At 43.8% G+C, this 71,611-nt stretch overlaps 2 protein-coding genes across 8 annotated transcripts; one reads left to right on the top strand and one right to left on the bottom strand.

The window, feature by feature from the left end:
• Positions 1-12,275: 12,275 nt before the first annotated feature.
• LOC109577202 (glutathione S-transferase A2) lies at positions 12,276-26,138 on the top strand. The gene is made up of 7 exons (XM_019986029.2): positions 12,276-12,434; positions 18,273-18,380; positions 20,498-20,549; positions 21,538-21,670; positions 23,956-24,097; positions 25,080-25,211; positions 25,767-26,138. Exons 2-7 carry the CDS (start codon positions 18,294-18,296, stop codon positions 25,890-25,892), a joined length of 672 nt encoding a protein of 223 aa, XP_019841588.1. The 5' UTR covers positions 12,276-12,434; positions 18,273-18,293; the 3' UTR covers positions 25,893-26,138.
• Positions 26,139-34,576: 8,438 nt separating this feature from the next.
• TMEM14A (transmembrane protein 14A) lies at positions 34,577-45,015 on the bottom strand. 7 transcript variants are annotated; one of them, XM_019986012.2, is made up of 7 exons: positions 44,895-45,015; positions 42,038-42,122; positions 41,282-41,381; positions 40,626-40,710; positions 38,320-38,421; positions 36,967-37,054; positions 35,191-35,382 (listed from the first exon to the last, which is right to left on the bottom strand). In XM_019986012.2, the coding sequence occupies exons 4-7, from the start codon at positions 40,693-40,695 to the stop codon at positions 35,322-35,324; spliced, it is 321 nt and encodes a 106-aa protein (XP_019841571.2). In that variant the 5' UTR covers positions 40,696-40,710; positions 41,282-41,381; positions 42,038-42,122; positions 44,895-45,015; the 3' UTR covers positions 35,191-35,321. The 7 variants fall into 7 exon arrangements, with proteins under 7 accessions (XP_019841580.1, XP_019841571.2, XP_019841573.2 ...); XM_019986014.2 differs by lacking the exon at positions 44,895-45,015 and adding an exon at positions 44,473-44,761; XM_019986021.2 differs by lacking the exons at positions 35,191-35,382; positions 41,282-41,381 and adding an exon at positions 34,577-35,184.
• Positions 45,016-71,611: the final 26,596 nt, after the last annotated feature.

The following is a 71,611-nucleotide window of genomic DNA, read 5'->3' as shown; positions in this document are numbered from 1 at the left end:
AGGAAGCCCCCTGGCAGGGTGGAAGAGGGGGCCTGATCACCCCCCTGGGAGGGACTAGAAGGGGCACGGACCCACAGAGGCCTGGAATAGACAGGTGGCAGCAACTGCTTGGTACACAGGTTAACAAGCGTGTTAGGGTTTAGGAAGGAAATTTGTGAAGGTCATTTAGCGGGTGGTGTCCATGCCATCTTGGGAAAAATTATTATCAAGCAATCGCCAAGGGATTTTTAGGAGAAGAAACTTGGTCCTTGTGTGCTCGTATTCTTCCCTCCCCCAGGAGGTGTCCCATCTGCTGTGACATTCTTGACCCCCTCGAATTGTCAGGCTAGAAGGAGGGGAATATATAAGTGAGTACGAATTGACTTTGCCAGAGATGGCCTAGGACGTGGGATATTTAACCCATCTGTGTTTTCATCCGCACCTGATCAAGTCCACCAAGGCAGAACGGACTTTAAAAGTTAAGGGAGAAACAGTCTTGGACCACGTGGTGTTCTGGTTCTGCCGTGCTGACCGGCAGGTGAAGACATGCTGATCCCCCTTCTCCCTCTGGCATCTGGCAGGTAAGGCTCTTCTCACCCCAATTAGGAAGGAGGCAGAATGGCAATTTAAGTGTCATTGAGTGGAAATATCAGAAGTGCATATGGTACCGAGAACTTCGTAGACAGAACAAAAAGGAAGAGTAGAAGAAGGTCCGAGATGGTAAGCAAGATAGGGGGAAGTGAATCTAAGGCAACTGTATTGGAGTGCATGATTAAAAATTTAAAGAAGGGATTTGGAGAAGACTATGGGGTGAAAATGATGCCTAACTGCCTCCACATACTCTGTGAGGTCGAATGGCCCCCTATGGGAGTAGGATGGCCACCAGAGAACACCATGAACTTAAAAATAGTGGAAGCAGTCTATACAGTAGTCACAGGAGAGCCAGGACACCTGGATCAATATCCATATATTGACTCATGGCTAGGGTTAGCTCAAGACCCTCCTACTTGGACAAAGTTCTGTATCCAGAAGGGAAAGGGAAAAATATTAATGGCACAAAAATTGACTGATGATAAAAAGGAAATTCTACAGGATTTGGACAGGGATGACCTGACCCCTCCCCCATGCTGGACAATGATGCACCTGCCTCCCAGTGCTCCACCAGGACCGGAGCCTGCCTTAATGCCCAATCCAGGGCCAGGTGAAGTCCTGCAGCAGCCTCTGCTCTTCTGCCAGCTCTCCCAGAGATTGTAGAGCCTCCATGTCGGCAGGCTCTGATCCCAGCGATGGAGACCTCTGGTCAACGCCCCCAGAATTCCATCTCAGCCGGACCTCCTAGATCGTATCCACCTCTCTCAGTGAGTACTGATGGGAAGGGGGAAGAAAACACAGGAATTAGACAGAGGCTGCACTCTGCCAAGGAACAGGGGGAAAGAACCCCACTACAGACGCCCCTCAGAGAGCTACAACAGCCTCCAGTTCAGGATGCATGTGGGCACTACCATCAGCCCCCTGTAGCCTATTATTATTTTCCTCTGCTGCTGCTGCTAAGTCGCTTTAGTCGTGTCCGACTCTGTGCTACCCCATAGACTGCAGCCCACCAGGCTCCCCCGTCCCTGGGATTCTCCAGGCAAGAACGCTGGAGTGGGTTGCCATTTCCTTCTCCAAAGCATGAAAGTGAAAAGTGAAAGTTAAGTCGCTCAGTCGTGTCCAACTCCCAGCGACCCCGTGGACTGCAGCCTACCAGGCTCCTCTGTCCGTGGGATTTTCCAGGCAAGAGTACTGGAGTGGGGTGCCATTGCCTTCTCCTCCACAGATATATTAAACTGGCAGAGACACAGGATCCTGACTGAGGTCAGAAAATGGTTAAGAGAAATGGCACCTGAGGGTACAGCAAACCTGCAGCAGTGGGCAGATGAGTCACCCCGATGAGAGGCCCAGTTGGGACTGTAACACAGAGGAAGGAAGGGGCCCCCTGGAGAGATATTGGGCAGCTATTTTACAAGGCCTCAAGAGGGGGCCCCGAAAACCTATGAGTATGGCAAAACTCTCCAAAGTGATTCAAAGGGAAAGTGAATCACCCTCTGAGTTCTACAAAAGACTGTGTGAGGCTTGTAGACTTTATAAGCCAATAGATCCAGAGGCTGCTGGGTCTCAGATGGTGATAAATGCAGGCTTTGTGTCTCAAGCCTATCCCGAAAATGTCAGATGGGGGGACACCAAGTGACTCATGAATTTTTATACATCCCTGAATGCCCAGTACCTTTGTTGGGAACAGACTTGGTAAATTGGAGGCACAAGTGACCTCTCCCCCTCCATGAAAGACCCAGTCTTCGAGTAGGATCAACCACCTTACTCTTCCTCTCGGTAACCCCTCAAGATGAATGGAGGTTTCACAGTCTCCCAGAAGGGAAACCGGACAGGCTAAACAGTCGAGAGACAGAGAGAGAGCGAGTGAGTTAACTCAACCTCCCTGAGGTCTGGGAGGAAGACAACCCGCCCCCCACCCCCAGGCTTGCAAAACAAGTCCCATTGGTAATAGAACTCAAACCCAGTACAATTACATCAGCACCCACCTTGGGCTTGCCAGACCTATATAAACTGTTTACTCTTTACCTGACTGAAAAGGACAAGGTGGCTATGGGAGTGTTGTCCCAGACCATGGGGACATGGGACAGACCCATGGCTTATCTCCTGAAAATGACTGGACAATGTTGCCACTGGATGGGTGGGATGCTTACGGGCAGTTGCTGCAGTTGCCTGATTGGTCCTGGAGGTAACCAAGCTGACTTTGGGCCAAGATTTGATCATAAAAGTCCCACATGAGGTCAACACTCTCCTGCGAGGGGACCCCCATAAATGGCTGTCAACATCCCAGATTACTCAATACCAGGGACTGTTATGTGAAAACCCCCATGTTACTACTGAGCCTTGTCAGGCCCTGAATCTGGCCACTCTCCTTCCTGTGGGAGAAGGTGGGCCCTCACATGATTGCAAGGAAATATGCCAGCAGACGTTACTTGAGAGACCAGCCAATCCCCGACCCAGATTTGGTCCTGTACATCAATGGCACCAGCCTGGTGAAATAAGGACAATGACTGTCGGGATATGCAGTAGTCATGGAAGAAACCGTCGTTGAGTCTAGCTCTCTGCCAACACACTGGTCAGCTCAATGGGCAGAACTGTATGCTCTAATCCAGGCCCTCCAGCTGTCAAAAGGTAAGAAGACAAACATTTACACAGACTCCAGGTATGCTTTTGCCACAATACATGTACACAGGGCTCTGTATAAAGAGAGAGGCCTTTTGACAGCTAGTGAAAAAAATATTAAATAAGGAAGAAATTAAGACCCTATTAGATGCTGCCTGGGAACCAGAAAGTGTTGCAGTCATACACTGCTGCTGCTGCTACTGCTGCTAAGTCGCTTCAGTTGTGTCCGACTCTGTGCAACCCCATAGACGGCAGCCCATACACTGCTGAGGACATCAAAAAGAGGATACCCCTTGCACTCGGGGAAACAAACTGGCAGATAAGACCGCTAAACAAGCGGCTGAGGGCTTGGGGGTGACAAGTGAAGCCTCTTTTAAAGCTTTCATATTGGTGGAGCTGCCAGAGCTAACGCGGGACTCTCCAAAATACAATGAAACCCAAAGCCAACTAGTCGAAGCAGAAAGGGCCATGAGGACTGAAAAGGGATGGTGGGAATTGCCAAGTGGCAAATCATTGGTACGGGAGGAGCTGGCACCCATTCTGATAAGCCAAACACACCAAGCAACCCATGTAGGCCTTGATAAACTGAAACAGCTAATTTGAAAATATTTCTTGGTTCCCTGCCTCTCTTCCCTATGCGGGACAGAATCTCAGAACTGCATTGCCTGCTCACAGGTTCTGAAACAGAAATCTCTGGGGATTCAACTAAAAGGCACACTGCCCTTTGAACACCTGGAAGTGGACTTCACTGAAATGAAACCTCACCAACACTACCATTACTAGTAGTGTTGCTGGTCATGGTATGTACGTTCTTGGGATGGGTAAAGCTTTTCCTACCTGGACTGAAAGAGCATCAAAAGTAGCCCAGTGCCTGCTTAGGAAAATAGTTCCCAGATTTGGATTTCCTACCAGCATTGGATCAGACAATGGCCTGACTTTCGTAGCTGATTTAGTACAACAAGTAAGCAAAACTTTAAACATAAAATGGAAACTGCACACTGCATATAAGCCCAGTGCCGGGAGCCAGCACGGGAGTCCCCACCCATAACAAGGTCATGTGGGAGAGTTCTGGTGGGCAAGGCGAGCCAGAACTCGAAGGGTGCCCCTCTGGGCCTGCCTGAGCGTCTACCCCAAAACCAGAGTCTGCCTACTTTACTGCTTTGTGTTCTCACCTACACCTCTGACTTTACGGGGGGCTGTCCCCCACCACCATCTCCCTCTCTGAAAAAGAGTTAACTTACAGCTCCAGTTAATAAAGTTCATGGGTGTGACAAGAGTGTTTTAGTTCACAAACCCCTCAGATGGCTCTCTAACTTGCCTGACAGGTTTACCCGGACTCCTACAGCTATGCATACGATTGTTTACAGTCTCCCAACCTCAAGAGGCACGGGGAGCTTAAGATATTCAAATAGTATAGAGCCTCTCAGAGAGTTAGAAATTGTCAGAATAGAACTAGTAGAAGATTTCATTGTTGAGCCAATGCTTGCTGCCACGTTTCCACATCTCCTGTATTGTATCCTTGGAAGTGTATTAATTAATATAGTTGGTATGTAGAAAAAATAAGTAGTGGCCTTGGTGTTAACAACTTTTCCTTCGTTGTAAACCCACTGCACTTCTGCCCTATAGGAATGCAACTTTATCTAACACCTTCGGAGGATGGCGCCAAACTTTAAAATAATTATTCTTAGAGAAAATAAGTCTTATGGTTGACAAACCTTTGTCAGAGTCATAAAATGTTAACAGGCCTCTGGCCAGAAGATGATGTAAATCACCTAAACCATTTGTATACGATAAGTTTGCAGAAAAGAAACCCTGGTTTTGATAAGGATCGAAGACTGCTGACTTTGCATGATTTCACACCCTCTATTATCCTCTATATGCAGCTTAGGGTATAAAAGCCCCTGTTGAAAATAAAGCTATGGGCCTCGCTCACCGAAGTTTGGTCTCCCCATGTCGTTCTTTCTTGTTTCCTTTTCCTCCTTTTCTCTTCTGTTCTTCCTTCATGCCAAAATAATTGGAGCGTGGGGGTCCTCTGGGACCACTTATTTGCCTGGGTTTCTAAGACCCACTCGAGAAGGTGCCTAAGGTGGGGCACCTTCCACTATTCGAGAGGGCGCCTGCGGCCTCCGTGGTCAGAGCAAGTTTGGTGTCATGAACTTTATTGATTTCCCACGTAAACCAGTTATTACTGAGCATCTAATAAATCTCTGCTTTGCTATTCTAATTGCCAACACTGTCCTCCTGAGGGAATCCCTGGATCCAACCAGGGCTGGACCCCGATAGCCCAGAGTTCTGGGATGGTGGAATGAACCAACCGGACACTTAAAGAGACTTTCCAAGTGGATCGTAGAGACTGACTGCTCCTGGGTGGACTTGTTTCTGACAGATCTGCTCAGACTCAGGATGATACCACAGTCCCAAGGCTATTCTCCATACGAAACTGTGTGTGGGAGGCCCCCTCCCATAATAAAACAGGTATCAACAAATTTGCCTCAGGTAAGGGGGGATGGGATTTCACAGCAGATGGAACTGGGTAAGGTAATAAATTGGGTAACTAAGTTTTTACAAGAAAGGGTGCTGTTCCCCCTTGGGGAACAGATTCATAAGTTTATGCTTGGTGACTAAGTATGGGTCAAAGACTGAAAACTTGATTTGCTAGCCCCTTGGTGGAAGGGCCCTTATATTATTCTAACTACCCCTACAGCAGTTAAAATTGCAGGTATTGCCCCTTGGATCCATCATACCAGGGTGAAGAGAGCATACCACGCAGACCCAGAAAACACTGAGTGGACTGCACAGAGGGACCCCGCTGACCCTCGAGAGACTAAGACCATCCTTAAGAAGAAGGAAAAGAAGATCCCGGACAAGCCCCTTCAGGATGAAGCCACATGATCAACTCCTGCTGCTTGACCTCATCGACATGCCAACTTCCAAAATACCTCCAACTGTTGTGTATGTAGGGCTATGCCTCTGTCTGTGACGGGTAGACTTCCCTGGTGGCTGTCACCGCTCTGCCAAGGAGACTTTAAACCACTCTGCTCTTTTCTGGGACACAGAAAATCTCTCTCTGCCCTCTTGATGTAAGCTAGACCTACAGTCAATAGACTTGGGTCATAGGATTACATAATATGTAAACACCAGTTTCATAAAAGTAACAGAAGCAGTAATTCAAATTAAAACGGCTTTGGACATGCTCACAGCTGCTCAAGGAGGGACCTGTGCTATAATTAAGGTTGAATGTTATGTATATATTCCTGATTTATCTGACAATATATCAGCTGCTTTAGATGTCATGAAAAAACCAGGTAAAAGCAATATCAAATGAAAACATTCCTTTCTGGACTTCGGTACTCTCTTGGGTGAAGGGTAATTGGCGGAAAATTAATTTACCATTGTATAGTTGCCTTGATAGTTCTGTTCTGTGGACCTTGCATTTTACAATGTATTATGAACTTTGTAATCCAAAGGTTGATGTCGTTCTCCCCGATTGGCGGTTGGAGAGCCAGGGTGCAATATATCCCTATGAGTGATGCTCATACTATGAGTTAAGAGCATCAAGAGGGGGGAATGAAAGAGGAAACAGACAGAACAGGCTCCATCTTGAAAGCAGGACTCCATCTTGGGCCGGACTGTGGACTTTGAGCTATATGCCCAGTATTTTTGGAAACGACAAACCAACTGGAAAACCAGACCCCCTGCCCTTCCCCGATGGAAGAACCCCAGGGCTCGTATCTAGACTCTCCATTGCCTAAAAGAATACACTAATTATCTGTGTAACCAAATAGAACCATAAATACTATTATGCTCATTGGGGTATGACCACAGGCCTATTGATAATTGTCCACTGATGTTCAAGCTGGTTTTAGAAAAGGCAGAGGAACCAGAGATCAAATTGCCAACATCTGCTGGGTCATCGAAAAAGCAAGACAGTTCCAGAAAAACATCTGCTTTATTGACTATGCCAAAGCTTTTAACTGTGTGGATCACAATAAACTGTGGAAAATTCTGAAAGAGATGGGAATACCAGACCACCTGACCTGCCTCTTGAGAAACCTGTATGCAGGTCAGGAAGCAAGAGTTAGAACTGGACATGGAACAACAGACTGGTTCCAAATAGGAAAAGGAGTACATCAAGGCTGTATATTCTCACCCTGCTTATTTAACTTATATTCAGAATACATTATGAGAAACGCTGGACTGGAAGAAGCACAAGCTGGAATCAAGATTGCCGGGAGAAATACCAATAACCTCAGATATGCAGATGACACCACCTTTACGGCAGAAAGTGAAGAGGAACTAAAAAGCCTCTTGATAAAAGTGAAAGAGGAGAGTGAAAAAGTTGGCTTAAAGCTCAATATTCAGAAAATGAAGATCATGGCATCTGGTTCCATCACTTCATGGGAAATAGATGGGGAAACAGTGTCAGACTTCATTTTTGTGGGCTCCAAAATCACTGCAGATGGTGACTGCAGCCATGAAATTAAAAGATGCTTACTCCTTGGAAGGAAAGTTATGACCAACCTAGATAGCATATTCAAAAGCAGAGACATTACTTTGCCAACAAAGGTCCATCTAGTCAAGGCTATGGTTTTTCCAGTAGTCATGTATGGGTGTGAGAGTTGGACTGTGAAGAAAGCTGAGTGCCAAAGAATTGATGCTTTTGAACTGTGGTGTTGGAGAAGACTCTTGATTGTCCCTTGGACTGCAAGGAGATCCAACCAGTCCATTCTAAAGGATATCAGTTCTGGATGTTCTTTGGAAGGAATGATGCTAAAGCTGAAACTCCAGTACTTTGGCCACCTCATGCAAAGAGTTGACTCATTGGAAAAGACTCTGATGCTGGGAGGGATTGGGGGCAGGGATTGGGGGCAGGAGGAGAAGGGGACGACAGAGGATGAGATGGTTGGATGGTATCACCGACTCGATGGACGTGAGTTTGAGTGAACTCTGGGAGTTGGTGATGGACAGGGAGGCCTGGTGTGCTGCAATTCATGGGGTCGCAAAGAGTCGGACACGACTGAGCGACTGAAGTGAACTGAACTGAACTGAACTACCTAGGCATACGAATCACGGGTTTAAGGCATATGAATCAAGGGTTAACTTTGATTGTATCTTTCTTTTCTTTTGTTCAGGCTAGTTTCAGAGAATTTGGGGAGATGGGTTTGAACATGTACACTTAGGGTATATAAGGTTTTCACAAAAACTGGTCGGGTCCTTGGCTAAGGGGAGACTCTGCCTTAGGCCCGTGGGTGTAATAAACTGCACTCCACTATCTGCATCGTCCTTCTGAGTGAGTTTTTTTCCCGGACCACGTGGCTACAACAGTTTGGAATTAAAAGATAAATAAGAACAGGAAACATTATATATATATATATATATATATATATATATATATATATATATATATAATATTATATTATATTATATATTCCCTTAGTATTTTCCAAGGATCATCCTATAACATCTGTAACATCCCAACAAAGAGAAAAGTGTAACAGTTTATATCTGACAGTCTTAGGTTTTCACAGGAAAGAGCTACCTTTCTGGGGTCATGGCAGAAAGACATTTTCTGTATTTCTTTGAGAGACATTTTTCATCTAAAATAAAAATGTCTTTTCTTACCCATTTTTGAACAACTGTTTTGTCTACTGTGGGCTCTCCACTGTTCTGGGAGGTGGAGTAATAATAAGAACCCAAGGGACCCAAGCTCTGTGCTCGGGGACCCTGCTGTGGCTGTCTGGTCATCACAGCTCTGCTGCACGAGGCTCTTTGGGGCCCTGCATAGGGACCCCACCCCCATTTGATGGGGTCCCCCAGATCTGATCTCTATGACACAGATGACATGTGTGAATTTGATATGAATGAATATATATGACTTTGAAGGAGGAAACAGACAGGACAGGCTCTGTCTTGAAAGCAGGACTCCATGTTGGGCCAGACTGTGGAACTTTGAGCTATATGGCCAGTATCTATGGAAACGACATACCAACTGGAAAACCAGGACCCCACCCCAACCATGGAAGAGCCCCAGGGTTTGTATCTAGACTCTTCGTGGCCTAAAAGAATACACTAGTTATCTGTGTAACCAAATAGAATCATACATTCTATTATGCTTATAAGGTTCCCTGAAACTAGTCTGAATGAAGAAAAAAGTAAGATAAAATCAAAATTAACCAGTGATCATATGCCTTAAGCCTAGGTGGTTAACAGTGGACAATTATCAGTAGGCCTGTGGTCATAACCCCAGTAAGCATAATAGAATGCATGATTCTATTTGGTTACACAGATAATTAGGGTATTCTTTTAGGCCACAGAGAGCCCTGGGGCTCTTCCTTCCGGGGGCCTGGTTTTCCAGTTGGTATGTTGTTTCCATAGATACTGAAACTAGCATATAGCTCAATGTCCACAGTCTGGCCCAAGATGGAGTCCTGCTTTCAAGATAGAGCCTGTTCTGTTTCCTCCTTCATGGGCTGTGGGAATTCCTCACAGTCCCCACCCACTCTCATCTGCCTGACAGCTCTATTCATTCATCCAAGTCTTCAAGACATATGTATTCATATCACTGTAATGACAGCATTGCTTGGGCCCTATTGCAAAGAAACCAAGTACCAAGAAATCTTTATGAGACAATGGGGAAAATTAGAATGTTGAACATTCAATGAAATTAAGGAGCTATAATTGTAAATTATATAAATTATAAAATTGTAGTGTGATAGAACAGTGTAATTATATTGAGAAAAAGAATTCTTCCTTTACTAATTGTGGGATGGATGCAGTCATGAGCTGTGTAGGATTTGCTGCACAGTAATCCTATACTGTAAGGGAGTAAGCAGGACTGTGTTGGTTCCTTGCGGTTGCTGTGTCAGCTTACTACAACTGGGGGCTTTAAACAACAGGATGAATTCCAAAGTCAACAGGAGGAAGTCCAAAGTCAAGGCACAGACTGGGCCACATTTTCTCTGGAGGCTCTAGGGGGAGTCCTAATTTAATATTAAAACATATAGTGTCAATGTAATGTAAGAAAAGACCTTATAGGGGAAGTAGAGTAGGAGCTCAAGGTAGTTCTAAGGTATTTTTCTGAACAGAACAAATAGCATGAGCAAAGGTCCAGAGAGTAAGTAGGGAGGCTGATTTGAGTGAGGCAGGGAGGAAAAAGTATAAAATTTGCTTTGCCAGATTTGTTGTAGCCATGCGTTCTGGGAAACAAACTCACTCAGGACAATGCAGATAGTGGAGTGCAGATTTTTACACTGGTGGGCCCAAGGCAGAGTCTCCTCTTAGCCAAAGACCCTGACCAGTTTTTGTGAAAACGTTTTGTTCCCTAAGGGTACGTGCCCAAACCCACCTCCCCAAATTCCCTGAAACTAGTCTGAACAAAGGAAAAGAAAGATACAGTCAAAGTTAACCTGGGATTCATATGCCTTAAGCCTAGGTAATTAACAGTGGACAATTATCAATAGGCCTGTGGTCATACCCCAATAAGCATAATAGAATTTATGATTTTATTCAGTTACACAGCTAATTAGGGTATTCTTTTAGGTGATGGAGAGTCTAGGTATGAATCCTGGGGCTCTTCCACCCTGGGACCTGGTTTTCCAGTTGGTATGTCGTTTCCATAGATACTGGGCATATAGCTCAAAGTCCACAGTCTGGCCCAAGATGGAGTCCTGCTTTCAATATGGAGCCTGTTAAGTCTGTTTCCTCCTTCAGATTTAGTAGCGAAAATAAAATACAGGATACCTGTTAAATGTGAATTTCTGACATACAGTAAGTAATTTTTTCATATATTTCATACAGTGTTTAGAGAATACTTTTTTGAAAAATTATTTATTGTGTGCCTAAATTTGAGTGTCCTGTAGTTTACCCACAACCTAATGCAATAAAGTATTCCAGAGGTGCACATGCCCTTTAATGATACCAGCTCCCTGGTGTCCCCACAGTAGAGGTTTATCATCTGCCCTAGTCCTTATATCCAATTCACAAAAACCTTACATTAAGTTTTTTCAAAGAAACATAATTTAACAAACAGATGGGCAGAAGGCACATGAAAAGATGCTCAATATCACTAGCTATTAGAGAAATTCAAATAAAAACTCCAGTGAGGCATCCTCTCACTCCAGTCAGAATGACCATCATTAAAAAGTCTGTAAAAAATAAATACTGGAGAGGATGTGGAGAATAAGTAAGTCTCTTACACTGTTGGTGGGAATGTCAATTGGTGCAGCCATTATAGAGAACAGTAGGGAGGTTCCTTAAAAAACTAAAAATAGACTTACCATATGATCTTGCAACCCCACTCCTGGGCATATAGCCAGAGAAAACTCTAATTCAAAAAGATATGTGCCGTGTTCATTGCAGCACTATTTACAGTAGCCAAGACAAGGAAGAAATCTAAATATCCATCTTCAGATGAATGGATGAAGAAGATGTTGCATATATATAATAGAATAATATTCAGCCATAAAAAAAGAAAGAAATGATGCCATTTGCAGCAACATGGATGTACCTAGATATTATCATATTAAGTGAAGTAAGTCAAAGACAAATACCATATCATATGATATCTCTTATATGTGAATTGTAAAAAAAAAAAAAAATGAACTTATTTACAAAACAGAAATAGATCCACAGACCTAAAAAACAAACTTATGGTTACCAAAGGGAAAGGTGGCAGAGAGATAAACTAGGAATTAGGGAGTAACATATATACACTACTATATGTAAAAGAGACAAGCAACAAGGATGTATTATATAGCACAGGAAACTATACTCAGTATTTTGCAATAACTGATAAGCATAAAGAATCTGGAAAAGACTATATATATGCATAAAATTAAATCACTTTGCGGTACACCTGAAACTAACACAACATTGTAAGTAACTATATTTCAATTTTTTTCTCATGGTTAAAAAAGCTGAAGGAAAGAAAAAGTCATACTTCAAAACTTCACCTTCTGGCAGAGTGGGTCCAGCAACTTGAAATTTTGTGTTTAATCTTAATTGCCAACCTTGAAAGGAACATATTAACTAGTTGTATCATGATAAGGGAATGATTCATCATTTTTTTTTGTTTTTTAAATCTAGCATGGAATCTGCAGCTCTGAACACTGTAGGAGAGCTTTCTCCCTAACTGGGCTCTTGCCCTCTTGAAAGAGGCGGAGTTAGTCAACTGTAACAGCAGCTTATAAACACATGTGGACCTGGCATTCAGGGGCTGAGCCAAGTGGGAGACAGACAGTCCTAAGGTAAGTACTGATTTTATATGTCAGTATAATGTGCCCATAGCACAAGAAAAACTGTTTTGTACTCATATTGTGGTTTCTTAAGGGACATTTCAAGTTGTTTAGTCTACTTTTGTTGAATATAGCTTTACAGAAGTGTAAAAATAAAGAATGTAAAACACTAAGTGTGAGAACTCAGATCTGGGAAAAATTCATGATGTGAAGAGAAAAAAGAATTTTTTAGACAATCGGAGAATATGACCAGTGCGAACGAGAGAGTAGATGTTTTTGCTGAAGTAAGTTTCTCCATAGACAGAGTCAACACACAACGGGTGCAAACTGTGACATTGTAATACTACGTGGGCTGTGAAGACTGAAAATTAAGATATATCATTATAGGAATAAGTCTGAATGTCAACAGAAACTCTGTGCTGTGATTAGCCAGCTGGCAAGTCCCCTTCTCTCTCTGGGTTTCAACAACTCTTGGCAAACCTCCAAAAGTGGTCTGGATGGAAAACTAAATAATACGGGAGCAGAAACTAGCTTTCAAAAAGCACAAACATTCACCTGGCTACAAGGTACAGGGCTTCTCCAGTGGTTCAGATGGTAAAGAATCTGCTTGCAATACAGGAGACTTGGGTTCAATTCCTGGGTTGGGAAGATCCCCTGGAGAAGGAAATGGCGACCCACTCCAGTATTCTTGCCTGGAGAATCCCGTAGACTGCGTAGACTGTAGCCTGCCAGGCTCTTCTGTCCATGGGGTCGCAAAAAGTTGGACACAATTGAGCAACGTTCGAATCAGAATGCAGGAGTTAATGCACTGTTGTAAGTACTAATATTGGGGGAGAAACAAAGGCCTTAGAAGCTGTGAAGGAAACTTGTTAAGAGGAGGAAATACGCAGACATCAACCAGAAATAAGGTGTTGAAAAAAGATCTGTGAAGGGTCTGCATATTCAGGTAAGGAACCAGAGGTTGGAGAGAAGGGATCTTTTTCCATCAGGTGTTGAGAGTGAGAACCTGAGCTCCTGCTGTGGCAAAGGGGGTGAGGGATAGGGCAGGAAAAATTCCAGGGAGTCCAGAACAGGGAGTGAGTGGGGCAGGGCCAGGCCTGAGGGGCAAGGCAAGGCAGGGTGCATGCTTCCACCAGGGGCCAGCTACAATCTTGGGGCTGCAAAAGGGAAATATGCTGAGATGTATCTCCCTAAACCTTTGCCAAAAACTTCATGCAATCCAAGTTAACTAATCAGTGATCATCACTAATATTTCACACAAACCAAATAAAAAGTGAACCAGAATGACTTATGTATAAGTTCTTATGCCTACAAGACCTTTGAGTCAAGAGGTAAATAGACACACACTGCCCAGTGTGCTCGGAGACTTGCCCATCTCCCAGCAACTGGGAGCAGGAGGGAAATTTCCTGGTCCCTATTATGAATTTTTCATACTTTAATTTTCTCATCAGGCTTCACTAGTAGATATAACTATATTTTAAAAGAGAACGCTGAGGTAAAGAGATTAAACAAACCCCCAGAGTGTATGTACCTCATAAGGAAAGCAGTTAGCCTCTAAGCCTTCCTTCTTTCTGCTAAGAAACGCTGTCATCCGGGCCCTGCTCCCCACCAGCTCCCAGATACAGCTCCTTTAGTTCACACTGGATTATCCCAGGGCACACTCCTTTTGGGTTTCACAGGTGGCGCAGTGGTAAAGAATCCATCTGCCAATGCAGGAGATGCAAGATACATGGGTTTGATCCCTGGGTTGGGAAGATCCCCTGGAGGAGGGAATGGCAACCCACTCCAGTTTTCTTACCTGGAGAATTCCATGCTCAGAGGGGCCTGGCAGGCTGCAGTCCATGGGGTCACAAAGAGTCGGACACGACTGAGCAACTAAGCACACACACTCACACACACAGACATTCCTTTCAGGGAATATAAGCCTACCTCCTTGTGAAGGTCAAACATAGTTATAATAGTGCTCAATTTACTCATAGTAAGTTTTTAGGGTTTCAGGTAAAGTAAGGTATGTTTTTATCCATTTTTCCTCATATCAGTTCGGTTCAGTTCAGTCGCTCAGTCATGTCCAACTCTTTGTGACCCCATGTACTGCAGCACGCCAGACTTCCTTGTCTGTCACCAACTCCTGGAGTTTGCTCAAATTCACATCCATCCAGTCAGTGATGCCATCCAACCATCTCATTCTCTGTCATCCCCTTCTTCTGCCTTCAATCCTTCCCAGCATGAGGGTCTTTTCCAATGAGTCAGTTCTTCACATCTGGTGGCCAAAATATTGGAGTTTCAGCTTCAACATCAGTCCTTCCAATGAATATTCAGGACTGATTTCCTTTAGGATTGACTGGTTTGATCTTCTATTTGTCCAAATGAATCTCAAGAGTCTTCAACACCACAGTTCAAAAGCACCAATTCTTCGGCACTCAGCTTTAAATATGATCCAACTCACATCTATACATGACTACTGGAAAAACCATAGCTTTGACGGACATTTGTTGGCAAAGTAACGTCTCTGGTTTTCAATATGCTATCTAGGTTGATCATAGCTTTTCTTCCAAGGAGCGAGCATCTTTCAATTTCATGGCTGCAGTCACCATCTGCAGTGATTTTGGAGCCCCCCAAAATAAGGTCTCTTGTTGTTTCCATTGTTTCCCCATCTATTTGCCATGAAGTGATGGGACCAGATGCCATGATCTTAGTTTTCTGAATGTTGAGTTTTAAGCCAACTTTTTCACTCTCCTCTTTCACTTTCATCAAGAGGCTCTTTAGTTTTTCACTTTCTGCCATAAGCGTGGTATCATCTGCATATCTGAGATTATTGATATTTCTCCTGGCAATCTTGATTCCAGCTTGTGCTTCCTCATATCAAGCCCCGGCTGCTGCTGCTGCTAAGTCGCTTCAGTCGTGTCCGATTCTGTGCGACCCCAGAGACGGCAGCCCACCAGGCTCTGCTGTCCTAGGAATCAGCTAACAGAAAAGGAACTCATGAATTTCATGTTTCCTTCTCTCCCATTTAATTGTTAATTGACTAACGGATTCTGAATGGGTAACAAACTAATATTGAAGGTCTCAGAGATCAGCAGAGAGAGGGCATAAGTGTTACCTGGCTGAGAGGGAGCCCCAGATCAGAAGTCAGAAGATGCCTTCAAAGGACCCCAGTGCTCACAAAAGGAGTGAGCTAGGAAAGTAGCTTCAGGTCTTTGAACTCGAGTTTCCTCCTCCTGATAATAGGATCCTAGAAGCCGTTTCCCGGAGTTGTCCTAGAGGTGGACACACTTGCTAGTTATTGAGTGTGAATCAGGAACACACGTGTGTGACTGATGGCAAGTCACTGAATCTCCCTAGTTCTCATTTTCTGGGGACCAGGAGGTTTATATCACATTTGCCCCAGCCGTCAAAAGATGAAGAAAGATATTATAAGAAAGATATGATAAAATATTATGTAAGTTAAAAATTCATTTCCCTTCGTAACGTGATCCTTGGTCATTGAATAAGGGAGCTTAGTGTGAGAAGGAGCTTAGTGTGAGGGGGATCTCCGACTTCCACCTCACAGCGACACCTTCTCAGAATTCTGCTGAATCACAGCTCCTCCGTTCCCCATGATAAGAAAAGTACAGTGTACACAATCTCCAACTTCCTGACAGATGAGATAAATAGGTTTCCAAGGGATCCTTTATTTTCCAAAGGTTAGACCGTTGATCTCACATTTAAAATGTGGATATTGAAAACATTTGGTATCTAAAATTCATGTCGTGTATACTTTTCAGGAGATGATTATTGGGTAAAGAGAAGTATATTTTTGTCCCAAGCTCCATAACAACAAAATTTTGCAAGAGAATCTTAGTGCTTTCTAAACATTGGGATTTGCGTAGAAAATGCAGCTGTTTGTCCATACATCCTGGCTTTGGGATTCCTGCTTTTTATGAGTCCTGTATGTTTCCTTTCACAGTCATAATAGAACTAGTTCTGTCCAGAGCCTTTGAGTTTCATTCTCTGTCCCCTGCTATGTCCACCCTTCAGACAGGCTGCTGTAGACCAAGGGCTTTTAAACTTCATTGAGTGGACCCAACCAAAGTATCTCTTACCATTCCAATGACCAGATAACTGTGCACATGTGCTTTCCTTTACCCATACACACAGCAAAACTAAAATTTCATGGAATGATGCTTACCTCTTGAACATAGAAGGCACTTTGATATTTCCTATTTCTATTTTCTTCTACTTTAAAAATTGGTGGATTTCATAGTCCACTGAAGGATTGTCATGCACATTTGGAAAAACACTAATATGGAAAAATGAAACCAAGCTTTGGATTCATATAGAAGTAGCTTTGAATCCCAGGTCCACCACCTATTTTGGGCAAGTTACCCTAGAAACTTCAATATTCCCAACTGCAAAGTGAGATCAATGACAAACTTCACAGCAGGGATTTTGGGAGGGTTAAATGAAATGAAGATAAATTTGTGACAATGCCCACTGCGTGACAGACATTGAACAAATGTCGGTTCCATCCTAGATTGTAAAGTTCATGCAGCAACATCCCTTGTTCTAGATAGAAGATGTACCAAGAGAGGTAGAATCTAGAATTGCAAGGAAATGGAAGGACTTAGCGTCCTAAGCCTGTAGAAAGAATTAGGATTTTTGAGCAACAGTTAAGCAAATCTGAGTCCTAATTTCAGCTTTTGAACTAAATCAGTGTAACAGCCAAGGAGCTGAACATGGCTTTTGTCTCCACCTCCTCCTCCTCACTCTCTTTGAAGTCCTCTGGCTTCAAGGCTCCTCCCTCCCAGGGTCCCAGGGCCTGCATCTGTGTAGGTTCCAGCCTCGTCCTCATTTTAATCCTAGGTGTGGATATCTGCATCCATCACTAACTGGATTATGACTATGAACATGCCATGTAACCTCTGAGCTTTGGTTTTATTAACTAGAAAAACCATAAAAACTATTTCATGGGATTGTTGTGAGGATTAAACATCCAAAGGGGTTATTGGAGCAGGACCATTAGGAGGTTTTCAGTAAATACTGGAGAAGGCAGTGGCACCCCACTCCAGTACTCTTGCCTGGCAAATCCCATGGACGGAGGGGCCTGGTAGGCTGCAGTCCATGGGGTCGCTAGGAGTTGGACATGACCGATCAACTTCACTTTCACTTTTTACTTTCATGCATTGGAGAAGGAAATGGCAACCCACTCCAGTGTTCTTGCCTGGAGAGTCCCAGGGACAGGGGAGCCTGGTGGGCTGCTGTCTATGGGGTCGCACAGAGTCGGACACGACTGAAGAGACTTAGCAGCAGCAGCAGTAAATACTAGGGCTCAGGACTTCCCTGGTGATTCAGTGGCTAAGACTTCATGCTCTACAATGACTGGGTTCAATCCCTGGTCACAGAACTAGATTCTACATGCCACAACTAAGGAGTTTGCTTGCCACAACTAAAGATCCCACATGGTGCAACTGAAAAGAAGATCCTTCCTGGCACAGAGAAGACCCATTACAGTCAAATAAATGCATTAATTAAAAATACATATATACTAGTTCTCTAGTTCTTTCCCTCTCTAATACCCACCCATCATCCTTACCACAGACTTACCTCTTAGCCTACCAAGACAATCAGATTTTACCCAGTGGAGACTGGAGAATGGATTGGTACAATTTTCCATGATTGGTTTAAAGGAGGTGAGAATACAGACCAAGGAATGCATTCCAGGGACTCTTCCAACTCTGCCGTGAAGGAGGTCGACACTTCCTCAGCACTGTTGATGCTGTTCGGCCATATATCATAAAGTACATTTGGCTTCTGTGGTTTTATCTTTGTTCATTCATTCACTTATTCATTCATTCATTCATCAATGTTTAGAGAAACCAGGAGACTGCCATCATGGCGGGGAAACCCAAGTTACACTACTTCAATGGACGTGGCAGAATGGAGTGCATTCGGTGGCTCCTGGCTGCAGCCGGAGTGGAGGTAGGTTTCATCTCCAGTTGAATATAAATTGACAGCATCAAACTATTTCTCTCACGTGAGCTAGGAGACTTTTCTTTCTAAATGACCTGCTGTTTTTCATTAAAGAAAATTTGTCAGCTATTAAGAGATAAACAGATTTGTCCTTATGGATTATTAAATGTTCTTCCTGTCAAAGAGAATAAACAATTAGAATAAATTTAAGAAACTAATCACATTGTGTGGTCCTAAGTTGGAATTTGATTTTTAAAATTGTGAAATATTATATATGACAGTTATACAACAATTAGAAATGTGAACATTAAATATCAATAGATATATTCAGTAACTTTTGTTAATGTGTTAGGTATTATAATGTACTGTGTTACTTTTAATAGTTTTTATATTTTGGAAATACACACTGAAGTATTTAAATGAAAATATGTGATATCTGGGATTTGTTTCAAATTCTTACAAGGGGAAGGGGGATAAGCATATAAATGACTTACAATTGGGTAATATAATAGAACTGATAATTATTGAAGCTGGTTAACGGATACCGGCTCAATGGACATGAGTTTGAGTAAACTCCGGGACCTGGCGATGGACAGGGAGGCCTAGCGTGCTGCAGTCAATGGGGTCGCTGAGTCAGACACGACTCAGTGACTGACCTGAACTGAATGGATACAGGGATAAATGAAACAGATACAGTCCCTGCCCTTGGGCAGCTTACACTCTAGTGAGGATGCAGACAAGTGTGTGGGTGATTAAAAGGGGGGTGGGAGCACCTAGAAGGACACCCAAACATTTTAGAGTTACAATTCCATATTCCCCGCAGCAAATTTGTAGGTTTCTGTGGGACTCTGTTGAGTGCTGCCCTCTAGAGGTGTCACTGAGAAAAGCACTTCTCAGCCCAGGTCAGAGGAACCCAGCAACTCTGTGAGGGTTCCCTGGGGAGGGAGTCGTGGACAGACTCTGGAGATTTGGTCCCTTAGCGGGGAGCAGTAAAGGAGGGCTTCAGGTGAGGTGGGGTTCTGCAAAGGGAAGCTCTAGTGTGCTCCCTTAGCTCCCTAACAACATGTTTACCTAAGCCTTAGATAACACTTTCTTGATTGCTTCATGCTTGATCCATTCTCAAGTGTGTGAAGAAACAAGTACACAGAAAAATTCAAACAGTGCCATTCCAGGTTGTTTAATTTCTAATAATCAACAACCAACGGTTTTCACTGCGGTCCAGCCTTGGGGTTCAAGAATGTGTTCAGAGTTCCTGGGCGGACTGAGTTCAGCACAGGAGGGTGCTGAGACGCTGAGAGCATCCAGGCCTCCTCTTGTCCAGCCCAGCCTGAGAGGGAGATGTAGACTGCACAGACTGACCCTGTGAGTTCATGCAGATCCACAGTGAACTGTTTAGCAAGTTAGAAACTCCCAGTTCCCAAACTCTTCACCATCAAGAATCTACACATGAAAGTCAGTCATATCCGACTCTGCAATCCCACGGACTGTAGCCCACCAGGCTCCTCTGTCCATGGGATTCTCCAGGCAAGAATACTGGATTGGGTTGCCATTCCATTCTCCAGGGGATCTTCCCGACCCAGGGGTTAAACCCAGGTCTCCTGCATTGCAGCTGGATTTTTTACTGTCTGAGCCACAAGGGAAGTCCCTCACCATCAAGACCCCTTTTAAAATATAAACTTGAATGGGAAGAGGTAATATACAGCAGAGGCCCCTGGTGACATCTTGGGGATCACTGACCCCATGGATACTCCATGATGGGGGACATGCAATACCCTGTCCTGACCTTATAGGAAGAGAAAGGCTTTCAGAGATATTAAAACTCCATAACTAGAACTTGCTGTCTGTTCCCTCCAGTGACATCCTCCTCCCAAAGCATATCTAATGATTGACAGAGATGGAGACAGTGAGGAGGGGAACTGAACCCGCAAAATAAGCAGTTATGTGCTACAAGCCACACATTTATCTTGGTGGCTCTAATCTGAATTTCCAAGAAGCCATAATCATTGCCCTCTGCCAAACTTGGAAATCTTATCTTCTACATAGCATCAGACAGGGGACGTTCAAGTTCAGCAATGAATGCTATGGAATGAAATAACAAAGACTCATTGACTATTTCTGTTTTTCAGTTTGAAGAGAAATTTATAGAACAACCAGAAGACCTGGATAAGCTAAGAAACGGTAAGACCAAGAACTAAATTCCTCTGATGGGAGTATCTAGTAAAAGTCTTCAGTTGAGGTTAGAACACTAGCAATGCCATGTGTGTGCATCGTGAGTGTGCATCAGGGGAGTGGGAGAAACGTGGTTAAAGGTAAAGGTTGGGGCTCCTCTAGGAGGTCTTGCAGCTCACCCAGGACTTGGGCTGGAACTCGAGTATCTGCTAAAGGAGCCAGCCCCGGTGCCCCATGAATGCCCTCTCTGTGCTCTCTCTGCCTTTCTGCACTGTGAGTGACCATACCAGTTCAGGATGCCACACAGCCCTCCCACCCAAAGTCAGGAAAAACACATGCATCAGAGAGAAGAGAAGAGAAAGAAGCCCAGCCATTGCCATGAGTCCTTTTCATTAATGGGTTTCAAAAAGTAATATTGTAGCAATATTGCAGACTCAACCAACCAACTGGTGTTGAAATAGTTCTAAGTCCAGGTGAGTGTGTGAGGAGGGAGATAAAGCACAAGGGCCAGCAGCAATGGAGTTGGAAAAAGAGGGTTGCCCCGGGCACTGTCTGGGGGTGGGATTTGATGAGCATACAAAACACCGAATGTAGGAGTCTCTCTTAGAACTGCCCTTAACGCCATGAACCACAGGAGGCTTACTTTAGAAATATCTCATTTGACTTGGCAACTGGCTAGTAGAACCTCTCCCATATTGTTCCTAAAAAATCCATGAAGGCAAGTCAAATACATAAAATAAAGACACATACCATCATCTGGATGGGAAATAAAAAGTGAAATGACAGATTGAAAAGTAAGAGGCAAATTGATAAGAAGGACTCCAGGAAGCTAAAAGCAAAATGCTATTCCTACTGATATTTTACCAAGTAAAAATTTTTGTTTCCTTTTATGTCTTCAGCCATTTCCACAAAAAGTTTGATTCATAAAAAATTTCAGTTTAATTAAACAGCATGGTTCATCCAACATCTCACTCTACTTCTCTTCTTCTTTCAAAAGATGGGAGTTTGATGTTCCAGCAAGTGCCAATGGTTGAAATTGATGGGATGAAGCTGGTGCAGACCAGAGCCATTCTCAACTACATTGCCACCAAATACAACCTCTACGGGAAAGACATGAAGGAGAGAGCCCTGTACGGTATTTTTTTTTTCTGTTCTTTCATCTGTGATTAATAGGAACAATTTAGGTGCTTCCCTGAGTGAGCAGGATGTGCTCACAGAGATCATGACCAACAGCAGTACAGACCTTCATGATGTAACTGAGATCCAGTACTACAGAGACCTATGAGGATGCGGGAAGAGTAAACTTGAAGTGGAACCAAGAATTTACGTAGGACTTCCCTGGTGGTCCAGTGGCTAAGACTCTGCATTCCCAATGCTGGGGACTCGGGTTCGATCCCTGGTCAGGGAGCTGGATTCCACATGCGGCAATTAAAAGTTCCCACATGCCACAACTAAGACCCGGCACAGTCACACAAATAAATTAAATAAATTCATTTTAATATGTTTATGTAAGGATGTGCACCATGGATATAGAACGGTGACAGAGGTCTCCAAACACAGATGGACTATGAAGCTGGGAGGACGGTGGAACACCAGAAGCTCAGGCCCTTTTGAGCTTAACACCCACCAACAGTTAGAGACAAGGGACAAAGCACCTGAGTGTCTAGAGGATAAAGCCTTAGAAGGGAAGTCTCTAGAGGAGACGATTTTTAAGTTCCAGAAATTATAAGAATGATGACCAGGAACCTTATTTATCAGTCTTTTATATGAATTGGTCGCTTGACAAAGGTTAGCAGATATTGAGCCCAAGATGCTAGGGTTGTCTGGAACATTTGAGTATGTCTATAGCAGCCAGGGGCTTCCCTCATAGCTCTGGCAGTAAATAATGCCTGCAATGCAGGAGACCTGGGTTCTATCCCTGGGTCAGGAAGATCCCCTGGAGAAGGAAATGACAGCCCACTCCAGTATCCTTGCCTGGAAAATCCCATGGACAGAGGAGCCTGGTGGGCTGCAGTCCATGGGGTCGCAAAGTCAGGCAGAACTGAACAACTAACACTTCACATGTAGCAGCCTGACTTATTCATTGCAGCCATATTTGGAGGGGGGGCTCCTCTGTGTTGTGATGGGACCATATGATTGAATCATGAAATATGGCAATTACTCAAAAAATTATACATGAGTTACCATACAACTCAGCAATCCTCTACTAGGAATATACTCGAGAACTAAAAATACAACCACACTAAAACTTGTACACAAAAGTTCATAGTGCTGTTGTTCATAACGTTCAAAAAGCAGAAACAGCACAAATGTCCATTAACTGGTGAATGGATGAACACAGGCAGGCACATCCATACAATGGAACATTATGTGACCACGAAAAGAAATGAAGTCCTGATCCGTGCTTCAACATGGAGGGAACTTGAAAACATTCTCTTACAGAAAGAAACCAGACACAAACAAGGCATACTGTAGGATTCCGTTTGTCTGGCACATTCAGGACACTCCTGGTCATAAAACCAAAAGCAGTTTAGTGACTGCCAAAGCTGGAGAGAGTAAGGAATGTTGAATGCCTGAAAAAAAAAATCTCTTTTGGGAGTGATGAAAATACTAATATTTTAGAATTAGAGAATGATGATGGTACAGAATCCTGAGACTTTACCCCTTGCGCAGTTTTACACTTGAAAAGCGTGACATTCTGCTATGTGAGTTATATTTCAACAAAGCTTTTTACTCAAGAACACTCTTGTAGGAAGTCATCTTTGGAAGAAAAACAACAAAATTATGTGGAATATGCACTGTGGGAACAGAATGAAGAAATGCACTATTACAGGGGATATTTTGGGTAGAGTCTTGAGAAATGCAAACAAAGCCAGAGTCCAGCAACAGTATATGGAGAGCATTGTGAAACCATATTCTATGGGAAGTACCTGAAAGGAGTGCTGGTATTGGGCAGCTAAATGAGCCTCGTGCTATAACAGGACAAGAGAGGGAAAAGGATGTGATGGGGGTGGCGGTGCCAGGATTCTCTCTCGACACGACTGAGGTGGTACTAATGCACCACATTAACTGTGGACAGGCCACACCACAGCAGAGACGGCAAACCCAAGTGTGGTCTCGTGGTTGCCTGCCCTGCTTCCACCCTTTTCTCTCATTCTTGTGACTCTGCCTGGGTCACTGATATGCTCTTCCTATATTTGGCCATGTGTATAACAAAAATATTAGACATATATATCTATCTAGATGATTTGTTCTGGAATGAAATGTTAAAATTAATTTAAAAAATCATAACTGTATGACTGGCATAGAAAGATGCACCCAATGGAGGTGAATGACTTTGCCATTTCTTGATGCCCCCTCAACTGTAAAACCTAAGGCAGGAGATATCTGACAATTTGGTCATTTTGTCTTTCAGGATTGATATGTACTCAGAGGGCGTGGAAGACTTGGGGGAAATGATCATGCATTTACCACTGTGCCCACCTGATCAAAAAGATGCTAAAATAGCTCAGATCAAAGAGAGAACAACAAACCGTTATTTCCCTGCATTTGAAAAAGTGAGTGGACTGTTCAGTATTTTTGGCACTGAGATCAAAGGACAAGGGAAAATAGTACCTGGCATTGCTAGGGCATTGACCTTCACCTCTGTGAGCCTGTCTGAATACTAATGTAGTACTCTGATTCTCAGGGCACTTTATAGAAATCAACAATGAGCAAAACTTGCACCAGTTTTACCCAAGTTATAATTTTTCAGCCACATTTCTGTTTACTCAGACCAATCTGGAATTCCCTTTTCAATGGAATTTCACATACTTAGAACTTGGGCTTTAGAAGCTCTGAGAGCCACACTGGAGCTTGGAGTAGATGGATCCTCAGAACGTGGTGCAGGGGCTTTGATCCAAGAGAAGCATGATGTCAGCAATACATCAGAAAATATTCTGATACCATGTGTAGGGAGACATGAGAGCAGCTGCCAGTCAGCAGAATGCGTTAGTGTTTTGGGAGTGGATGAAACATATCTAAACAGATATGGGGGTGGTGGGGTAGAGATGAAAAGACAGGGGGAAAGTTATTCAGGAGAAAATAATCTACAAATTTGGGGGACATGGCTCTCAGACTCTTAAAGAAAGTCATACAAAACCAAGAAATTAATGTTCCATCATTACACCTAGTATACATCTTAGTTGTAATATTTCTCTTTAAATGTAAGAGGAGAATGTTTCATGATTAGACTACCTTAAATCATGCTAAACAGAAATCACAAACTGAAAAAAAAAAATGATTGTAAGATACAGGAGGCTTATATGTAAATAAAAAGCTTAAACCAACACTGTCATCTTTATAAAATTTAAATCATTCTTTCATTAACTTCACAAGTATTAATTTATTGCTTATGTGTCAGGGGGAGCAGAAGGTCTGAGGTTCCCACCCACTCACTGAGGGGCAGAGATAGAAGTGGGGCTGGGTGAGGGGCAGGGGAGGAGCAGGGGTCCAGCCTGCCAGGACCTGTGTCCCTGATCTGACCCCTCCATTCGCCAGGTGCTGAAGAATCACGGACAAGATTATCTTGTGGGCAACAAGCTGAGCAAGGCTGACATCCACCTGGTTGAACTTCTCTACTATGTGGAAGAGCTGGACCCTAGCCTTTTGGCCAACTTCCCTCTGCTGAAGGTGAGTTCTCCCACGGCTCTGGGGTCCAGACACACCCCCCACCTCGGCATCTGCTCTCTGGACCCTGGGACTGAGGTGCTAGGGTCCGCGCTGAGTGGTTTTCTCCCCTCGGCTCCTGTTCCTTCTCTCACATGCTGGTCTCTCTCTGCCTGTCTCTCTCCCCCTCCAAGAGCAGATTGGTCCTGACTTGCCTCACAGATTACCATTCATATTTTCTGTCTTCACTTCCAGCCCAATTGCCCTATATTTTCATTTTCCTGTCTTGATATCTGACACATTTCTTTTCCTCATACTGCACTCGAGGGTGAACCTGCAGGACTGATAATTAGGAAGTTCAGAAAGTTGGACAGAGTCTTGCACTAAGACATCTCTGGGGAAAATGCTATTGGGCTGTCATCTTCCTGTCTTAGTTGGTGTCTGTGTCCAGCCTTCTGCTGGTGCTGATGGAGGGGCCTTGGCTGGCCCTTGTCTAGGAGGGTCTTGGGGTCCCTGGCTTGTGTCAGTGACGGGGCTCGTCTTTAGCAGCACTCTGAGCTGTGCTCTCGTGGGTTGCAGGGCCTGAAAGCCAGAGTCAGCAGTCTCCCGGCTGTGAAGAAGTTTCTGCAGCCTGGCAGCCAGAGGAAGCCTCCCATGGATGAGAAAAATTTGGAAGAAGCAAAGAGGATTTTCAGGATTAAATAAAGCAGGCAGGGCTGCCCACGACATGCAGGATCACTCTTCTGAAGTTCTCCAACAATGAAGTGCTTTACCTAAATGTAGATCTTGGCTGTTGTGGAACTAATAAACTTTTTCAAAGTATAGTTGATGATTTAATTAGAATGCAGATTTAGTTGCAAAACAATCTATTTTGTTTTGATCACGTATAAAATCATGATCTCCTCCTAGAATGTGTTTCAGACCTAAACATAAATAAAAGGAGAAAAAGTATCATGGACTCTTTGATCTGTTCAAAAAAGTTATGCATGTACCAGCTATCACTGTCAAAGCAAGTTAAGTAGAAATTTTCATTTGACGTGCTTGGTGTCACAAAAACAGTCTTTTTTGCATTTTGCTGCTCTTCTGACCCATAACCTAAAACTTTTCTCTTTTTTTCAGACAACCTCTTTCCTTCACGTTATCAACCCCTTTTACTATTCAGTTATGGAATCTTTATTTTATATCTAATAGGGAACATTCAGTATTCCAGGAGCATGATAACTAAGGATAAACAAACCAGATATAGTCCCTGTTGTCAAGGAGGTTACATTAGTAAGAGAAACGACAAAATGGGCCATTCTAATCCAAAATCATGCCTGTTGAGTATCATTCTTGGGTAATTTGTGACATAAACACACAGAGATCTGTTACAAAGTTATTTGCATTTGGTCTTTGATCCCTACATCATCCAGCATTTTCATGGAGATATACTACATATGTGTGTATTTACAAACATATTTTAAATATATATTTTAATACATATTTATATTTATATAAATGTAAGTAGATATTACTCTGAATGTCCTGGGGGGATTGGATCAAGATTTGAGGTATTATATATAGTGTTGTGTTCATAGCTCAGTCGTGTCCAGCTCTTTGCAACCACATGGACTGTAGCCCACCAGGCTCCTCTGTCCATGGGATTCTCCAGGCAAGAATACTGGAGTGAGTTGCCATTTCCTTCTCCAGGGGATCTTCCCGACCAGGTGATCAAACCCTGGTCTTCTGCATTGCAGGAGGTTCTTTACCATCTGAGCCATCAGGGAAGCCCATTATATATAGCAACTTGTCAATTTTCCAAAATCTTCTGAAAGAACAAATCTGTATTGAAACATTCTTCCAACCAGAGCTGCCTGGACACGTGTGTCAGCACAAGGTTAACCTGTGTTGATTGTGATCCCCACAGTCTTTGCTCACCTCCCCTCTGCACTCTACAGCTATGTTTGAATATGTTGTCCTTTGAAGCTTTCAACATAGTTGCAACATTCTAAGGCAACAGGCCAGACAAACATACCCCATTTAAAAAAATTTAGACTTTGACTCAGAAATTGATAAAATCCTCTTAAAGATTATGGTTCCAATAAAACATATTTAAAAGCTTTTATTCACTGTTTTATTTAGTGAATGTTTACTGAGCATCTATTTTGTTTCTTTCATTTTTCAAGGCACAGAAGATGCAATGGTACATGAGCATTTTCCTGCTCAGATAATGAATAAATAAATCAATTTTAAAGGTTAATTATGCTTAATGATGAATGCTATTATATAAGGAAAATAAAAGAGCAATGTGATGGATGGTGATGGGGCAATGGTTAACTCTAAAGGAGTGGTCAGAGCAGACTAAGACCTTACTGACTGGAAAAAGCCAGCATGCGAAGACCCAGGGTAATAGGATCTGAACAAGAGGGACCAGGGCCTGGGTCAGGAAGAACTTTGGTGGACTTCAGGCACAGCAGGCAGGCAAGCATGGTGGGAGGCATGGTGAGAAACTATGAAAGATGAGGTCAGAGAGGTAGGCATGGGTGTATCTGTTATCTCCCGCTACATAACAAATCACCCCAAAGTTTAGTGAAGTCAAGCTGACCAGTTATTACCCGAGACAATTTACGAGGGTCAGGGATCTGGGAGCAACTTAGTTGGGTTGTTCTGGGTTGGGATCTCCCAGGAGGCTGTAGTCAAGCCCTCAGCAGGGTCTGCACTCATCTGAAAGCTTGACTGGGGATGGGGGATCCACTGCCAACATGGTTGACTCTCACAGCTACTGTAGAAGACCTCCTTGTCCACCTCTTCACGGGGCTGCTTGAGTGTCCTCCTGATGGATCCACTAACTTCCCCCAGAGTAAGCAGTCCAGGAGAGACCAAGACGGAAACAGCAAATATCTATGACCTGGCATCGGAAGTCATAGCTCTAAGGACAGTGATTGATTGAGGAGACGGCCTAGAAGGGAAGGGGCCAGCCAAGGAATCTGAGGAGGAGGCATCTGTGAGGCAGGGAAGTGTGGCATCACACAGCTGGAGACTGAAGACGGCAGCAGGGCGCTGAGACAGACGTCTGACGGTGGGGTGGGGGTGGGGGGCAGGTTCCCATGGTAAGTTTGATATAGAGATGGCAGCCACTGACAGCCCTGTTGAGAAGGTTTGCGCCGCAAAAGGCAGATGAGTGGAATAATAGAGATCTAGGAAAGATCTCTGTCTGAGATCCAGGACAGAAAGGAAAAGGCTCAGTTTTATTTGTAATTGTGGGAAGTCACCCAAGAACAGCAGAAGCGGGTGTCACAGCCACAGTTTCCTAAAGCCCTAGGATGCCAGACCCCAGGGAGTGCAAGTGCGCCACCTAGTGTTCAGCCATGGCATCCGCCATACTCACTGCTCAGAGTAGGTGGGGCCTCTTCAGTTAAGAGTAATCTGCTTGCTGGAATAGAAAAATTGCTTTTTCTGAAGCCTGTGCTCTGGGACAACCCAGAGGGGTAGGGTGGGGAGGGAGGTGGGAGGGGGGTTCAGGATGGGAGGGGAACACATGTATACCTGTGGCTGATTTGTGTTGATGTACAGCAAAAACCATCACAATATTGTAATTATCCTCCAATTAAAATAAATAAATAAAAATTTTAAAAAATCGTAAATCCACATAAACTGCTCCCAAGAGAAACTAAAACTGCTGATGGAAGGCTAAGTTGGAGCGTTCTCCTCTCTTCCCCTTGACACTTTTCTTATGCCCTCATCTCTTCACCTTCTTCCATCAGTCCTTCTGTTCCATGTCCTTTTCCTTCCTCCGTTTCTATGATACAGATCAGAGTGATGCTTCCACAAGCCAAGGAACCCCAAGGACTACTGGCAGCGACAGGAACTAGAAGAGCATCACGGAACAGATTCTTCCTCAGAGCCTTCAAAAGGAACCAACCTTGTCCACACCTTGATTTCAGGCCTCCAGAGGGAATAAATTTCTGTTGTTTAAAGCCACCCAGTGTGTGGTCATCTGTTACAGTGGCCACAGAAAGCTAACACAACTACTTTGCAATAAACAAGAATGAATACACCCAACAACATAGTCGGATTTCAAAATGATACACTGAGTGGAAGAAACTAGACCAAAAAAAAAAAAAACAACCCCAAAACACTTGTATGATTCTATTTATATATAATTCTGGAAAATGCAAACTAGTTTATCTTGACGAGAAAATAACATGTAGTGGGGGAGGAGCAGGGGGAAGAGTCCAAGGGCAGAGGACAGACCATATTGACTATGATTCTTTTGTGGGTTTATACCTGTCAACTCTTGGACTTCCCTGGTAGCTCAGATGGTAAAGAATCTGCCTGCAAGGCAGGAGACCAGGGTTGGATCCCTGGGTCAGGAAGACCCCTGGGAGAAGGGAATGGCAATCCACTCCAGTATTCTTGCCTGGAGAATTTCATGGACAGAAAAGCCTGGCAGGCTACAGTCCATGAGTCACAAAGAGTTGGACTCGACTGAGTGACTAACACACACACGTATCCAGTTGTACACTTAAATTATGTGCTGTTTATTATATGGCAATTATACCCCCGAATATGATGCTAAAACTAAAGGAGGCAAGTAAAACCCCACAAATCTATCCTGTGATGGTCATTCTGGACAATTCCTCTCTTCCCCCCAGGCTGCCTCTCTCTCCTGGGAAGTTGTCGTCTAACTACAGTCAGGCTTTGGTCTCTCCTGTCCTGCTCCCCTTATCCATCTATATCTCCAGCCCTCAAAACCAACAGCAACAACAAGCACTTCAAAACAAATCCAAAAAAGTCCTCTTTCATCCCTGGCTGGTTTTCCCGTTGGTATTTCCTTCCCTCTTTGCTGTCACTTCCAAAACTCAAGTAGTCTTTGCGCTGACTTGACGTCTCTCCAAAGTCTTGAGCTTTGGTTTCTTACCGAAAGAACTAATCACCATATTAGTTCTAACAGTTCAAAAGTCTGGCCTCATATCTATCCTCTTTGATTTCTTCACTGAAAATTCAGGCCCCGTCTCCTCTTCTATCAGCAACTTTCTGCCAGACCCCCGCCCTCCATCACTCCAGCATTCATGTTGTCCATACCGCTCATTTTCTTAGTTTCGTGATTCACACGCCTTCCTTGCCAACATGCTGTCACACTGATCCCATCCAATCCTGCTTCATTTCAAAAGGTCAGAATTTTCACAAAATAAATAACACGTTATCAGTGACAGCCCTCCCCCATCCGGAGCTCAGGCTTGTGAATAAGGCTCTGAAAAGGCTCCAGTGTCTGACGTTGGGCAGAAATGCAGTGTGTGGCAGGGCAACCTGGATGAGACCCAAGAGCCGCATGATAGGGATGTGAAGCAAATCAAACAGACTCTGTCCCAGAGACGAGTTGCAGGGGGAGGAGAGGGCAGAGCTCTGCTTTATCTTTTCCTGCTTTAACAAAGTATAATTGACAAATGAAATTGTACAATATTTTTTAAATGTTTGATATACATCATGAAACAGTTGCCCCCACCAAATTAACACATCCATCATCACCTTACGTATTTACTTTTTAAAAATACAATATAATGTTACCACGGAGAAGGAAATGGCAACCTACCCCAGTATTCTCGCCTAGAGAATTTCATGGACAGAGGAACCTGGCGGGCTATAGTCCACGGGGCCGCAGAGAGTCAGACATGACTGAGCAACTAACACACATGTTACCAACTAGGGTCACCATTACACATCAGATCATCAGAACTTATTTATCCTATAATTGAAAGTTTGTACCCTTTGCCCAGTGAGAGCCCTACTTGTATTTTTATTTTTTTGTTATTATGTATTTATTTATTTGGCTGTTCTGGGTCTTAGTTGTGGCATGTGGGATCTAGTTCCCTGACCAGGAATCAAACCCAGGCCCCCTACATTGGGAACGTGGAGTCTCAGCCACTGGAGCACCAGGGAAGGCCGGAGAGCTCTACTTTAGGTGGGTGATGAGGGAAGGCCACTCTGGGGAAGTGACATTTAAACTGAGACACAATGTAAGAAAGAAGCAGACATGCAAGGAGTTGGGCAAGACGGTTCCAGATGGACACACCAGAATTTTCAAAGCCCTGGAGTGGGAAGCAGTGTCTGGTACCCCAAGCCAAAGGAGGCATGACTGGAGGGTGTGGGTGGCTTCCAGCCTGAGAAAGAAAGAAAGTGTTAGTTGCTCAGTTATGTCCGACTCTTTGTGACCCCGTGGGCTGTAGCCCGCCAGACTCCTTTGTCCATAGAATTCCCCAGGCAAGAATACTGGAGTGGGTTTAGCCATATCCTTCTCCAGAGGGTCTTCCCGACCCAGGGATTGAACCCGGGTATCTTGCACTGCAGGCAGATTCTTTACCATCTGAGCCACCTGTAGAATGAGAAGGGGCGACAGATGGCAGATGACACGCTCCTTCAGTCCTGTCAAGGAATTTGGATCTTATTCTAAATGAAGTGAGAATCCAATGTCTGGCTTTCTTCCATAAGCTTTTGCCAGATGATACAGTATTTTGGGAGGTACAATTTCACACTGTAGCTATTTGAAAGCATAGCTTGAACTGAAGAAGAAAAAACTCATCTGCTTCTGCACCAGAAAAAGGATGAAGAGAAAACTGAAAAACCAGTCAGAGTGTGGATTTGCCAACTCAACTAGACTCGTAGCTTTCTGGAGTTTCATGGATAAGTATGCTGGTATAATTTGTAAAACTTGTAAAATAAATGAATTGTAAATGTATTCAAAGGATGGGGGCCGAGAATTCCCTGGCAATCCAGTGGTTGAGATTCCGCGCTTTTGTGCTCCCAGTGCAGAGGACATGGGTTCAATCTCTGTTGGGAGCTAAGATCCCACGTGCTGCAATGCGACCAAAAAAAAAAAAAATAACAGCATAAGAAAATTACTTTGATCTCAGGGGGTTATTAGGCACTTACTTAGGGAGCAGTTGTAGAAAACTCTTTATATGATACCCAAACAAAAAGCAGTTTTTACCACTTATTCTTTAAATGTTGAGCTGTGAATGAATGACTCAGTGTTTTTAAATAAGTGCCCAAAGTCTGTGGTAACTGATTGTTGATACTGAGCTTATCCAAGGTGGTGCAAACAGTGATTTTAACAAAGGAAGGAAGGGAGGGAGGGAAGGAAAAAAGGGACACAATGCTTTTCATCTCATTCTTATCAGCCAAGTACTGTGTTTAACTGTGTCTCAACAATGTTAAGAAACAGGCAACTGTTTCTTAATGTTAAGGAACAATAAAAAAAATACTTAGTATAAAAAATAGCGTTTAACTTGTCATTTCTTCTTCTGATGACCTAATTTTTTCAAATCGGGGAAGGGCCAAATCTGAGCTATGTGATGCTCTTCCTGGGTCTTCTGATTTCCTTATGGTTTTATTTTCAGCGTTGGTACCATCCGAGCCGGCCAGGGTTAGAAGAAAGTTCCTAGTCAATATTCTTCTTCTGTGCTCAAATTTCCCTTACAATGTGTCATAGCAAATTTTCAGAAGTTGAATCATCATGCTCTAGCATACACAACTTTGCCAAAACAGCTGCACTTTATCTTTGGAGCCCCTGCAGATAGTAAGCCCTCATATAGTAAGCCTGTAAGCACATTGAAAACTTGAGAAAAACACATCATTTTTGTAAAACAAAGTTCTGCTGGGAAAACTTTTCTGGGTGATCTGGAGAAACTCAATCTTAATATACCAGAAAATTCTTTTGACGGTGTCTATTTGGACTTTTGATGCATCCCAGAATGTTTCATGGCCCCACCCAGACTGTGCACCCCTGGGCCTGGCGGGGTTCACAGCTGCCCTCTCCCCTCTTCCCCAGCTGCCCGTAAGGCCTAACAAGGTAACAAGAATGGCCTCATTGGAATTTTAGACTGGGCTCCACTCTGGGAGCTTCTGGAGTCTTGCCAAACCAGACAGCAAAAAATTAGCCTGCAGTTCCTGACATGAGAAATTTTAGGAGAAATTGAAATCAGGAACATATGCTTTTTTTTTTTTTTCCAAATCACACTTCATAAAAGTCACAGGTAATCTTTAAATTTAGGGGAAAATGCTTTGGGGGAAGCTTTGGTTTATTTTGGTTACCCCTATCTGTATTCTTGTATTTGTTATTAATTTTGGAACATGGCTTCTTCCTATCAAAAGTAGTTAAATACAAATTAGACATTTGCTAAGATGAGAGTATCCAGAAGGTGGTGGGCTTGGAGAGAAGAGATCACAGCTCTGGTCCTTCCCACCCTTTAGCTTAGGGACTTTAGGAAAATCACTTAATGTCTCTGGGCTTCCCAAGAATCAAACGAAGGATTGTAGAAGAGCACCAAGGTGACTATGTCAGCTCCTCCCTGCTCCCCTTTTTTTCTTTTGCTGGTGAAAATATGTGAAAGAGAAAGAGGGGGATCCCCACCACCAACTGTCTGAAATGAGAAAGTTTTGGGACACAGAAGAAGAGGAGGTGGAGAGAAAGCCTTAATACTGGGCATCACGAGCAGACCCAGAGATAACTTATTTGGAGTTGTATTGTTTTTCTTAAAAAACTTACTGAAATATAGTTGATTTACAATGCTGTGTTAGTTTCAGGTATACAGCAAAGTTATTCAGTTATCATCTTTTTTTAGATTATTTTCCATCACAGATTATTACAAAATACTGAATATAGTTCCCTGTGCTATACAGTAGGTATTTGTTGGTTACCTATTTTATATGTAGTAGTGTGAAAGAGAACTTATTTTGTGAAAACAAAGATTAGAGGGGAAAAAAGAAGAGACGCCCTCACACACAAGCCACTCTCACACAGGATTCTTTTTAAACGTAATTAAGTACCCAATTTCTACCTTGCGAATGCCATGTTTCTACTCATTAAGACATAGCCACAAGGAAAAATGCACATCTATTAAACACCTGCTCAATCTGAGAAAAAAGGCCGGTAAGGAGGACAGATGTTTTTAGCTTGTCCATATTTTCTGATTTGTCTGCAATGAGTTCCTATAACTTATGCAATAATATTGAAAATATTTTGTAAGTGAATAAGGGGAAGACAGATTTTTTTTTTTCATCTTTGCATCTGTCTTGTCTTCTGAAAATGGCAGGATTCCCTGGAAATAGAGATGTTTCTTGCTGTTGGTTTTGAGAATGGTAGTTAATTAATTGTAGTTGATCTTCACAGTATAGAATGAGGGTGATCTGATGTCCTCAGTGGTTTAACACTATTTAACATAAAATATTAAGGAATGACAATCAGGGAGCCATGTATCAGTATATTTTCTTAATATTTTTTATTATTCCAAATTGTAAACATTTAAACTTTTATTTATTTTCTGTTATTATAAAGGGAATAAAATAGAATCCTTGGGAAAAATACTATCTAAGATGATAAGGATATAGAGAAGACTTTAAAATGAGAGAAACAGGCTTAAAACAGGTCTTTTATTTGAATACTGAATACATAATATTTGTACAGAGTGTGCTGGGGATGAAGTTTATTAAAGAAAAAAAAACCACTGGCAGAAATACAATTAAAATGGGAAAAAAAATCGAATATAACAAAAATGACAAATAGATACAAGAGCATTCTATGAAGCCCGCTTAGGGCATTCCATCATCTGATAAGTTAGAGTTTATAGTTCAAACTTACTCCAGACATGAGTATTTGGAACCACCATCTATAAAACATGACATAGAAAATCAAAGAGTACATCACAATTTATGATGTACATCACAATTTCATTAAAATATCTTTAATGAAATCAGAATCTAACAATTAGAAAACGGTTAAACTATTTATTAAAAAAAAAACCAAAAATCCCTCAAACTAGTGTCCATATTAGAGGCGACAGTGTTTCTTGGGTAGTTTCCAACATAAAATAAGACCACACTGAACATTCCACACTGGAATTTATCTTTTCAGTACAAACAGTAGGCTTCTGGCCATTAGAGCAGAACGACTCAGATTTAGTTTTCACTTTCTCTGGCTTCTCAAAGCAGCAGTAAGACAAGTCTCAGGATCATCAAGAGGCTGGATTAAAACAAGACAGGCCAGGGGAGGTGACTCAGGAGGCGAGAGAAGGCCCACATGCCCACCTAACCTGTGTGGTACGAGACCCTGGCTTCCAGGGTGCGGCTCTGCTGCTACTCCCTGGGCCAGAGATGCTCTCAGGATCCCTGTACTTGAACTTCCCAGATGTGACTGAACTGGCCACTTAAAAAATGTTCACTAAGTGAAGGAGAAAAATCAGAATTTAATGTCCTGAGAATTTGGGCTGAACTTTCATAAGAGAAATGTTAGGAAACAAAATTTTCAATAGACAGTAAAGGCAAGGAGCTTGAAAAACTCAGCAAGGGGCAATTTTGTGTTATTATTACAATCTCAGCTACTTTCCAAGCTTGGAGTCTTGTCTTTTTAACCTGTAAACCCTACTTTGACTTTCTACCACCAAGTACCATCATTAGAACGGGATCCTCATTAGAAATCAGGCCTGTATAATCACACTTTTGTTTCCAAATCATAAACATTGTATCTAGCCACGCTAGAAAATTCGATTGAAAAGTAGAAAGCAGAAAATTTCTCATTCCATTACCACCTAGAGATTACTAACATGAAGTATTTGAAGTATTTCCTTCCTATCTTGTTTTTCTATACACAGACTTCCAAAAAATTGAGATCACACTATATTTGGTTGTTTATTCTGTTTTCATCTCCTATTTTGTCATTAATATTTTCAAACATCACTAAATGGTTTTTGAAAATATGAGATGCAATGCTTGCTCAATATTCCACTAAGTGGACAAAACAATTATTGAACCATTTCCTTACTGGTTAATTTTCAAGCTGCTTCTAATTTTTCAGTTCATCATATCTTCAACTAGACACAGAGTTGCAATAGACATCAGTCATTGGATATATCTCATTATTTTTTTAGCATAAATTGCCAAAAGTGAAAACCTACATCAAAGAAAATGAACACATTGATAGCTTTCAACATATAAATGCAGCTTCCAAGAAGAATTTAAAATGTTATGCACAAATTTTTACTTGGGAATGTGCTTAATCTCATGGAAAGAATTACTGAGATTAAGAGAAATGTGAAGCTCCCTGTTTATCTTTTTTAAAAATATTAAGTTTTCTCCCTTAAAAACTCAAAGTAACTGTGAGAGACTGTCACTGTTGAACTCTCTAAGAGAGAGATCAGATTTAAATGAATACATTTACTGTCTCAGACAGGTAAATCCTGAGAAAAAATGAGGCTGATTTTAATTCTTTATTCTGAAAAAAGGTAATTGTGTACATGTGATCAGATACTATAGCAACATTAAGTGTATTTGATAAAAACATTCCCAGGCACATAAATGTCAGCAACTGATTGAATGGATGCTGCGGCTGCTGCTGCTAAATCGCTTCAGTCGTGTCCGACTCTGTGTGACCCCACAGATGGCAGCCCACCAGGCTCCCCTGTCCCTGGGATTCTCCAGGCAAGAACACTGGAATGGGTTGCCATTTCCTTCTCCAATGAATGAAAGTGAAAAGCGAAAGTGAAGTAGCTCAGTCGTGTCCAACTCTTTGTGACCCCATGGAACTGCAGCCTACCAGGCTCCTCTGCCCATGGGATTTTCCAGGCAAGAGTACTGGAGTGGGTTGCCATTGCCTTCTCCAGAACGGATGATGTTTGAAGGTTTTATAGTCATGCTGACTGTAATAAAAAGTACTTTGACCTTTCAAGTTAAAACTGACTTCTGCTCAAAATTCAGCACTTCAAAATGACAGCAGAGGAAAGAATAGATCAAAATAGGTTTTTCTTACCTTAAACCTGCAACCAGTCCAGCTGGCATGATTTTCTTGGACCTCTTAAATCTCACCCCCATTATGGTGGCCAGGAAGAAAGCTGTAACTAAAAAACAGTGCATGAACCCCTCAAACATGTTATCAGTACTTGCTTGTGAAACAGACGGATTTGATTTCAGCTTTCTAATATAACAATGATTATGTGTTGGTACTGAGTTGCTATGTTCTTGAAAAGATAAAGTGTTCTGTCAAAATACTTTATAAATTAGCTAATCAAAAAGGTTTCTGAGTAAACAAGCATGTTAAAATCCATTACTGAAATATCTTGAAAAGAAAAAGTGTGTTTTTCTAACTTAAATTTCTATTTATAGAACACTCCTGGGAAGGCCAGGACTGTATCTTTTCCAAGTTTCCTCGGGAATACTAGGCAGTATGCCTAGACTCACAGGAGACTTCCAATAAACGGAAGGAAAAGAATCAGTTTCTAAAGTGAATCTTTAAAGTAAGACCTGATTAATAAAATAATAGTAGGAAAAGGCTGACTTTATTTTGTAGTATTTCATTTTCAAAAAAATGAATGCTTGGAGACAAAATATATAACAACAGTCTAATAATAATACAAATTCAGAAGCACACACCAGCCTTTTAGGAGCTGAACCACTAGATGAAAGATTATGTAAGAGACTAGGCCATTGATATCACAATTTAAGAACAACTTTAAAGGCAAAATCACTTGCTGATACACAAATCAACATGACTGGCAATAAAGTACATTAACTGTTTAAGTGCATATGAATAAAATGCCCAATATATGTGTATCATTTTTAAAAATATGTATTTATTTGGCTGTGCGAGGTCTTAGTTGCAGCATGTGGGAGCTAGTGCCACGACCAGAAGTTCAGACCTACACCCCCTGCCTTAGAAGGCAAAGTCTTAATCACTGGACAGTCAGGGGAGCCCAGCCTTGCTTTTCTAGGTTCAGTCTTAAGGCAAAGTGGGATCTAAAAGCAGTTTGTAAATTCAATAAAACAATCCAAGACTGTCTCTTTTTAGATATTTTCACAATAATAAAAACCATGCTAACGTGCATTTAGGAGGGTTAGCAGAAAATTCAGACCTAACTCCTCATTTTTTCTAATTTTATTTTCTCTTCCTAGTAACAAACTTTACAGAAATATTCTTCTGAGTCCTGGCAGCAACGTCATTACTTTTGATCGGGTCTGTGTAGAAAGGAACAAGAATAGCGTTCCATCTCCACACAAGCATTTTGCCACCTGCCAACTCACCAGTATTTCCTAGGACACCTGGGCTGGGTATTAAAAAGCTACCCCCAAGCTTTGATTCTGCATAACCAGGGAAAAAACGCCTTACACAGTGACAGCTTTACATCTCGCTTGTCATTGGAGACACGGTAAGCTCCATAGCCAGCCAAAAATCCAACAAAAAGACCAGCAATCAGAGACAGAACACCACCTGGAGGGGGGAAAAAAGTAAGGGTTCAGATAGAAAATCCGCAAATGAAGACATGCCTTTATCACTTAATGTGTGATATATGCAACACGTGGAAAAAATGTGTTTCTTCTTGGGCACTGTAACTGCCAAATCATGTATCAGCTATCCACGGACAGTTTCTAAGAAATGACTGCTTCATGCAGAACCCCAAGTACACAGCAATGGGAGGGATGGGTGTGGAGATAAAGCCTGCCTTGGAGTAGCACTTCCAATGGCAACTGCATGATCTTAGACAATTACCTAACTTCTTTATGCCCCTCTTTTATTCCCCCTATTCTCTTTGCCTCTATTATTTCACTCTCAGGTTGTGATGATAAAAATAAGATAAATGATGTTTTCAACTCATGGAGGTAGAGGGGGTCCTATGCAAACCAAGCAGTGGTTCTGTCCTGAATAATTAACAAAGCTTCCAGCCTTAACACATCACGACTCACAGGTGGATCAGGACCACAATGAGTAACAGGAAAAACCCGGTCTCTGATTCAGCTAACCAGCTGCCAACCCATCCCCTTCCCCACCCAGTACCCGCCCAGTGTTGCCCCCGGCACTGGGACAGACAGAGAGGACTTCCTCTGCCCGGGGTAGGGAGCAAGAGGGTACATACCAGTGATACTGTGACTAAGACATATAGTCCCCACTTCAAGGCACTCACTCTATTTAGAATCTATCAGATTGGAATCTCTAGGGTCAAGGCACCTCTGGGGTTTTTTTGGGGGAGAGAGATTTCAATGTATCATTTGTTTTTATTGAAATATAATTGATTTACAGTGCTGTATTAGTTACTGATGTACAGCAAAGTGATTCAGTTACAAGGCATCTCTGTTTTTTAAAACATCTACAGAAAATTCAGATTGCAGCAGGGTTAAGAACCATTACAGCAATGCACATACACACACACACACCCATCCAGAAACCGAAGCCACGTGCACTAGGTTCTAGCTTAATTCTTCAGGCAACAAGTGGAAGATGTCTTATAACTAAAGTAACCCTCTCCTGCCACACCCTCCAGCAACCCCAACACACACACACACACAAGCTCTCTTTTTTACCCACACCTCAAAAAATCACTCGGAGAAGTCAATAGCAACCCACTTCAGTATCCTTGCCTGGAAAATCCCATGGACAGAGGGGCCTGGTGGGCTGAAGTCCATGGGGTCGCTAGGAGTCGGGCACGACTGAGCGACTTCACTTTCACTTTTCACTTTCATGCATTGGAGATGGAAATGGCACCCCACTCCAGTATTCTTGCCTGGAGAATCCCAGGGACGGGGGAGCCTCGTGGGCTGCCATCTATGGGGTCGCACAGAGTCAGACACAACTGAAGGGACTTAGCAGCAGCAACAGCAAAAAATCACTAAAAGAAGTAACTTTCAAAACCATATAGACCTGAAATTCAAGTCCTCCAATGTCACTAATAAAACAGTCTTCAAAATATAACTTCATTTTATGAATTTCTTACAAAAATAAGAAAGAGAAATTTGGGACACTGTGATTATATAAATGCATTTACCTTAAACAAACTAAAATAGAAAACTTGGCCTTTCATTTTTTCTCCATGAAAGTCTTTTATCAACTGGGTGTTTTCTCCATCTTGGGACAGAGATGAAGAGACTACTTCAGATATTATATCTAAGTATTGAACAAATTTTCTGTTGCAACACACAATATCAACATAATTCTGTTTTTTGACACTTTTGCGACCCCATGGACTATACAGTCCATGGAATTCTCTAGGCCAGAAAAGTGGAGTGGGTAGCTGTTCCCTTCTCCAGGGTATCTTCCCAACCCAGGGATCGAACCTAGGTCTCCCACATTGCAGGCAGATTCTTTACCAGCCTGAGCCACAAGGGAAGCCCTTTTGACACTATGAGTATGTAACAAAAAAACAAACTCATCTGATAATAAGTGAGTAGCCCTGAGGAGTTTAGGTCAATTATGCAACTGATATTAACAGATGAAGGGAGACCCAGACGCCCAGGCTCTGGAATGACAGGCTCTGTTCACCCAGCCGCAGGGAACCCGCCTCCTTCCCCGAATCCTCCCACCACATGCTGGTCCTCAGCCACCTGAGGACTTCATGTCCTATTTATATTATAGACTCCTCAGATGATCCCAGCACAACCTCCCACCAGGTCCTTTTGATGAAAAATCTGGTTTGGCCTCACCTCTCCGCTTATATCCCAAAATGCTTCCGAACGTCACCAGGGCTGCATAACCAAAACCAATCAGGTCCATTGGCAAGGTTTAAGTCTAAAGCAAGGGGGAAGGGACATATTTTACAAATAAAAAGAGTCTGGGGGAGCAAATGTATATAAAAATGATGTGCATTCCACAGAATTATATAAATTAATTTCTCTAGTTCACTAAGAAAAGGGCAGCTGGATCTTCCCCCTCTCCCAACACTCAGCCGCCGTCCCCCTCACCCTCATCACTCTCAAGATCACTCAGGGAGACACCTGAGGCTGATTTTCCTTTCCTGTCTGCCAAAACTTGCTGTCCTCTCAGTTGGGGACGCCTTTCCCACTCCCCAGCAAGACTTCTGCTCTGGTTAGCCTGGTCTCCTAGCGGGGCAGTGACCCTGCCATGTTCACTTTGCACTCCCGTGCCTGGAACTTGCCCCCTTCTCCCCGACCAACATTCTCTACGCACCATCTCCCTCTGAACCTACTTTCCTTCTCAGCCACACCCCTAACCTCCTTAACCACGCCCCATCTCAACCACACCCCTAACCACCTTAACCACGCCCCTTCTAGCCACACCCCTAGCCTCCTTAACCACGCCCCTTCCCAGCCACATCCCTAACCCCCTTAACCACTCCCACCTGCACCGTCCACCTGGTCTGGAGCGTCTGCTCTTCTAACATCCCTGACCTTAACTCTATCTTGTAATTCTTTCTTTTTTGTACCCGCTCCTCTTCACACCTAAGAACAGGAAAGGGGTAACAAGGACGTGTGCTTGTTGACTGATTCCCTTTCAACGTGCTCTTTGCTTTGTTGTGAGACAGTTCTCCTGTGGTGGCAGAGACACCCACACTTGGTCCATGGGAAACCACTGAAGGATGCAATGCAATGCAGTCCTGACAGGAAGTTAACTGAGTGACCGTGAGATCCTGCAGGCCTCACAGAAGCAGCTGAAACACCCATGGGTGAAAAGTTCGAAGAAACTCCATGGAAATCCTGCCTGGAATTCTCCAAGACGTAAAAGAAGGAGTGCTGGCTACAGGCTGGACACATGGCCTCTGGTCACTAGTGGCTGCTGGACCCTGGACCATGCCCCATCCCTAAAAGGCCAACTCCCCCAAAGTGAGGGGAATAGACAGGATAAGCTCTAGAGTTTTTCTTTTTAATTATTATTCTAAGATTCCTGGCAGTGACTGCACATCTTTTTACATCTCTATTTTTCTCCCTGGGAAAAACAGTTATCTTTGTATACATGAGGAATGGTATATGAGAATTTTTTGTATTTTCACAATTTTCTCACTGTTTGCCATTTAGGTTAACCTGGTCTTTAATTCTCTGCAGCAACTGGTAACAAACTCGCCCAGAAGAATGGAAAAGGAGGGTAAGCTAGCACTTACTGTGAGGAAGGGTCTGGGGTTGGGAGCCCAAGGCACAGGAGGTGATGGCGCTGAAAAGGAGGCAACGATGGAAAATTCTCAATGTCTGTGGGATGAAGAATTAAAACAGGATGGTTGTTGATGCCCAAGAAGTGGTCCAGTGGGGCTGAATATAGAAGAAGGAAGGACGTGTGTTCCAAAACCATGGATAAATCATAATAAGGATGTCATTCCTGAGCAGTTACCACGTGCCAGACACCATTGTAAGGCCTTATATGTATCAACTCATTTAATTATCACCACGACCCTAGGAGGTAAGTACTATCATTATCCACTTTGCAGATAAGGCAACTAAAGCACAGAAAAGGCAAGTAGCAGCCCTGAGGTCACACAGCAGAACCAAGATAGCAGACTCAGAGAAGTTTCATTCCTAATCAGTAGTACTTCCAAAAACAAAGTTAGCTGCCAAAAGAATGAACGTACAAGTGAGACTGAAGTTCCTGAAAGTTTTGAATTCTGGGTTAAGCACTTCTTGGCCTCGTGGCTTAGCCCACACTGCACTGTCTTCCACCTGGAGACCTATTACCCTTAGCCCTGTGAACACCTCACGTCCACTCCTACTTCCTGTCTTTCTCAAGGAGCCCATCACATTCCACGGTGTATGCTTGGCTTCACCAACGTGTAATGTTAGGCTCGTTCCTTAATCTCTCTGTATCTCAGTTTCTCCATCTGTAAAGCAGGGATAATAAAAATACCTACCTCACAGAGTTGCTGTGGTGATGAAATGAGTTAACGCTGTAAGGCACTCAGAACCCATGCCTGGGACACACTGAACACCCAACAAATATTAGCTGCTCAAATGATGATTCCTCCCTTTCACTCTTACACCCATTTTTAAGCTTGATGTGAACAAGGGCTATACTACTTCAGCACAATGAGAAATCAACTGAGGCAGGGTGATTTATGATGCAGGCATTCATAGACTCAAACCATAATATTACTGATATAAGTTGCATATATACTCAATTACATCAATGACTATCTCTTGGGTGTCTTCTATGTGGAGGCAGCAGGAAGAGATGGAAAGCCCCACTGATGGACACAGCCCTGGTCTTCCAGGACTTCCAGCGCAGCACCGGGAAGGCCGCAGCTGCCTGAGGGAGCCCTCGGAGGAGAGGCACAGGCCCTATAACCAGGAGCTTCACCCTCCCAGGCTGGCAGCCTAAGCTTCATTCTGCGAGGAAGCAGGGACCCAGCTGGGGCCTTGAGGCCGGCAGGAGTAAAGCAAGGGAGGAGTCTGGCAAGGAAGAGTGTGTCCTACGCAGAAGAGGGACACCTACAAAAGCCTAGTGGCATGAGACAGCATGGTGTGGTTTTAAAATGGCGAGAAGTGCAAGGGGTGTGAAAAGAGCAGGCGCTGGTGAGTAAGGGCCGGACTACTCCTGGAAGCCCTGTAAAGGGAGTATGGTAAAGATGGGCTGGGAGACTGATGCAATAAGCCAAGCAAGAGGTGATGGTGGTCTGGCCTGGAGAAATGAGAGTGGAGTGAGGTGGACAGGTCAGGGGGTTGAGTCAACAAGCCCGGAGTGGGGGAGTGGGGTTGGGCGGGGAGTAGGGAAGGGATAAGTCTCTGGCTTGGACCACTAGCGGGGATGCTGTTTCCTGAGACAGGGAAACAACATATTCAGTTTAAGATGACCAACATACAGTCAGGAAACATCCTTACATACAGAGGTGAAGTTATGAGAGAGATCACTCATCATCAGGTGGTAACTTAGGAACCTAGTTTTTTCCTTAAGTCAATCACCTGCTGTGGAAGGCTGGTTCCTTTCCCTCCTCAAAGCTCCCCAGTTTTTTCTCTGATCCTCTCTTGGGGCCCTGATGTACAGTCACTTCCGTTGAGCTCTCTCCTCTGCACCAGTCAAGGTCCTTGAGGACTAAACTCAGGAATAACTTCCACCTTAAGATACTCTGAAACCGACCTACCCTCGGTATAGCTCTATTGCCAGGAAAAAGCCCTTCATATCCTTAGGGAGCCGAGTGTTGTTCTAAGGAGCCAAAAGAAATCTATTCTCAACTCTTGTAAGGGTTTACAGCGAAAATCCAAACAAAAGGCAATTCTCCCTGTCGCTCCTTTTCCGTTGCAGGACGGTTTGATTTCCTCAGAATCACACAGGAAAGCCAGAGGCTGCGTTAACAAGGCGGGGACGGGAATGAAGATGGTGTGCGCGATGCATCACGTGCTCCCATCACAAATGCAGTGCCCACCCCTTGGAAAGGCCAGAAAGCATCTTGGGTGCAATGCAGCAAAACGATTTACTGCTCAGCGCACAAAACTAGGTGACAGGGACCTGCCTTGTCCCTAGCCCTCCAACATTTGGAGAACCCACTAAGAGATCTCCCTAAGCTATTATATAAAAAGCATTTCCATATGCTGAGTATCAATAATTACCTACCTTTGAACTCCTTGGGGCTTGAAAGACATTTTCGAGTGAAGTCTGGGTGGTGCTGGGAAGGTTTGAAACCTTACCAAGCATTTCTGCGATGATCCAAGGGCCCCACCCCTTTCTCCATCTCTCCCTAGCTCCGGGAAAGGAGGAGGGAGGACAGGTAGGAGATTTAGGACCTTGGAAGGAAGAAATTCGGGGACTTCCCAGAAAAAGGAGAGAAGCGATCCCCGGAAGAGGAGACTCCACCCCCTGGAAAATCTTCCCAAGTTTCTTGGCATCGTTATCTGCCTATTTCTGCACCTTTGTATGAAAATTACGGGCAGAAAGATCTCAAGGTACAGCCAGATGTACAGCTCACCTGCAGCCTTAAGCTCTCCCCGCGGCTGAAAAGAAAAAAGTTGGGAGACAGCTAAGGGAAAACTTCGTACCTGGAACCGAGAAGCTAACCTCGCGGTCAGAGCCTTCCCTCTCTGAGAGCTCACCTCCCAGCACTGGGCGGGGCTGCTGGTTCCAGGAAGCACCGGCCCCGCCTCCGCACGCGCATGCTCAGCATCCCTTCCTCCGAAGCTCGGTCCTATCCGGCCGGGGTCCTATCCGGCCGGTGTCCTACCCGGCTGGTATCCGGCCGGTGCCCTCCCGGTGCAGCGGAGATTGTTACTTGGCTGTACCACCTGCAGTGCCGGCGCTGTAGCATCTCAGGCGGCGGCCACACCTGGTCACTCGCTCGGGATCCGGCCACTCGCTCCGGCGGCCCGGCTTTCGGTCCTGGCCCTGATCCTGGGACTGGAGCCTGCTGCCCCCGGCCGGACGGAGCGAGACTGGGCGTGGACCTGGGTGTAACGGGGATTCCAGATGGCAAAAGATTTTTAACCAGTATAGAGATTCCTTCATTTAAGGGGCGTTTGTGGGCCTTCTCCAGCAGGCCTTTTACGTACTCTCCAGCAGATTGACCCTATTTTCAGCGGAGGGAGCTAAGGTTCGGAGAGGCGAAGGAGTTTTCCACAGATTCAACTCCTAAGTGAGGTGCAAAGGTTAGAGTCCGAGTTTGTCTGGTTTCAAAGCCCGAGCACCCTTCATTACATGGTACCATCTACGACGTTATCTAGATGTGGTGCGGAGACCAGCATCCTGGTAAAACCCAGGATTTGCCGGGCTTAAGTACCTGAAGGGACCAGGTACAGAGTGCCAGAACTGAAAGGCACTAAATCATGTCTAATCCCAGAACAACTCATTCCCAGGGATAAACCCGTGAATCCTAACTCCAGGCTACAACTTCTCATCTCACTCCAGTTTTGCCTTCCAGGCCACGGCCAGTAACTCCAACCCTCTTCCTTATATAATAGCTTTTCAGATTTGAAGAAGGCTGTCATCTAGGCTGTCACTCTGTCATCTCCGACTCTTTTCAAACTCATGGACTGTAGCCCGCCAAGCGCCTCTGTCCATGGAATTCTCCAGGCCAGAATACTGGAGTGGGTCGCCACTCCTGTCTCCAGGGGATCTTCCCAACCCAGGGATCGAACGCAGGTCACCTGCATTGCAGGCAGATTCTTTACCATCTAAGCCACCAGGAAAGCGTCATCTAGGGTTCATCAAGCATAATAGAATTTCTTAAAATGTAAAAAAAAAAAACAACTAAGAATATAAATTAAACCTTGTGAAATTTGCTGAATCTACTCCTTGTGTTTAAAAGTGCTTCAAGGAAGCAGTGTAACTGTATCTAACTTCTGAGAAGTCTAAGGTGGGCCGGGGGAGTTAACAGGGTTCTGGGAGATTCATAGGAGAGTTGATGTCAGGCGCTGGAATGTGGATGGAGAAGTGGTGTCCTGGAGTTTGGTGCTGAGTTCTTCCAGCTCTCCTCATCCCTTTCTATGCCATCCTTAGCCCAGTGCATGCTGGCACCCTTGTGTGTGTGTTCTCCCACGCATGTGCACGCCCACGTGTGTGTGTGTCTCTCTTTTCCTTCCTCCCTCCTTCCCTTTTTCTCTCTCCCAAGACTCCCAGGACACTTTCTTTATCCAGAATAAAACCAAAAATTATCTTGGGATGCCTCAATATCTTTAACTAATATGATCCCCCTTCTCAAGTAAATAAGTTACCCCTGAACCCCAGAGCCTGGATTTATGATGCTGAGATCCCTTCCAGCCCTGTCACTGAGGTCTTAGAGGCTGAAAGCAGGATATTCCTACTCAAGGTATTTTCATCTAAAAAAAAGAGCAACGTGAACAACATGTGGGAACAGGAAAGTTCTTAGGCAAAGGGGCCACTGTCCTCTCAGCTTACATGCCACCAACTGCCACCTACTCCATCTAATGGGAAGGTTAGAGCCCAAGGTGAGGGTGCAGCAAAATCTATTCACCTTTACCTTTTTTGTAAAGCTGTCTGCTCATTATCCACAGCAGAGACTTAACTTCCAATGTGCCACTACTCCTGGAGAAACGTACAAGATAAAATACAATCCAAGGATTGCCAGGGAAGCCAGTTTTATTGAAATAAAGTTATCCAAAGAAGGAAAGTTATTAAAGTAGTAAACATTTAAATCTATGGTAAAGATGTGCTTCATTATTAAATCACGGGATCTAGGAGTGGGTATAATAATTACCGTAACTTCCAAGTAGTGGTGCATATAATACTTTGAGGTATCTGTAGCATGTGAATATCTGTGATTCCTGGGGATGACACAGTCACAGGTACCAGTACTTCTTGGTTTGCTTCCTATTTTCCTAATAGAAACAAATGTTAAATTTCAGTTAGAGATTGGTGAACACAGAAACTTATTTTTCCCATCCAGGTTCTCCAATTCCTGATTTCTGTCCTTAGGCCCCTTTGGATTTGCAGAACTCCCAGTCCCCAGTAATGCAGGGTTTCCTAAGTTGTATCTGGTGAACGTGAAGGGAAGAAGGGCAGGGCTGAGAGCCCGACTGACTTGCAGATGGGCTGTTCATGCAGGACCTCCAAGAACGTTTGCACATCAATAAGTGCTCTGTGATCCTGAGCCTGGTCCTCATTTTCAAATGTGCAGAAACTCAGTTTGTATCCTTTCTTCCAGGGGCATCCTGGCTTTGGGAGACTGATTGATAGAAACCAACATCATAAGGGACTTGTTGATTTTTAAACAAATGACAAAGCCTGTGTCAGGTCCTTGATTCTTTTCTTCTTCCAGATCCCAAGTGGTTACTTATCATTTAGGCCTCTCTCTGCTCATCAATAAAACAAATTTTGAACAAGCATCTCAATACATGTGTACCATTTATCTCTAAAGTAGACACATTGTGGTTATTTTAAATACAAATATATAAATAAAATACATAAGGTAAAACTTTAAAAGGAAAACATGAATAAGATTAAAGAGGTATTTCCCATATTTAAAAGATGACATATTTCTTTCTGTCCCAAGATACAGTAGAATATTTTCATTATTTCTGTCATCTTTACCAATAATACTTTTCTGAGTTGCTTGCAGCCTTCAGGACATCCTTCTCTTTGATGCAGTGGTAAAACTGGATAAACACGGTCAAAAGTCAAATTCACTCTGACCTGCAGCTCTGGTCTCATGCTCACGTGACACTGAGGCTCAGTCCAATGTGATGATATTAAGCTAAATATCCACTCAACACAAATGTTTGAACATGGAGTACTTGGAATTTTACTTATTAGCAACGACAAGTTTTTAGATTTGTAGGAATTCATTTCCATTTCTTCAAAAACGTCCACCCACTGTTTCCACAGGCTTGTTGTGACAGCCCAGCTGCTGACATCTGTAAATTCATCATATAACCACAGGATATTTTGGTCACTGCCTCTGAATCAGGAAAAGTGACTGTACTCAGTTTCATAAAATAATCAAGGCACCCAAAGGACAAGGCATGTCTGTTCATGTGGGACACCCACCCTAATTCAGCAGTTGCTGTTGATACTTTTGACTGGAGGCTGATTTCATTTCCCCAAAAGACAACACTTTTGGCTTGTTTGGAAGCTCTCACCTCTCTCATTCTGAACTTGCCAGATTCAATCTCCAAATGTGTTTTCACATCCCCTTCTCCACTATGCCCAATCCCAAAGTCTTTCCCACACACTGTACAGGATGCTCTGTGTGGATTATTTACCACCACCCACCCCTTTCGATCCAACTGTACATGTACCTCCATTTGCTATTAACATAAGAGTGAAAGTGAAGTTGCTCAGTTGTATCTGACCACCCCATGGACTGTAGCCTACCAGGCTTCTCCATCCATGGGATTGTCCAGGCAAGAATACCGGAGTGGGTTGCCAATTCCTTCTCCAGAAGATCTTCCCGACTGACACCCCACTCCAGTACTCTTGCCTGGAAAATCCCATGAATGGAGGAACCTGGTGGGCTACAGTCCATGGGTTCCCTAAGAGTCCGACACGACTGAGCGACTTCATTTTCACTTTTCACTTTCATGCACTGGAGAAGGAAATGGCAACCCACTCCAGTGTTCTTGCCTGGAGAATCCCAGGGACGGGGGAGCCTGGTGGGCTGCCATCTATGGGGTCGCAGAGTTGGACACGACTGAAGCGACTTAGCAGCAGCAGCTCCTGCATTGTAGGCAGACACTTTACCTTCTGAGCCACCAGGGAAGTTAACATAACACAATTGTTTAGCATTTTTTTGGTGACGGGGTAATGCTTGCATTGGTAGTATAATCGTTCTCATTTTCGTTATCTGACCTCTTAGAAAACATGGTCACAAAACTCAGTGTTATTAAAAAAAAAAAGTTAAAACTAGCACTCTCCTGATACAAAACATGACAGTTAATACACAGGCTGGGTGTCCCAGCTTATGTCACCAATGAATAATTTTCTGAAAAGGTCGGGTGAGACACATGGCCACAAGAAGTCTTACAAGGAAGTCATGAGCTTTGAATGTCTTACTAGAAATCCACGAGCTAAGGAAGGGTTGGATCTCCCAAAGTTTTCACTGGAAGGATTACAAATAAAGCCACAATCCGCAGCAAAAGTCCATTCTCACTCACCCTGAAGACGAAAGATTTCATTTTGGAAAGACAGTTAACAAAGCTACACCACCTCCTTACTGAGATCTCAACTCCACAGAAGCCCTAACAAAACTCAAGACCGCAGCCCCTCCAAGCTGGAAGGGGAAAGAAAGGGCAACCTGGCCAGGCCGGCGGTCACAACTGTAAGACACTCTCTTATCAAAGTGCTACCGTCTATCCCTGTCTTCCTCTGTGCTCAGATGTCGCTGTCAGGAAGCGTGGCCTTCCTGAGGCAGAGACTGTGGTCACACGGTGAGTCCGTTCCCAGCTGGAGGGGAGAACGTGCGGGGGGATGGAGGTCTTCGCTGGGGCACGGCAGGACTTGGCTCAGCCCCAGTCCGAGCGCACACTTGACTCCCGGCCTCCTACCTTCTAGGCCAGGCGGCTTGGGGACGATGCCCAAGGCCACCCAGGGACTCTCGAGTTTCCCAGCCCCTACCCGCGCCCTGCTCGCTCTTGGAAGGTTCTCTGGCGGCCCCGTGCCTGTTCTCGGCTGGGCGCATCGTCTCCACCGGCTGCTCGCCCTGACCTGCTTCTGACCCCCATAGCAGATCCAGCTGTACCCTCCCCGGCAAGGACGCCGCGTAGCCCGCTCGTGGGCACCGGTCACAGCCCAGACCACACTCGGGACCATCTTCTTTGGTCGTGAGCAACCAGCAGACCGCTGATAAGGCCGAGGTGGGCGGGCCCATATCGCCTAACTCGCATGCTCATTGGTTAAGCTCATCTGACACTCAGTCGTGCGCCGGCGTCCCATTGGGTCCAACGGCGCGCTCTATAAATCCGGGGAAGTTCGGCGTCTGAGAAAGCTGAGTGGTCGACACGCGTCAGAGGGTTCCCCGGACGCGTCGGAGGGTTCCCGAGGACGGTGAAGCCGGCGGAGGTTACCTCCGCCAGCCGACGCCTCAACCGGGCCTTAGCCTCAGGCTTCACGGAAGTGAAAGCGAGCCAAGAGTAAGACAGAAACCAGTACAAATAAATCCCCAAGTCAAAACAGCTACAGTCGAATTTAAGGAAAGCAAAGGTAAATGAGAAAAGTACAATTAAGCTAGAGTCTTTTTTTTTTTTTGCATAGGCAAAGTAAACAGATGAATTTCAGGGCATTGAATTCTAGAAAAGATAAAACGGGAATCTTAACTTCAATTTTAGGATATTTATACCGATTTCTATTTAGAACTTGATAAGCGAAAGGTCACGGTCTGAGTCGAGCGTTTCTTGTTTGGGTGCCTTACCTACGAAAGGCGGCAGGGGGCACTAGATGCTCTCGTTTCGTTCAGATAGCCGGGACTTTTTAAACCTTGATAGACTAAAGAACGGTCTGACACGAAATAATTTGCTCTTAGAAAACAGATAGGTGGTCTGCGTAAAAGAATGTACAAAAAAAGTAATGCTTTCTGTACTACGACCTGTAGACTAAGGAGTACAGGTTCCTGAAATATTGTGGCGAGGGAAAGGGTCAGTTCCAGGATATAAGGAGGAATTTTAAGGTGGGCTCTGAAAGAGGCAGGCGATGGAGAATGAGCAAGGTACCTCTGACTCCTTTACCTTCGTTTACCTACGCCTGCGTTCTAGACTCATTTTGAACTTTTGTCGAGAACAGGGGACTTTCCGTGCTAAAACCAAGACTGAGAGGTTTCCTAGAATATTTGACGTAACCATAAACAATAATGATAACAACTAACATTTAATGAGTCTAGTGGGCCGGCCACCTTCTAAGCATTTAATCCTCTCACTAACCGTCTGAGATTGATACTGAGTCATCCCCATTTTACAGAAGAGGAAACTGAGGCAACTTGCCAGAGCTCATGCTGACAGTTGAGAAGTGTCAGATCCAGGTTAAAGAAGAGTATGTATACCGGCTCTGCAGTCGTTGTGCGTGGGCTCCAATCATGGCTCCACTGCATATTTTATTAATACAGGAAAGCACATAACATTTTGACTGGTACAGAGGAAATACTTAATAGTGCTTGCTATTATTATTAAAAGAGTGGTCCTTGCTCTCCAAGACTTTAAAATCTACTTTCAATGGTCCTTATGACACATAAGGCAGTAGAGATGTCTCTAATGGGTGATGGGACAGAGAATAGATGCATGGAATTGAGTGGAGGAGGAAAAAAGCTGTGAAACAAGAGTGGTCAGGTCTGGCTCACAGATCACTGAATCCTTAAATGAGTAGCCTACATATCATCTTTAGAAAGTGGTCTCAGATCCTGAATGGCTTGAGCTGATCACTGTAGTCTCTGTATTTAGATATCATATGGGGGTGCATGTTTAATTTAAAATGTAGTCAGGACTTTCCTGGAGATTCAATGGTTGAGACTCTGTGCTCCCAAGGCAAGGGGCAGGGGTTCGATCTCTGGTCCACAAATTAAGATCCCACATGCTACATGGTGAGGCCAAAAGAAAAATGTAGTCAGTTTTTATTAGTCACTAGAATTGTCCTAAGGAATGTTAGGGTATCTACTCTTCTAGCTGGAGGAAGCATGTATTAATTTTTCAGGGAAAGCATTTATTAATTTCACAAATAATTATCTGTTAGATGTTATATGGTCAGGCCATTCAAGATGACTATTCTCTTGCTCTGTGTACATCCCCTGCTCCACCAGCCTCTGCTTCACTCACATAAATACTCAGTCCTCTTAATTATAGGGCTTAATTAGTCCCTGGAAACTGACGTCAGTTCTGCCTGTAAATGGTAGCCTCCTCCTCCCCTGAGTAGCAAAGGCTGTTGTCGTGTACTGTCCATCGGTTGTGTTGAGTTGTTGCTCCAGGACCCTGTGTAGGATTTCCCCGTCCAATAAACCACCCAAGTCTCTGTCGCCGTCTCCAGGCTGGACAACTACAAGGCTTGCAGACCTGTGGGATGCCCCCCAAGATGTCAAGCCCTAGAGTAGGAGTCTGAGAATAGGACTCAGAGTTAGAGACTGACTCTGGAGAGAGGGGAGTGGGAAGGGATATTATCATTGAAACCTGAAGTCGGAGAGGGAGCCAGCAGCAAGGAGTCAGGGGGGTCCTCATTGCAGGCAGCAGGAATGGCCTGAGCAAAGGCCCTTGCAGAGGGGCTGGATGGGAAGGGCTCCATGCCTGGTGAGAGCCAAAGGAGGGTGGGACTAGAGTAGTGAATAGAGGCAGAGTAAATTGGTGCAGCAACAAGCTGTGTTCATAAAGAGCTGGGGTGAGCGCGGGTTTCCTGCCTCTGAGTCTTTTATTTAAATCGTCTTGACTGTGCAGCCTCCAGGTGTTGCTGAAGGGAAATTTCCATTATGGGGTGAGAGGTAACCTTGTGCATTGCTTTGTTTCCATTGGTTGTTCTTAACTGAGTTGAATGCTTTGCATCTGTGTATGCTTAAATCCACAAGCGCCTCTGTTCCAGAGGAGATGACTCCTGACTCTTCTGTCCTGCTTAGCAGTAAAAGAATGGTAAAATGGATTTACATTCATTCACTAGCATCTCTGTCTAACTTCATCTTACCGTAAAGATTTCTTGGAATAAAAAAAACAAATATTAAAGATAGCTCATTTTTCCTATTCTGTGGGTCTCCATGGAGCCAATTCTGTACTAGTAGTGTAAAAATCAAACAGATGTGAGAAAGAGGACTTGATGTACAGAGTTAATTTGTGTTTCTTCTTCAGATATCTTTGAGCAAGCAACCCTTAATGCAATAAAAATGGCATCTTTGAGGAAAAGCAGACTATCTTATCCGATAAGGCTGCCTTTTCTCATTACTTTAATGTTGCTCTGATCATGCCTTTTAAACAGTGTTTTTAATTTAAAAGAAAAAGTCCCAAGAGAAGACTTAGGTCAAAAAAGAGGGCATGATAACATTTGGAAACATGCAATGGAGGAACATTCTGAAAATCCACTCATCAGTGTAGTAGGACTCCCTGTAAAGGTGAAATTGGGTCCAAACTTAAAGAAAGTTTCAGCCTCTTTCTCTCCTTTTATCTTATACTTCATACCAATTCTTAGAGCAAGTTTAAGTGGTATCTCTAACAAATGTCATGGAAAAAAGGGAAGTGAATATTAGTTTCTGAAATTCCAACCTGGTGTGGATGGGTAGTTAATTTTAAAACAACCACATACCTGTAATACCTGGGGAGGCCCTGGAACTTCTATCAGCGTTTATATAACTCACTTCTCAGGCTGGATTTAATAAAGATCATTGGGATAAAGTTGGATAGGAAGAAACTGAACTATTTATCAAATTTTTTTTGTCAGTTAATACAATTAGTAAAGTGGTTCATAATGCTGGCATGGAGGCTGGAGTTTTCAGTTAGGGAAAACTCAATGCTAGGAGCCTGTGAGATGAATAAGAAACAGTCAGGGCTTCTCCCTCAAATTGTCTGGGGCTGTGCCCAAAATGTAATAGGATGCTTCTGCCATTCTCTTTTGCAAAGATGTCTCTAACAGAACTTTAGGAAAACTGTTTATTTGTTTTTTCTCATTGTTCTTAGATTATCTCCTTAGAGGCTTCTGAAATGCTCAATTCAGTGGTCCCCAAATTTGCTGCCCACTGGAATCACCTGGCCATCTTTAAAAATTACTGATGCCTGGTTCCCATCTCTCAGTATTGTAATTTACCAGGTATGGACTGCAACCCAGGCATGGGGAGTGGTTTTGTTAATCTTTTTATATATAGGTTTACAGATGATTGTACGAAATAATACAGAGATATTCCGTATACTGTTTACCCAGTACCCCCTGCATGGTAATACCTTCCAAAATGGTAATACAATATCACAGCCACATTGTTGACAGTGATACATGCAAGATCCGGAACGTTTCCATCATCACCAGGATCCTTCGCTCTTGTTGGGCTTTTATAACCACACCTACCTCCCTGCCCGCTCCAACCCCATCCTTTTTTTTTTTGCTTTTTAAAGTAAAACAATTTTAATTTCACAGTACAGCACCTTGAAAAGTACAGGAGTACATTATAATGGCTGGCACACAGGGACTGGCATCAAGTGAACAGGCAAGAAGAGTTACTGACTGAAGGAAGAAGGGGAGGTGGGAGAGGGTAGAGCTGAAGGGTCATCAGCAATAGGAGATGGAGGGCAAGCTGCAGCTTCACTCATGCCTGTTGTCCAACCCCATCCTTAACCTCTTGACAACCACTAATCTATTCTCCATTTCAATAATTAGTCATCTTAACAATATAAGTGTAATCATGCAATGTGTAATCTTTGGGAACTAGCTTTTTTCATGCAGCATAATTCTCTGGAGATTCACCAGGCTGTTGCACGTGTCAATGTTTGTACCACAATTTGTTTTACCATCTGGAGTGTTACCAGATTTTGATTATTAGGAATAAACTCCTATAAACATTGATGTACATATTTTTGTGTAAACATACATTGTCATTTCTCTGGATAAATGTCCAGCAGTGGAATTGTTGAGTTGTATGGTTAGTGCATGTTTAGTTTTTAAAGAAAATGCTGAACTATTTTCCAGAGGGGCTGTACCGTTTTTGCATTTGTAAAAATGCAAAAAATCACACAGAGCAATGTGTGAGTGATTCAGTTTCTCTACATCCTCACCAGCATTTGGTGTTGTCAGTCTCTTCTGTTTTAGTGTATTGATAGCACATTGTGGTCATAATTTGCATTTTCCTAATGGCTAAGTAAACACCTTTTATTTTGCCTTTCATGTGCTTTCCTTTTCTCCTTTACTTTTTGCTTCTCTTCTTTTCACAGCTATTTGTAAGGCCTCCTCAGACAGCCATTTTGCTTTTTTGCATTTCTTTTTCTTGGGGATGATCGTGCTCCCTGTCCCCTGTACAATGTCACGAACCTCCATCCATAGGTCATCAGGCACTCTATCAGATCTAGTCCCTTAAATCTATTTCTCACTTCCACTGTATAATCATTAGGAATTTGATTTAGGTCATACCTGAATGGTCTAGTGGTTTTCCCTACTTTCTTCGATTTAAGTCTGAATTTGGCAATAAGGAGTTCATGATCTGAGCCACAGTCAGCTTCCAATCTTGTTTTTGCTGACTGTATAGAGCTTCACCATCTTTGGCTGCAAAGAATATAATCAGTCTGATTTCAGTGTTGACCATCTGGTGATGTCCATGTGTAGAGTCTTCTCTTGTGTTGTTGGAAGAGGGTGTTTGCTATGACCAGTGCGTTCTCTTGGCAAAACTCTATTAGCCTTTGCCCTGCTTCATTCTGTACTCCAAGGCCAAATTTGCCTGTTACTCCAGGGGTTTCCAAATAAATGGAGAAACAGTGGAAACAGTGGCAGACTTTATTTTGGGGGGCTCCAAAATCACTGCAGATGGTGACTGCAGCCATGAAATTAAAAGATGCTTTCTCCTTGGAAGAAAAGTTATGACCAACCTAGACAGCATATTAAAATGCAGAGACATTACTTTGCCAACAAAGGTCCATCTAGTCAAGGCTATGGTTTTTCCTGTGGTCATGTATGGATGTGAGAGTTGGACTGTAAAGAAAGCTGAGCGTAGAAGAATTGATGCTTTTAAACTGTGGTGTTGGAGAAGACTCTTGAGAGTCCCCTGGACTGCAAGGAGATCCAACCAGCCCATCCTAAAGGAAATCAGTCCTGAATATTCATTGAAAGGACTGATGTTGAAGCTAAAACTCCAATACTTTGGCCACCTGATGCGGAGAGCTGACTCACTGGAAAAGACCCTGATGCTGGGAAAAATTGAAGGCAGGAGGAGAAGGGGATGACAGAGGATGAGATGGTTGGATGCCATCACTGACTCAGTGGACATGAGTTTGAGTAAACTCCAGGAGTTGGTGATGGACAGGGAGGCCTGGCGTGCTGCAGTCCATGGGGTCGCAAAGAGTCAGACACAACTGAGCGACTGAACTGAACTGAACTTCATGTGCTTATTTGCCACCATTTGGTGAAACGTCTGTTCGTGTCTTTGCCCATTTTCTAGTTGAATGACTTACTTTTCACTTTTGCGTTTGAGAGTTCTCTCTCTATTCTAGATACTAGTCCTCTGTCACCTTTGTGGTTTGCAAATGTTTTCTCCCACGTGGAATTTGTCTTTTCACACTTCTGGTAGTTTTTCCATACAGAGCAAAAGTTTAATTTTGATGCAGTCCAGTTTATTGTTTTTTCATGGATTATGCTTGACATTACGCAAGGACTGTTTAGCATTATCCACAAAACACATTGCATCAAGGAATGCTGAGTCCCTCACTGCAAAAAGCTTTCATGTTAAAATTTTCCATCTAGATGAAGATGTTTCCCTTCTCTTTTCTTCTTTAGGTGTGCTGACTTTTAAAGGATGTTTGTGGTTTCAGAGAAATCCCAGGACATACAGAGAAACTTGAAATTTCCAAGGATGTGAACTGCAAGACAACCATTGCTCATCAGATCTTGTCCTTGACATTATGGACAAGCTTCTTTCAAAGAAAGCTCTTTACCCATGGGGATAAGGGAGTTGATGGATATAAGAATCATTTCTGGACTGTCACACACAGGCCATGCAACCTCACCAAATAAATAGTTCTTTGTATAAAGAAAAAAAGAACTATTGTCATGATGAGAAGAGGACAGGAAAAGGCTGAGATGTCCCAAACAGAATTACAACTCATTCATTTGAATGGAATATTTGAAAAATAAAATAGGGGGATTTAAGCACGGTCCATGGGGATTATAAATTATGGGCAATGTTTTCCTTATTTAGAATGTTGAGGGAGGAAGAACTTTTGTATAGTCAGAGTCACGAGTTTCCAGTTACTAGAGATTTTCAAGCAGGCCCTGGACCACCACATAGCAGGTGTTGGAGACATGAGTCAGGCAGTAGAAAGGTATACGAGGTGAACTCTGAGAGCCTATGCAGTCCTGGTGTCTCTGGCAACATCTCCTTTCTCCAAGGGAAGATGCAGAATTATCCTGGAAAGGAAGAGTATAGGCAGGACTGATCCCAGGAAATTTAGGCAAAGCACCAAGAAGAAGCCAGATAACTGGAGGAGAGCCTTCTCTAGATTAAGTTGGATTTATGGAGCTGGAAGAGACTTTAGGGGGTGGCTGTCTTGCTCTTGATAAGGAAATGGAGAAACTGTATCAGTCAGATAGGCTAGACTATGATGCATTAATAAACTGAAATCTCAGTGGCTTAACAGAAGAAAAGTTGATTGCTCCCTTGGGCAAACTCCTTTACGGATGTTTCTAATCAGAAACATTCTCCTCCAAGTGATGACTGAGTGATACAGGTTCCTTCCATCTTGTTTCATGTCCCTTCAACACATGGCCTGAAAAGTCCATGGGAAAGGGAAGAGAATTCAGGAAAGGCACCTGACTACTTTAGACATCCAAGCCCTGAGTATTTCATGAATCACTTCCACTCAGATCCTGTAGGCAGAATGGATCCTGCAGCCAACCCAATTGCAAAGGAGGCTGGGAAAGAGGGGACCACACTGATATCGGTCACACACCTGTAGTTTTTTCCCACAAGAAGCCAAGATGCAGAGGGATGCAATGGTTTCATTATGATCATTGTGTTAATGTTGACAGAACTAAGATCAGATTCTAGATATGATGATTTATCAGGTTAAGTGTAGTATATGGTGAAGACTTCCATGGCTGGATTCTGGGCATCCCACTTGGCAGCTAGAACCTCAAAAAAACAAAACTTTTATAGTTCCTCATGCCCACTAGACCTTCTATCTTTGCTCCTGAAGCCCCTTATTTAGGTGTGAATACCTTCTGCTTCTTTACCTACCTTCTCTTTGCCTCCTTATTCTTTAAGACTTAAGCATCTGTGCTTAATGCCCTCCTCTCCAGACTGAGTTAGGTGTCCCATGCATCCATGTTATCCTGTCCTGACATCAACCCTGAATATTCACTGGAAGGACTGGTGCTGAAGCTGAAGCGCCAATATTGTGGCCACCTGATATGAAGAGCCGACTCATCGGAAAAGACCCTGATGTTGGGAAGATTGAGGGCAGGAGAAGAAGGGGGCGACAGAGGATGAGATGGTTGGATGGCAGCACCAACTCAATGGACATGAATTTGAGCAAACTCCAGGAGATAGTGAAGGACAGGGAAGCCCGGCGTGCTGCAGTTCATGGCGTTGCAAAGAGTTGGACACAACTTAGTGACTGAACAAAAACAAAAAAAAAAGTCATAGGTGGTAAAGGTTATGTCATTATCCATTTTTTTATTCTATTTCCAACCCTAGATTGTGAGCTTCTTGTAGACAAATGACATTATTAAAATTTTTTGCATTGTAATAATTAAAAATTTTTTGACATTCAGCAAGTCTGACTTTATGTATACAGTTTATGGAGTTTGACAATTATATATATTTTTTGAGTTAAGATTTTCCTGGTTCTTGATATGCTGAATAATTTGAATAATGGTATCCTGGACATTTTGAAATGATATTATAAGACTCTGAGCCTTGTTTGAATCCTGTAAAATGTTGCCATTTCTGTTTTAGCAGGCAATCAACTTAGCTGGTTTCAGTCTGCAAGGTCTGACCAACTTGCTGTGGATGGTGTTTTCAATATTGGTTCTGTTTTCAAAGCCTTTGCGGCGCTCTTCTGATCCAGTGTGTACGCCACCTAGTGGCCAATCTTAGCATGGGCGGTGATCTCACGCGTGGTAGGTTTCTCAGTGCCTCACTGACTCTTCAGGGTCAGATCCACACATACACAGCTGGAGAATAAGCCCAGATTTTTAAACAACTTGAGCAGCGCTTCGTCTGCCTCCTCTCTGATATCTTCTGAGATCTCCCTGGAGCTCTCTGATTCCCTGGAGTGTCCCTTTTTGACCCTTGTCTGCTGTGTGTTTCCCATAACTGCACCCATGTCTGGAGCTGTTAGGGTCACAGTGCAAGTGAGATAGAACCCCATCCCCAATTTTTCTGTTTTGGGTATTAAGATCAGTGATACCACACATGCAGCTAGATGCAACTAGGAGACATGAAAAAGGTTAATACATTGTGGAGAGAGCAGGGAGAGCTCTCAGGCTGGCCTGAAAATGGTTTGCAAGAACCAGGTGAGGAGACTGGCTTGGTGTTTGTGATGCTGGAGTCTGATGCTGGGGTGAGTTCTTGGGAGCTGGAGCTCCATAGTGTGAACTGCCCGCTAGTTACAAAGGAGTATCTGAGCTTTCTATCAGTTTTGCCCAGATGTGGGGCAGAAAGGGAAGAGGGTATGGTGAGGCGTGAGAGCTATGAGCATTCGAACTTCAGAAAAAGAATCAGATCCATCATTGTAAGGACTGGAAGGTAGAAAAAAAGTAATAGGATTTGTGCTATTCTCTTGGGCCGCTTCTTCCAGTCAGAGAGGAGAACTCCTCTCCCTCGGAGTTTTTAGGTGCCTGTGGGCTGTTGCAGGCTGGATCATGTGAGAGATTAAGGAAAAGCAAAGGAAGGAAAAAGAAAAGTGGGGAATTTTCTCTGTTCTCTCTGAATGTCAGGAAGCCCTTTGCCATTCCTCATGTCAGAGAATTTAAATGGCATTTCCTGGAGCCTTCATTTCTCACCCTTGCCAAGGCTCCCCTCCAGGTCTGAGGCTGCCTTGAGACCAGGCCAGGGCATATTAGTGGGAAAAAAATGTCAGGTTCACTACCTTCAGTGGTATTTCAAATTTTGGTCTTTTCTCCAGTCAACCTAATGCTATTTGCTTTTCATGGTGAATACTTGCTCCATGTATTCTGTCCAGGTTTTATAGCTGCGTTCAGTGGGAGACACAAGGCTACCTACCCCATCTTACATAGAACTGGAATCTAATTTCACCTAGGCCTAGCACAAGAAGGGACTTACCAGATGTCCAGTGAATGAACAAAGTGAATGGATGAATGAATGAGGGTACAAATCAGTTACTTATGAATAACACAGAAATACTCATGTTTCCAAAGAAAAAATTTCTGATGACCATCAGTCAGTTCTCTCTCTCCTCTTCCTGGGAGTGTGAGGTATACAGAACAGTTCTAGCCTGTTTATGAAAAATACTTTTTCTTGTTGAATATTTAAATCAGATAAGTGTTTTAAAAACTGAAGTTGCTGTGTCCCTGGAAAGGATTTGGACTGCACAGATTTCAACGAACTTCCTTAAACTCTGTTACTTGTTCTAATATTAAAAGAAAAATCAAAATTGACAAAGGGCTTTCTTTAGTTGCATGTGTTTACAGCCTAGTTACTACCCAAACAGGCTAAAGAGTAGGTTTAAAAACAACAACAACAGCTCTACAGAGCTCTATTGCCCATTCATCTGTCTGCATATAAATTATTGGATCTATTTACAGTCCAAATGCTAGAAACCCCCAAGTACTTGAATAGCAGGCTCTTGTATTTCTGTCTCTTTAATCCTAGGCTGATCTGACCATTGCCAGCAATAGAATTTAGCTGGTGAGTCCAACGTGAAATCAACGAGGGCTGATCTTTTCCATTCTTGAAGTTGGCTTTGACAGGGACCACAGGAGTCAATGGGACCTCTGTGTGTGGATGGGATTCCCAGGAGAGTCAGGAAGGGACGGATGATTCATGAGATAAAACATCCCAAAGGGACTCCACTTCCCTTTTAATTTTGTGTCCATGTGAGGAATTTTGAAAACCAATGCTGCTGAAGACAAAATTCCCATCATGAGCTAAACAGGCTCCCTGACAGAGAGGAAACACAAGCTTCTGAGAACCAGGGTCCAATTCTCTTTACATAGAGGCCACACCGGTGAAGAAGGGCACCCAGCCAAGTAGGGTGCATGTTCTTTCAAATGGGACGGGGGCCTTGACCCCCTTCTGAAGAACCTTTTTCCACTCTGATTCCATAAGAATAAGTCAGTAATCTGCTCTGAGTGATCAAATGCCATTTTTCTCTGAGTCTGCTTGTCTCTGCTTCCTTTTTGTTCTGTGTAGCTGCTTCAGCTTTTTGAATGGCTTTTTCTGTCCTAGTTTATCACAGGTTTGAGTTGCATCCGTATCGGGAGTTCTCTCTTATGGTAGATTTGGCACCAACTGGAGAAGTTGAAACCCTCCCTAAGTCAGATCCAGTTCCAGGGAACCCCAGGGAACCATCCGTGCACTTTGGATGCAGTGGTTTGGGTTTTATCTGAGTTTTGTCTCATTTGCTGCAACCTGGAACATACTTGATTATGTAAGAAGTTTTACAAACATGGGTCTAGTCTGGCCACAGAATCCACTCCCTGCCCCCACCCTGCAATCTCGAAAGCCCAGCAACCTGCTGGGGTGCGTCCTCTGGGTCAGCTGCCGTCTAATCCAAGTTGACAACTTGAGAAGGGCTCCTGCAGGTGGACTTTCTACCTTTGAAGACCCAGGCCCCGTGGGGGACCACCCTGCTGCCACATCTTTCCGGCTGCTCCCTGGGAATGTTTTGTTCTTTCAGTTACATCTGGATCCAGCTAATGAAAACAGAATGTGACAGATAGTCTATGTTGGGGATTTTTCTGCCTTTATTCCTCCTCTCCTCCAAAATGCAGAGAAAGGCTAATCATAAATTAGCCTTCACCACAGGTATTGTGAGTCCCTCCAGTTTCCTCTTGTTTTTAGAGGTTTTACCCCTCTTGTAAAAATGCACAAGGACAGCATGCTTGTTACAGAAAAAGTAGGTAAAAAGAAAAACATCTTAAAATGATTTTTCAGTAAAAATATCAGGCTGAGGTATTGCCTGATACTTTGCTCCTTCCAGTCTTTCTAACTCAGCTCCTGCTCACTTTCATCAAGTACTGATCTTACCCTTCACGGGGACAGTGCCCCTAGCAACCAACATTTTTTTTTTGTTTTATTCCTAAACTGCTTTAGTGAAGTTACTTTAAGAAAAGTGTTCTCCCAAACAAAATGCAAAAGAAACATATCCATGATAGAACAAAATATTTTAATGAACAGTTTAAACAACTCTTTTATAAGTGAGTTTCTGAATGGGCCATGGCACCGCTTCTTAGGGTGGCTTCCTCTGACCAGCCTTAGTCCTGATGTTACACGAGCCTGGGTAATTTGTCTCTTGTGGGTGACATCCAGAGTTCTCTATTTAGGCCCTCTGAACAGTGGTTCAGGCTGGTTGCCAGGCTGACCAGGCTCTCAGCTCCCAATCTGCGGGATGATGCCTTTTCTTGCACATTCTTATTCTATGCCTCTACAACCTCCTTTTCCCATTTTGGGGATGATAGTGTGTCAGGTATGAACCGCAAGTCATAAATTGAGGAAAGACCTTGAGGATTCTTTGTCTGTAAACAAACTTACTTTCTACTTCAAACCTCCATTTAATATGATGGTAGGAGTTTAATCTGTCCAAGTGGGTTTACACACAGGTACAGATCTGCCTCGTCTGGGCCACAGTCTATCCACGCTGGTATCCCGCAGTGGATGCCTGCTCTCACCTGGCCTTTGCACTGTGCAGGTCAGTGCTAAGTCATCCCTGACCCAAGGCCCCCAGTTCCAGCTTGCTTTCAGCTCAACCCTTTACTGCTTGGAGCACAAAGGTCTTCTATCGCGCATGGTGCTGGGAAAGCAGGAGCCTCCGTGGGGCTATCTATGTGCTTCATTTCCTCTCTGCTGTTTCATCTCTTTATTACATCTCTGCTATTCTTGGGTGCAGAGGTTTTGGTGGGCTGTGGCAGGCCCCATGTTCAGGTCAGCTACATTACTTGCCAGAATCCATGCAAAATGAAAACACCAAGCTGGGCAGGGTTGGGAAAGTCAGTGCCCCTTCCCGAGGGCCCACAGCGCCTGTCCACAGCAGACAGCCGATCCCCAAGGGATGGCAACCTTCATGCTGGTACACACTGAACACTCAGTCTCTGGATGAGTGGGCAAGAAACTCCACCAGATTGGTACCCTCAGCCTGGGACCAAAAGGCAGCTTCCTTGAATCCCACCCTCAAATGCCATGGGGTGGGCATACCCAGCCCTGCCACCCCCAGTGCCTGCACCTGTGCCCAGGCCCACATCAGGTGTGGAGGGAGCTAGCAGATCACAACACAGGAAGAGGGAGGTGACAGGGGCTGTGGCACCAGGGGACATAGGGGTGAGCAGTGGGGATCCCAAGCCAGACACAGTGGGGGCAGGATGCACAAGAGTCGCGGCTCCAAGCCCCTGGTGCGCGCTCCACTGTCCTGTGGTCTGGTTTACAAGTCACAGATTCAAAGCTAAAATTAGTAAGAATTTCAGGGCAGCCACTACAGAGCATTCGACCTAAGTGCAAGGGCCTTCTGGGAGCAGTGCCTGTGCACGACACCGGTCACACCACCAAACAGGCTGGCCTGTGTGGTCCGATGCACAAAAGCTTGAAATAGACTTCCTGTTTCTTATATCAGCCCTTCCTTGGTGCAGTGAGAATAAAAGCGTTCTAGCTGGAACTCCCTGGTGGTCCAGTGGCTAAGACCCTGCACTCCCAATGAAGGGGGCCTGGGTTCAAACCCTGGTCAGGGAATTAGATCCCACGTGCTGCAACTAAGACTCCACATGCCACAACTAAAGATCCCGCATGCTACAATGAAGATTGAGATCCTGCGTGCTGCGGCTGAGACCCAGTGCAGCCGAATAAATAAAAAAAATTTTAAGGGGTTCTAGTTGTTGCCTGGAGTAGAGTCAGAGGAGAGGTTTGGGTAGGGGACAGTGCTAGAGTAACAGGAATTATCAGAAAGGGAAAAACTCTGAATTCATACTTTTAAAATGTTTTCTCACCACACAAGTGTCAGCAGATCCTAACCCTCCTGGACTCCTGGCTCTAGTCCAGGCTCACTTGGGGGACACCAGGGACCTTTGCACCACTGTCCAGGCTACACCTCAAGCTGTGACTGGCATCCCTCCTGGGGGTGGGGTGGGGAGAAGTGGGAGTCTACTGCTGTCTAGCACCAGGGCAGCGCAGTGTGGAGGTTTTATGTCAGCCGGTCAAACTCTCTCAGAGGTGTATTTTTAAATCTAAACATGATCTTCAAAAGTGGGTTGCCACCCAGACCTGCAGTACTAGCATCACTTGGGAACTTTTTAGAAATGCAAGTTCTCAGGCCCGGGCCCAGACCCACAGAAACTGAGTCTCTGGGGGCGGGGCCCAGTGTTTGTTTTAACAAGCTCTCCAATGACTCTAACTCGCAGCCAAGTTGGAGAATCACTGCTGTAAATGTATGTAACTTGGGGGACATTTTTCAGGATTCTTCAGGAAGGTTTCATTTACAATCTTATAAAATGACTCTTGGACCTAGTGCCCACTGTTCAGAGAATAAGAAGATGCTTTGGCATCTCCAAGTATGTTCTCTAACCATATGCTACATACAGTATTTGAGATTCCTGCTTTAGAGATTTATTCCTTTGGGATCTTTTTACTGTTCTCTTTTAAAAGGTAAAAGTTCTACTTGGTAGGAGAAGAAGTGTTAGTTGCTCAGTTGTGTCTAACTCTGCAATCCTATGGACTGTAGAATGCCAGGCTCCACCGTCCATGGAATTTTCCAGGCAAGGATATTGGAATGGGTTGCCATTCCCTTCTCCAGGGGATTTTCCCGACCCAGGGATCAAACCTGGGCCGCTCGCATTGCAGACAGATTCTTGAATGTCTGAACCACCATAAGATACTTTCACATGAAAGTATCTGAGATACCTGTCATATTCTGCTTACCGCGGCAAGGAAGGGAGAGGAGAACCTCATAGAATAAGGAAACAGCTGAGCCTAAATAAGCATTGCCTGGGGATAGCAATTTTGCTTAGAGCTGGCATTTCCAGACCTTATGAAGTCACTAGAGTAAAACCATTTGTTTGAAATGGGCCCATTATCTTAAAACAAGGGGGAGAGAATGGAAGAGTGACTTCAGAGGGGTACTTGGCTGGTGAAACCTCAGTTCATGTGCTGGTACCAACTAGCTAAAATCTTAGATAAGTTACTTAAACTACAAGTCTGTAGAACGTAATGATATAAACCCAGAACATTATATCAGTTAGGATTTGGTTACAAGTGACAGAAACTTCCATTTGAACGGGTTTATGCTGTCAGGGAAAAATGTTATCTATTAACTTTTATAAATAAAAACTCTAGGGATAGTTCTGACTGAGAAGAGCTTGATCAGGGTTCAGAAGAGACCACGAGAACGCAGAGGTTCTTCACTTTACTCTCTCTTCACTGTGTGCTGGCTTCGTTTTGCGACTATGCAAGTTGGCAAGATGGCAGCCCCAGCTTCAGCCAACGAGTCTCCAGGTTCAAGTCTGGATCTGAGAGCAAAACCTGGAGCCCATGTACACCCTCTAAAGGAGACTGATTGGCTCTGACTTGCCTCCCTTGAGCTATGTGCCTACCCCTGAGCCAATCACTGACCACGGGGGAACTGATGCTCTGGATCAGATGCCAGGCCTGGATCCTACACTGTCCCTGCAATGGGCGTGGTGGGAGGTCCTGCCAAGGCCACAAAAACCACAGGGGAGAGAGGTGGGGAGGGGTGGTTCCCCACAAACATGGGAGGTCGTTACTGGAAACAGAGAGTATGGAAAAGGGCTGGCCAGGAAACCACACACGTCCACCGCACGGGTCTCAGTTCCCACGTCTGTAATTCCGTGAGGTCCTTCCCAGGCCCAGAGCGCAGGTATAGGAAGCTGCATTCACTAGACTGCCCACTGGATGGAACATGGATTTGGGCTTAGGGAGGGAGGAATCCTGCTTCTATTGAGGATGACTAAACTCATCCCCTTCAACAGCCCCAGTAGAAAGGCTGTCCCTCCTGGCAAACCCATCCACCTTCTCGTGTTTCTGTGAGGAGACACACGTGCTGTCCACACCATGCCCCTGCTGGCCTCCCCTCTGCACACTGCTGTCCGTCTCCCAGTTCACCTCTTTCTGTTCCCAAGCGCCTCTCTCAATACCTGTCTCTCTCTCCCTTCACCTCTGACCACCTCTGTCTCTTGTCTGGTCTTCTCTGCTACCTCTTTCTGTTTCTCTCTCCATTGCTGATTGGCTGCCTCTGTCTGTCTGTCTCCCTCTCCCTGTCTGTCTACCTCTCTCTGAGCTCCTGTCTCTTGTTTCTCTCCATTCTCTCTCACTAGGATTCTGCCTGTCTGTGTCTCATTCACTCTTATACTATCTGTTCTTCTCCATCTCTTAAGTACCTTCCTATTACTTTTTCTGCCTGCCCATTTCATTTTTTGTGTCCACTTCCCTTTCTCATCAGCCTTTGTCTCAGATTTGTCTTTATTTCTTAAACAGTTCCCACTTCTCCCAACAGAACTCTAAAATGCCCACAAGCCACGCTTACTCCATATGTTTCTTGGCCAACAGAGAGTTTATAAGGATGGAGGAAAGACCTTGAAGGGAGGGAAATTCAGAGAGGAAAAAGGAAGCATTGATGGGACACTTGAGGCATAACACTGTGAATAAGGGGTATTTCAAGCCAAAACATACACAGAGCACTCACACATTAGAGTCACAAGCCACCTCCAGACAGGCAATGAGCTTCTCCACCACGGTTACAGTTGGGTTTGGTTGAAGTCTTGTTTTTCTTAGCTTATCTTTTCTTAACTGAGTAGCTGCTCCCTGGGTCTCTAAGCAGTCTGGATGTCCATAAATGATACACAGTCTCGGTCCACCGCACGCTAGTTTACAACAGGGGCAATGAGCGACCTGATTGCCATATAGCACTTTTGGGACTCTCACCCCGTGGACAGCTCAGCCCTGATTTTCTTGATGGTGGTCACCCAGTCCTGCTCTTCCATGGCTATTAGTAAGAACATTGCTGAGACTCAAATCAACAAAGGCTGACATCAGGCCCTTCTAACGATCTGCAATTTCCAATTCAGTAAGAGACGTTGCTGGGTTTTGAAAAATAGAAGGAAATAGGTATACATTCTAAATACATTAGAAGGAAATATGTATCCAATAGGCCTGGCACCCAGATTTTATTTCCATATATGTTTAAAAACTGGCTTCAGGGACTTCTCTGGTGGTCCAGTGGCTAAGACTCCATGCTCCCAATGCAGGGGGCCAGGGTACAATCCCTGGTTGGGGAACTAGATCCCACATGCTGCAGCCAAGAGTTTCTGTGCCTCAACTAAAGATCCCGTGTGCTGAAGCTGGGGATTCCACAAGCCACAAGTAAAACCTGGTACAGCCAAATAAATTAATAAAAATAAATATTTAAAAAATTGGCTTCACATAGCATTCCGAGGACTGTCCTTCTCATCCTCAGTGAGTCAGTCTTCATTTACTCATGTCTGCGTTTCAAAGGTCAGACACTGGCTTCTGCAATCACTAGCATATTAAGTAGGGAAAACCACTAGACCATTCAGGTATGACCTAAATCACATCCCTTATGATTATACCGGGGAAGTGAGAAATAGATTTAAGGGGCCAGATCTGACAGATAGAGTGCCTGATGAACTATGGATGGAGGTTCATGACATTGTACAGGAGACAGGGATCAAGACCATCCCCATGGAAAAGAAATGCAAAAAAGCCAAATGGCTGTCTGGGGAGGCCTTACAAATAGCTGTGAAAAGAAGAGAAGTGAAAAGCAAAGGAGAAAATGAAAGATACAAGCATCTGAATGCAGAGTTCCAAAGAATAGCAAGAAGAGATAAGAAAGCCTTCAGCTATCAATGCAAAGAAATAGAGGAAAACAACAGAATGGGAAAGACTAGAGATCTCTTCAAGGAAATTAAAGATACCAAGGGAACATTTCATGCAAAGACGTGCTCAATAAAGAACAGAAATGGTATGGACCTAACAGAAGCAGAAGATATTAAGAAGAGGTGGCAAGAATACACAGAAGAACTGTACAAAAAAGGTCTTCATGACCCAGATAATCACAATGGTGTGATCACTCACCTAGAGCCAGACATCCTGGAATGTGAAGTCAAGTGGGCCTTAGAAAGCATCACTACGAACAAAGCTAGTGGAGGTCATGGAATTCCAGTTGAGCTATTCCAAATCCTGAAAGATGATGCTGTGAAAGTGCTGCACTCAATCTGCCAGCAAATTTGGAAAACTCAGCACTGGCCACAGGACTGGAAAAGGTCAGTTTTCATTCCAATCCCAAAGAAAGGCAATGCCAAAGAATGCTCAAAGTACCACACAATTGTACTCATCTCACACACTAGCACAGTAATGCTCAAAATTCTCCAAGCCAGGCTTCAGCAATAAGTGAACCGTGAACTTCCAGATGTTCAAGCTGGTTTTAGAAAAGGCAGAGGAACCAGAGATCAAATTGCCAACATCCGCTGGATCATTGAAAAAGCAAGAGAGTTCCAGAAAAACATCTATTTCTGCTTTATTGACTATGCCAAAGCCTTTGACTGTGTGGATCACAATAAACTGTGGAAAATTCTGAAAGAGATGGGAATACCAGACCACCTGACCTGCCTCTTGAGAAACCTACATGCAGGTCAGGAAGCAACAGTTAGATTGGACATGAAAAACAGACTGGTTCCAAATAGGAAAAGGAGTACATCAAGGCTGTATATTGTCACTGTGCTTATTTAACTTATATGCAGAGTACATCATGAGAAACCCTGGGCTGGAAGAAGCACAAGCTGGAATGAAGATTGCCGGGAGAAATATCAATAACCTCAGATATGCAGATGACACCACCCTTATGGCAGAAAATGAAGAGGAACTAAAAAGCCTCTTGATGAAAGTGAAGGAGAGTGAAAAAGTTGGCTTAAAGCTCAACATTCAGAAAACTAAGATCATGGCATCTGGTCCCATCACTTCATGGGAAATAGATGGGGAAACAGTGGAAACAGTGTCAGACTTTATTTTTTTGGCCTCCAAAATCACTGGAGATGGTGATTGCAGCCATGAAATTAAAAGACGCTTACTCCTTGGAAGAAAGTTATAACCAACCTAGATAGCATATTCAAAAGCAGAGACATTACTTTGCCAACAAAGGTCCGTCTAGTCAAGGCTATGGTTTTTCCAGTGGTCATGTATGGATGTGAGAGTTAGACCTGAAGAAAGCTGAGTGCCGAAGAATTGATGCTTTTGAACTGTGGTGTTGGAGAAGACTCTTGAGAGTCCTTGGACTGCAAGGAGATCCAACCGGTCCATTGTAAAGGAGATCAGTCCTGGGTGTTCTTTGGAAGGACTGATGCTAACGCTGAAACTCCAATACTTCGGCCATCTCATGGGTAGAGTTGACTCATTGGAAAAGATTCTGATGCTAGAAGGGATTGGGGGCAGGAGGAGAAGGGGACAACAGAGGATGAGATGGCTGGATGGCATCACCGACTCGATGGACGTGAGTTTGAGTGAACTCCGGGAGTTGGTGATGGACAGGGAGGCCTGGCGTGCTGTGATTCATGGGGTCGCAAAGAGTCGGACACGACTGAATGACTGAACTGAACTGAACTGAAATGGCAAAAAGAGTGTAAGGCCCTATCATGGTAAGCAAGTCAACATGCACAAGTCCCAGTTTCCATGTTAGTAAAATAAAGAATAACAAGTAACTAGCACAGTGCCTGGTATTTAGTAGATACTGATTAAATATGTCCATTCATGTAAGAGAATGATGCTCAGCTCTGACTGCCCATTAGAATCTCCTGGGAAGTTTTTTAAAAACTGAAGCTCAGTTCGGTTCAGTTGCTCAGTTGTGTCCAACTCTTTGTGACCCCATGGACTGCAGCACACCAGGCTTCCCTGTCATTCACCAACTTCCAGAGCTTACTCAAACTTATGTCCATCGAGTTGGTGATGCCATCCAACCATCTCATCCTCTGTCATCCCCTTCTCCTCCCACCATTAATCTATCCCAGCATCAGGGTCTTTTCCAGTGAGTTGTTCGCATCAGGTGGCCAAAGTGTTGGAGTTTCAGCTTCAGCATCAGTCCTTCCAATGAATATTCAGGACTGATTTCTTTTAGGATGGACTGGTTGGATCTCCTTGCAGTCCAAGGAACTTTCAAGAATCTTCTCCAACACCACAGTTCCTTTCTTTATAGTCCAACTCTCACATCTATACATGGCTATTGGAAAATGTTGTAGATTAAACCAATTATACCAGAATTTCTGGGTCTGAGACCTGGCAGCAGTGTGTTTTTTAAAGCTATCCCTATTCTACCCCAGGTGATTACAATATACAGCCAAGCCTGATAACCACAAATTTAAGAGGAGGTTTACTTAGCTGTGTCCTTGTTTTATGCTTAATAAAGGATCAAAGCCTCCTTTTTAAAGTACGTTCTTGGACCATAGTCCTCATGAATCCATTTATCGAGTTTCCAAAGATTGCCTGCTCCTATAAGCTCATCGAAAATAAAGGCTAAAGGGACTTCCCTAGTAGTCCAGAGGTTAACACTCTACCTTCCAATGCAGGAGGCATGGGTTTGATCACCGGTCAGGGAACTAAGGTCCCGCATGCTGTGCAGTACAGCCGAAAATAAATAAGTAAATAATTCTGTATCTTAAATCAAAATAATAACCCACAAAATTTCTTTATTTGATCAAGGGAATGTACATGTTAGGCATTCAGTTCAACAACACACACTGAGTGTTTTCCAGGTACTGAGAATTGTGCTAAACCAAAAACCTCTATCTTCAGAAAATAATCCATAACTTCAAAAGGCCCACCACAAGTAAAAAGCAATGCTTTGTAAAACAAAAACTTCCTTTTCTCGAAAGTTGATGCCTTTAAGCATACACCCTGCCAAGTTAATTTTCTGCTGAATATCAGCTCTCCTGCTGCCTGTAATGAAGGGCCTAGGAAGAAGAACAGGAAGTTTGCACCAATGTGGGAGGTTTACTGGAAAATTCTGTGCTAAGAAAATAATCTCAGTGGTCAACATTACTAACAAAAATACACGGGGCTGACCAAAAAAAAAAAAAAGAATCGAACAAGCTTTGTACTAGGTGGGACATGGTGTTTTTAATCTAAAAAAAAATTATGTGTGTACATTTATGAATTTCTTCCTCAGTTTGATGATACTTTTGACACTCTGGAAATGATACGTGTTTCTATTTTCCCTTGTTCTTCACTCTGCATTGGTTGTTTAAAAAGTTGGGAAAAGAGGTGTAATCCCAGAAAGGAAATATATGAAAGGAGATCCAATTCAAGAGAGTCCATCAGAAACGCCTCATATCGTCACCCTGAAGTCCATGCTGTCATGTTTGCATACAGCAGCTCGTGTCAGCTTCCTTCGTCTCCACCTTTTCCCTCATTCTCTGGATCCCCAGGATCACATTCTGGGCTAGTTTTCTGCTGGCTAGTCAACAAATACTA

The sequence above is a fragment of the Bos indicus genome, chromosome 23, assembly GCF_029378745.1.
Source record: "Bos indicus isolate NIAB-ARS_2022 breed Sahiwal x Tharparkar chromosome 23, NIAB-ARS_B.indTharparkar_mat_pri_1.0, whole genome shotgun sequence".
In the NCBI taxonomy this organism is placed as follows: Eukaryota; Metazoa; Chordata; class Mammalia; order Artiodactyla; family Bovidae; genus Bos; species Bos indicus.
The sequence above is the reverse complement of the archived record's forward strand: the minus strand, read 5'-3'. Positions and strand labels throughout refer to the sequence as shown.

Excerpts from the sequence above, each read along its gene's own strand:
- LOC109577202 (XM_019986029.2), top strand. The coding sequence starts at position 18,294 with ATGGCGGGGAAACCCAAGTTACACTACTTCAATGGACGTGGCAGAATG. Across the intron at positions 18,381-20,497 it reads TGGCTGCAGCCGGAGTGGAG|TTTGAAGAGAAATTTATAGA; the intron begins GTAGGTTTCATC and ends TCTGTTTTTCAG. Across the intron at positions 21,671-23,955 it reads GACATGAAGGAGAGAGCCCT|GATTGATATGTACTCAGAGG; the intron begins GTACGGTATTTT and ends TTTGTCTTTCAG.
- TMEM14A (XM_019986012.2), bottom strand. The coding sequence starts at position 40,695 with ATGGACCTGATTGGTTTTGGTTATGCAGCCCTGGTGACGTTCGGAAGC. Across the intron at positions 37,055-38,319 it reads AGATGTAAAGCTGTCACTGT|TTACAGCTTTCTTCCTGGCC; the intron begins GTAAGGCGTTTT and ends ACTGTTTTTTAG. Across the intron at positions 35,383-36,966 it reads GGACTGGTTGCAGGTTTAAG|TGAACATTTTTTAAGTGGCC; the intron begins GTAAGAAAAACC and ends TCCTTCACTTAG.